The sequence below is a fragment of the Phaenicophaeus curvirostris genome, chromosome 27, assembly GCF_032191515.1.
Source record: "Phaenicophaeus curvirostris isolate KB17595 chromosome 27, BPBGC_Pcur_1.0, whole genome shotgun sequence".
Taxonomy (NCBI): domain Eukaryota; kingdom Metazoa; phylum Chordata; class Aves; order Cuculiformes; family Cuculidae; genus Phaenicophaeus; species Phaenicophaeus curvirostris.
In genome coordinates this window covers 3834804-3906892 of record NC_091418.1, presented here as the reverse complement: position 1 = coordinate 3906892, position 72089 = coordinate 3834804, and positions in this window count along the sequence as shown.

Below are 72089 nucleotides of genomic sequence, written 5' to 3'. Positions count from 1 at the left end.
TGTCGCTCCAGGCCATTATAAAATGTCCCTCCCCAGCTTTCCTGGAGTCCCTTTCTGCACTGGAAGCTGCTCTAAGGTCTCATTGCAGCCTTCTCTTCACCAGGCTGAACAACCTTAACCTCTCAACCTGTCCTCATACAGGAGGTTCTCCAGCCCTCAGATCATCTTCGTGGCCTCCTCTGGGCTCGTTCCAACAGTTCCGTATCCTTCTGGGGATTCCAGAACTGGATACAGGTCTCCAGGCGGGGTGTGTATTGCTAAAATGATTAGATTTGGATTCATACAATCTATCCACCTTAAAAAGATGATCACAACAGTCCCGCTGAGTTAAACTTGACCTGCAGCTTCATCCTGAAAACAATTGCTGCTGAATTATAACCAATCACTAAAATTGCCCATTCCAGACAAGCTCTTAAGATTCAATTCATCTCATCTGATCTCAGGCTTTAATGCAGTCGGCCTCGCTAATGCACTCCTCCAGCGGAGCTGAATTGCACAGGAATTGCCTCTCTCATCATCTGCTCTTGACTGCATTTATCACACGCCGCTTCCTAATCTTTCGATTCAGTTTTCTGTTCCTAAAATTATCCATGTATTTAGGATCCTGGCAGAAAAGAGCTGGCAAGTCAGGCATCACAGGAAATTGCAGTCTCAATGTAAATAAGATTGGTTTATATTTCTTCCCTCCCTTATATCCAGTGTGATTTAAGCAATTATTTCCTATTACACGGTGTTTTTAGCTTCGCAATCAACTAAGCATAATACATTGACCATAGTACTTTAAGGGGAAAAAACCTCACACAAACTCTATAAAGGGAAACCTTTGAATTCGATTCCATTAGAAATAACTCTATAAAGATGGTACAAAAATAAATGCTACTATTCCATTTAATAGCATGGTATTAAACAGGTTCTCTTTACTGCAGTATGTATTTTGTATATTCTTTATTTAATGGACTCTTCCACCCCCTTTTTATTTGTTTGGGATTATGTTTGCAGGTGCTAGTTGTTTATGATTAGCCTATAATTAGAAATCTAAACTTCCCTGCAGTCGCTGCTGGGGGATGAGGCAGATTCTCTATTGCTGGGAATTGCCCCGGGTCCAGTAGGGTCTGATGTTTGGTCTGTGGTTACTTGGGTCTTGGGAAGATCTGGGGGTTGTCTGTGGTTTTACTCTTAAGAAGTTAGTGGAGTGTCATTTGATCTACATTCCTAGGCAGATCTCATATTTCTAATAGCGTGCAGATACCGATGGAAGTTCTTTAAGAACACATTTTAAGAAAATGTTGAGTGATGACTTTGAGTTGAAGTCACAGAATCACAGAATCGTAGAATCATAAAATAGTTTGGGTTGGAAGGGACCTCAAAGCCCATCCAGTCCCAGCCCCTGCCATGGGCAGGGACACCTCCCGCTGGATCAGGGGCTCCAAGCCCCATCCAACCTGGCCTTGAACCCCTCCAGGGATGGGGCAGCCACCCCTGCTCTGGGCAACCTGTTCCAGGGCCTCCCCACTCTCATTGTGAAGAAATTCCTCCTTATGTCTAGTCTTCAATCAGATCAGGTTGCTCAGAGCCCCATCCAACCTGACCTTGAATGTTTCCAGGGGCCTCCCCCACCTCCCTGGGCAGTTGGGCCAGTGCCTCCCCACCCTCAGTATAAAAAATTCTTCCTTTTATCCAATCTAAATCTACCCTTCCTTAATTTAAACCCCTATAGTTGAATACTGAGTTGAGTTTAATTTCACTGTGTTGCAGTAGAATTGCAAATCGGAGTTGGAGTCGTCTCTCCGTGCAGTCCGTAACACAAAAAGAAACCCAAATCCCATCTTCTGAACCCCATTGTCCCACAGGGATATCACTATTTCCCATTGGCCTTGGTCTTTTTAGTGGATTGAAGCACACTTTGGATCCATACTTTCTGCTCTAAACATCCGTTGTCACCTGGGTTTTGTGGACCAGCTGGATCTCGGCGCAGCTAAGCTCTGGATAAGCCGCTTAGCCTTTAGCAGTAATTGAATCAAAGCCAAATTCCCAGACCCAGAAGGTTCATCCCTATTTAAACAAAGAGAGACAGCAACACGTGGGTATCTCCTACCGAGGAGGAGGAAATCACTCCTTTGAAATTGAAATTGGTTGGACTCAGTGATCCGGAGGGTCTCTTCCAACCTGGTTATTCTATGATTCTATGATTCTGTGAAACCAACGGGGAGATGGTACGTCTTTACAAGTTGTGGCTTTTCCAATAAGTTTGTTTTGGTCGTGTTAGTTGGCTCATAAAAGTGCTTTGACACCAGTCAAGCCGAACGACTAGAGGAGAAGAAATCCTTCATCAACTCAGCAGGGTGAGCTTTTGCCTTTAGTGGCCACATTTACTCATACTAATTTTCCAGCAGGGTTTAATTTATGGGTTAAGAAGATAACGATCTAGATTCAGCCCTGCACTTGTCCCCGTGGAAAATTTTGACCTCGATGCCTTAACGTAGAGGTGAAAGCTCTGTGCAAGCACAGGCAGAGAAACAGGAAGAACTCAACTATTCCATCAAACTTAGACCCTCTGTCCCCAATTCCTTTGTTGCGTCAAATCCCAGGGGAGCTGTTAATAGCTGAAATTACAAAGCTTTGCAGGTTTTTATTGATTTTACGAACAATTCCTTTAAAAATAAAAACGACTACTAACATATCCAACTATGAAAACACCTTCTTTGAAACTTTAACCTATGAAATACTTTTTATTTATTTGTAATCACTACTTGCTTTAGGTGCGTTTGTTTTCTAAACTGATAATGAGAAATGGAGCTTGTTTTCCTGGATTCCGGCGTTGAACTCGGTTGGTTTGGCACCTCCCGGCGCAGAGCTGGGTAAGGAAGCTTGGAGCGGGGCTGGACACGCACCCGCAGACCGGATGGTCACGGAGAGGCAATGAGTTCCCAAGAGGATCATGGAATTGTTTGGTTGGAAAACTCCTTGGAGATCATCCAGACCAACTGTACCTTTCCACTGCTGTGAGAGTCATGATGAGAGTGGGAGGTTCTGGAACAGGTTGTCCAGGAAGGTGTGGCTGCCCCATCCCTGGAGGGGTTCAAGGCCAGGTTGGATGGGGCTTGGAGCCCCTGATCCAGTGGGAGGTGTCCCTGCCCATGGCAGAGGTGGAACTGGATGATCTTTAAGGTCCCTTCCAACCCAAACTATTCTATGATTCTACTAAACCAGATAAAGCCCAACCACACCTGTCCACTACTAAACCCGAGCACCTCATCTACCCGTCTTTTAAACCCCTCCAGGGACAGGGACTCCACCACCTCCCTGGCAGCCGTTCTCGTGCTTGAGAACCCTTTCTGTGAAGGAATTTCTCCTAATATCCAATCTAAACCCGTCCTGGTCCACCTTGAGGCTGTTTCCTCTCATTCCATCCCTTGTTACTTGGGAGAACAGACCAACGCTGGCTTATATTCACCATCCTGTCATCTGGTTGCTGCAAGATCTGCCAGATCACCTCTCAAATCACTTCATATTGCTTTTTGATGTCTGTTGTTCCATTCTAGATTAAATTTTATAGAGCTGGCTCACGGTCGAGCTCTCCACCGCTCATGTGCAGAGCAGACCCAGCAGTCAGCTTCACCTACCTGTTTCTCCAAACTATCTGCTTTTAATAATCTGTAATTATTAAAATATTATGCTTTTTGATTGTATATCTGCTCGGGAAAGCCGAGATGAAAGTCAAATACGGTAACATTTTTCTTTCCCTTTATTCATAAGGCCTCAGGAAACTAATGAGATTTATTCTGTGAATTAGTTTATAATTGTGCTTTAACTGCACTGTGACATTTAATAATGTCAGAAGGATTTTGCTTTAGGCAGAGTGATTTCAGCCTCTGTAGAAAATTAATTACCACTTTCTGAATAAACTACTTTTTGTGTGTGTGTGCGAGCTAAGCGGTATTTTCAAGGTTAAGCTGCTTTCTGATATTTTGAGAAGAAAAAATGCATTGAAGATGTAAATCTGGCTTCCTGGTTCACAGACAAGAAGCTGACTGTGTTAAATAATGACAACCTATTGTTATTCTGAGATTTTTTGAATGAAGCCTCAGTTTTGATGTTCTCCAGAGCACAGACCTTGTGTGGTGGAGAAAGCTGGAGTGCCCTGCAGAGCTGCGGAGGGCACAGCAGTGGGACCTTCTCCTGTCACCCTACATGCTAAGTATCGATAAGGCTTTCTTGAACATGATTAGATTGGGGGGGAAAAAAGGCAAAACCAAATTCTGAAGAACGTAAGGCTTGATATATAGGATAATTTATAAGTGTGCTTATATATGTGTATTAGGTTATGATTTTACTTGTAGCCCCGAAAGCCAACTGTGTCCTGGGCTGCATCCAGAGCAGAGGGACCAGCAGGGAGGGAGGGAGGGAGGGAGGGGATTCTGCCCCTCTGCTCCGCACTGTGAGACCCACCTGAAGCCCTGGGTCCAGTTCTGGAGTCCTCAGGAAGGACGTGGAGCTGTTGGAGTGAATCCAGAGGAGCCAAGATGATCCAAGGGCTGGAGAACCTCCCGTACGTGGACAGGCTGAGAGAGTTGGGGTTGTTCTGCCTGGAGAAGAGAAGGCTCCAGGGAGAGCTTAGAGCAGCTTCCAGTGCTGAAAGGGGCTCCAGGAGATCTGGGAAGGTTTTCTTGATCAGGGAGAGGACAAAGGGGAATGGTTGGCTTGATTAAATAATATATTGCAGCAGCATTAGAAAGGGACAAGAATGGACTGAGCCCTTAGCCTCAAGTGTTCACAACCAGAAGTGATCTCTAAATATCTCATAACCTTGGTGATGTTTAAGGTAGGAGGAAAGAATTGAAGTCGACTCATGAGTGCTAGATCTTAAGAACGATTCCTTATCAAATATACGTGTTACTTGTTGGAGAAGGAGTCAACCACAACCACTCTGCTTCCATGCTTGAACTCAGCAAACCAGTGGTGTTGCCCCAAATTCCTCAAATTTTTCTTAAGAAACCCCACACTTCAACAGATAATTTCTCCCAAATATTTAATCATTAGAAGTTTCATTATAATAACAACTTCAGGGTGCTTCCAGTTACTTTGGGATACAATAACTGTATCTTGGGCTAATAAATGTTCAGCTGCAGGCCGTGAATTTATTAGCCCAGGAAAATGGTTATTGCCTCATAAACAGGAAGCACCTTCAGGTGATTTAATGACTCATGTTTCTCTCACTCTTCTTACACTTAATGCAATAAACAGCTGAGATGAGAAAGATATTAAAAGTAAAAAAGCCGAATAGAAGAACAGACTTTCCACTGGCAATTACTTCCTGATGAAATTGTGTTAATATGTGTTTGAAAAGTGAGTCCACAACATCGCAGAACGATCTGAAGTTGTCATAGAATCACAGAATCACCAGGTTGGAAGAGACCCACTGGATCATCGAGTCCAACCATTCCCATCAATCACTAACCCATGTCCCTCAGCACCTCAGCCACCCCTCCCTTAAACCCCTCAGGGAAGGGGACTCAACCCCCTCCCTGGGCAGCCTCTGCCAGGGACCAATCACCCTTTCCATGAAAAATTTCTTCCTGCTGTCCAGCCTGACCCTCCCCTGGTGGAGCTTGAGGCCATTCCCTCTCGTCCTGTCCCCTGTCCCTTGGGAGAAGAGCCCAGCTCCCTCCTCTCCACAACCTCCTCTCAGGGAGTTGGAGAGAGCAATGATCATGCTGTTTATTATGGGAAGACTTGAATAAATAATTGTTATGGTAATGCACTGCTTCTGCCATTAACATGTGTCCTACATCGGTGTTCAAGGACTGCTCCTGAAGACATGCAAATGAGCTGCAGGTTTTTAATGAGGATAGGAAGCTGCTGGTTCCATCAGGCAGGATTGATGGGAGGTTGTGGTGTGGGTTGTGCTGCTGACCTGTTTCACCTTTAAAATGCTGGGTGGTAGGATACTGAAAAAAAAAAAGACTTTTTGTAGGTTGTTGTATGTATCCTAACAAACTGTGTCAGTAGGAGAAGGATGTGGAGCGAGTCCAGAGGAAGCTATGAGGAAGATCCGAGGGCTGGAGCACCTCTCAGAGGAGACCAGGCTGAGAGAGTTGGGGTTCTTCAGCCTGGAGAAGAGAAGGCTCCAAGGAGACCTTGGAGCAGCTTCCAGTTCTTAAAGGGGCTCCAGGAGAACTGGGGAGGGGCTCTGCATCTGGGAGGGCGAGGACAGGACAAGGGGGAAGTGTTCTCACCTGGAAGAGGGGAGATTGAGATGAGATCTTGGGAAGAAAAGTTTTCCTTTGAGGGTGCGGAGGCCCTGGCCCAGGTTGCCCAGAGCAGGGGTGGCTGCCCCATCCTAGGAGGGGTTCAAGGCCAGGTTGGATGGGGCTTGGAGCTCCAGATCTGGGTAAAGATGTCACTGTTCCTGTGGGATGGTTAACCTGATGACCTGTAAAGCTTCTTTTCAGCCCAAACCATTCTATGATTCTATAAACTTTATTCTCTTCATCAATGCCTGAGGAGCAGCAGTTGGGATGGAGGAGCTGGAGGTGGCAGTGAAGGCAGGTTGCTTACTGTAGTTTGGTAGCACATTATGCATCTTGGTTTTATGCTTATTTTAGTGTGGTCCTGCTCTGGCACAGCTGCAGCCTCTTTTCATGTTCCTTCAGTTCTTATTGTCCATTGTCTTTTGACAAATTAGAATTTGGTGAAACCGTGAGCCGAGGATTTCCAGCACCACAGCATTAAAATGAAATTGCTGCTCCCTTTTGTTATGGTCTAACCTCTCCCTGCAAGAACATTTCAGACTGTGAACCCAACAGGCATCTCTGTGAATTGCTTTACACTGTGTTTTTAAGGTGTTTTAACTCTAACACACTCCAATTTCAGCACGGAGATTCTTTTTCACAGTATAATTTGAGTGTCCGGCTTTCCCTTCTGGACTTCAAGATCTCCTATATTGTTTCTTGTCACAAACACATAGGACTTCTGGTACCGGAGGCCACTTTTGGAAGGTTATTTGGGCATCCACAGTGTGTATCAGTGTTTTTCAACACATTTCTATGATTTTCTACAAATCTGTAGTTCTAAAATGGAATTTTAGCTTCTAAATCTCTTGGGCATCGTTGTGAATTTTTCCCTCATCACTTCTGTGCCTCTGCAAGCCGTTACTTACAAGCCTTATTTCCAATTAATATCTCTTCTCTCCATGAAGAATGAATGATACATTTCAGAAAGTTTCATTAATATTGATGAGCTTTACGTATGGCTAGTTAGTATTCCAAGTACTTCAATTTGTTAAACAGAAAGAGTTTCAACCATTAATTATGTTCCAGTCATTCAATTTTCATCAAATTGAATAAAGTAACGCATAAGAACAGAATGATGTGTTTGGAGCAAAAATATCTTCACTGTTTCTACCCAGAAGCAGAACAGAAATGTCTTTCTCAGCACTTATTTTCTACGTTTGCATGGCTGGAGCATCTCCCATACGAGGCTGAGAGTTGGGGTTGTTCAGTCTGGAGAAGGGAAGGCTCCAGGGAGACCTTAGAGCAGCTTCCAGTGCTGAGAGGGGTTCCAGGAAAGCTGGGGAGGGGCTCTTGATCAGGGAAGGCAGGGATAGGATGAGGCGGAATGGTTTTGAGCTGAAAAGGGGCAGATTGAGATGAGATCTTAGGAAGAAATGCTCTTCTGAGAGGGTGGGGAGGCCCTGGCCCAGGTTGCCCAGAGCAGGGGTGGCTGCCCCATCCCTGGAGGGGTTCAAGGCCAGGTTGGATGGGGCTTGGAGCCCCTGATCCAGTGGGAGGTGTCCCTGCCCATGGCAGGGGTGGAACTTGATGGCCTTTGAGGTCCCTTCCAACCCATTCTATTATTCTATGATTCTTTTTATCATGCAAATATTGAAAAGATATTTTTATCTTTTTTTTTTTTTTTCTTGGGAGGCCAAGTAGTTAACTCATTCTTCTGATGAGAATTAAAATAGGAAATAACTTTAAGCAAGAATTACAGAGGTGTGTAGTAGTTGCCAGGCTTTTCCATACGCTCTGAAAGCAGCTCGAAGCTTTAAACCAAGCATATTGTCCAATTCATCATCTTCCATGCAACATTTTTACTTCTAGCAAGGGACGTACATCATAAGGCTCAGCAAGTTTTTGAAATGGATTCTCAGCACGGACAGATGGTGTTTAAGATGCCTGATGAGAGGGGCTGACTTTCTCCGAGCGTGGCAATGTCAGAAGAGAAGACAGCTTCTTGGGTTGATGTCCCATTTCCCACAAGTGACCCGTGCTTGAATTACGGCACATTCAGCAAAACTTCTTCGTTAGACTTGAGGCAGCGTCGCTGTGAAGCAAAGAGCTGGCATCAGGGAAGGAGTTTCAGAACTCCTGAGTTTGAGATGATGGCCTTGTGGAGCTGGAGGGCTCCTGACCACCGTAAGCGATAGGTTTGTGAAGCATCTTCCCACCCTGCTGCGATGGAAAGGGCTGCGTTGCGTGTTGCAAACGAGAGATGAATGAACGGTGTGATTCGCACCCTGAGCCGTGTCAGGTAGCTTGCAAGGTGTTTGTGCATTGAAAGGTCCTTCTGATCTCAACTTTTGTTTTCATTGTAGAATCACAGAATGGAATTCTTTCCGGGGGGAAAATGTCACATTATTAACAGGAAAAACATAAGAATTCTTCTTTCTGTGTTGTGCTTCCGGAAATCATCAAATGGTTTGGGTTTGAAATGGACCTCAAAGTCCATCCAGACCCAGCCCTGGCCGTGGGCAAGGACACCTCCCACTGGCTCAGGGGCTCCAAGCCCCATCCAACCTGGCCTTGAACCCCTCCAGGGATGGGGCAGCCACCACTGCTCTGGGAAACCTGGGCTGGCACCTCCCCACCTTCACAGCAGAACATTTCTTCCCAAGATCTCATCTCAATCTGCCCCTTTTCAGCTCAAAACCGTTCCCCCTCGTCCTCTCCCTGCACTCCCTGATCCAGAGCCCCTTCTTTCAGCTCTGGAAGCTGCTCTAAGGTCTTTGTGGAGCCTTCTCTTCTCCAGGCTGAACAACCCCAACTCTCTCAGCCTGTCCTCGTACAGGAGGTTCTGCAGCCCGTGGATCATCTCCGTGGCCTCCTCTGGACTCGCTCCACCAGCTCCATCTCCTTTCTGTGCTGAGGCCTCCAGAACTGGACCCAGGGCTCCAAGTGGGTCTCAGAGAGCGGAGCAGAGGGGCAGAATCCCCTCCCTCACCCTGCTGGTCCCTCTGCTCTGGATGCAGCCCAAGACAGAGTTTGTTTTCTTCTTTTTAATGTGTTAAAATAATCAGAAAGAAGTAATTTCTGCCTACATCTACCTTACTTTTATCAAGTTGGTTTTTTTTTTTTCTTTCCTGCTTCTTCACAGAAACACTTAAATGGCTCTCAGATGGTTAATTCACCCTTAAATGGTTAAGTAAGTCAGGGTTAACATCCTCCCATGTCCCTGCAGCCTGGAGAGAGTTACTCATTTTCTTCTCCTGAAAGGAAGATAAACCATTACTGTAAATTTATCAAGGTCTTTCATACAAGCACAAGCAATTAACATTAATTGTTCGAGATCATTCTTGTTGGAGAGATCACTCTGGTATTATTTTTCACTAATGAAAGTGGAGAGTCAATTAGTTCTTTCTTACAAAACGTTTTAGTCAAATACTCTTCATTTGGGATGTGAGTGAGCACTTGGGCTGTGGGACAATGCTGAGCCTGGAGAATCCGGTGGGGATTGACACCTTCCAAGGTTTCCAGGAGGTGGTAATTATGGACTTGGGTTTTATTGTCTAGGAAGCTTTTATTTTAAATGTCTGTAAAACCTTCTTTCACCTTAAATTATTTTGTTAATGATAATTTCAAGGTACTCAAACTATTCTCTGAACCTGTGAAATCAGGAACGTGGAAGCCCTGTCTTGTGTGAGTCCCTCTAATCTGTTATAGTAAGATTTATCTTTTTTAGATGCTCCTTTGTTCCTTGTGTGTGTGCTGGCATGGAATTAGGTATTCATCACCAGCAAAGAAAACTAAGTGGAATTCAGTGGAGTTTTGAAGGAGCTGCCTCTTCAAGGTGTTGAGTCTTCAGGCTGAGGTACGAAGAGGAAATTTTTATAATGCGGATCACAATATAGCTCTTAATTTTCCATCTGAGATGCTTAGATGCTTCCTGCTGTCTTTGCCATTAAGAAAATAAATTAACTTCAACTATAAATAAATTTAGAAGTTTAAATCTTAATGAGGTCGTAGAGATGGAAACAAAGGAACTTTATGTATTGGTGAAACGGGGGACATTGTGCAGCCATGGCAACCAAAATGGTAAGAATGATCTTTTGCCTCTGGTAGTTAAAGTAAAGGACTGGAACTGTCTACTCAAATCTACCAAGACTGGGGTAGCTCTTAGTTATCTCGTTGAAATTTCAGAGGCTTTCAAAATATGGAGAAAAAAATGGGTCTGAGTGTCCATCATCCTTCTTCTTGAGATGACTGTAGAAGAAGGATGTTTTGGAAGCCATCATCTCGCTGTAGAAGTGAATCTATCCTGTTGAAGTACATGTTCCTTCTAAAAATAACAGACCTAGAGTATCTTTGAACTTACCTTCCTCCGGAGAGACAGAGCAGCCCATGGAAAACAGCTTCTGTGGGGTCACTTCTCTGTTGTGGGTTTGTCCCTCAGCTGCAGGAGACTCACGCTATCACTTTATTGCACGTATTCCTGAGGGTAGGACAGTTTCATTTTTCAAGTTGATAACAACCCCAGTTAATACAAAGCCTCTTCTCATTAAATTGCCTTTCAGGCAACATTAGCCTGATGGTAGAGGCTGGCAAAGCCTTGTCTTTTCTCTTTCTCTGTGGACTTGTAAAAGATTCAACCTCTTCACCTCCTCAGCGTTGTTAGGTTGTGATGGGACAGTGTCTTCTTCCCACCAGCCGCCAGTGAGCCCACTCGCGTGGCTCAGGCAGTCGTGAAACACCGAGAAGGGTCAAAAATGGTATGAATCCCATTAAAAACCGAATGTGTGAATGAAAACTTCCTGCTCTCTGTCCCAAGGACATATTGCAATCTCAGCGGGTTGGCGTTGGACACGGTTCATCTGCTGGGGGCGTTTCATAGAATCACCAGGTTGGAAGAGACCCACCAGATCATGGAGTCCAACCATTCCCATCAATCACTAACCCATGTCCCTCAGCACCTCGTCCACTCGTCCCTTAAACCCCTCCAGGGAAGGGGACTCAACCCCCTCCCTGGGCAGCCTTCCAGGGACCAATCACCCTTTCTGTGTGGAGGGAAGAGCTGGGGAGGTGAAGGGCAATTGGATTGGCTCTTGTAGCCCCTTCAGGTCCTGGAAATCAAGCAGTGGCCACTCACAGCACCCGAGGCTCTCTGCTGTTTAATTTGCTGCGAGAATATCGATGTGGAAGTCACACCAAGAGGCTCTTCTGGGAGCTGAGCAGCAAGTTGATGTATTTGTTAATAGAGCCACGCTGACAATATCTCCTATGATATAATTGATTGGGAAAGTAGCAATGTTCCCAGTGTGCTCTGGCAGGTAAACATGCAATAAATTAAAAAACAAAATGAGGGAAATAGATGCCCAAGGGCTAATAAACCAAGGTGATGTACAAAGCACTGAAACCCAAGGGCTTGTGCAGCTGTAACCATTCAAGAAGCACTTACCAAATTACAGAGGCGAAACAGGATTTGGCTGAATTAGCAGGGAGGTAGGAGACCTCTGGGGAAAACCCAGGTGCTGCAGATGCTTCCTTGCAGCAGGTGCTGCTCATTCTCTTAATGGGTATTTAATCAGTGCCCCAGGTGGGACTGGAGAGGGAGTGAAGTTGAGGGTTGTTTGTGCCCTGGGGCTTCCTGAGAGGAGGTGGAGTGTTTCTGCCACTCATCGGTTTGAAGGTAATATTTATTTGGATTTCTTGAATGTCCTAATACTTCAGTTGGAGGACAAGTTCTTCATGGTGTACCCTTGGAGAAGCTGGTGTCTGAAGGGCTTTGGTGAGCCGATCCGATCCTTTTTCTTGGGAGCAGGCTGGGAAGGGCTTGTTGGAGTTCTGGAAATGTGTTTGTGATGAAAAGAGATCCTTGTTATTTGTGCTAGAAAAGCCTGTGCTGTGTTCCAAACCAAGTGTGCTGACAGGTTTTTCTGGTGTGTGTGTGGTGGGTCCCTGTTGCTTATTTAGGAATTAAAAGTGGCTTATTGGTGGAATGACAAACGAATTGCTGATGTGTGGCTGCCTTGAAACAAGAGAAGCGATGTGGTTCTGCTGCTGGGAACAAGGTAATTGGATCCCAACCATTACCTGCAGGGACTTTGGCTCAAAAGGCTGAAATTATTGCCTTGACCAGAGCCTTGGAACTGGTGAAAGGGAAGAAGATAAATATTTGGATGGATTCTAAATATGCCTTTGGAGTTGTTCATGCTCAGGGAGCGATCTGGAAGGAACAAGGGTTATTGATGGCGCAAAGAAAACAGATTAAAGATGCAGAAGAAATACTTTGCCTGTTGGAGGCAGTCCAATTCCAAACTAGAGTTGCCATCGTGCACTGTCGAGGGCTCCTAAGAGGTAACACGGACCAGGAAACAGGTAATGGATTGACTGATTATGAGGCTAAATAGCCAGCAGAAAGAATGCAGGAAGAGTGAATTTTAGCTCTAATCCAAGGTACTGGAGAGAACCTGGAAAATCAGGAAGGTATTAGATACTCCAAATCCAACTGTGAATTAATACAAGAACCTGGGGGACAACTAAAAGACGGAAGAACTGTTGTACCTGCCAGCTTGGTCTGGGAACTTGTCAAGAGGGAATGTAATAAACCCACTGGGGACCAGACCCCTTATATCAATTCTCGAGTCAGAAATGAATAGGGAGGAATCTACCTACCACAGTTCAGCAAGTGACTCAGTGTAAAATATAGAATCATAGAATCACCAGGTTGGAAGAGACCCACCGGGTCATCGAGTCCAACCATTCCCATCAATCACTAACCCATGTATCTCAGCACCTTCTCCACCCGTCCCTTAAACCCCTCCAGGGAAGGGGACTCAACCCCCTCCCTGGGCAGCCTCTGACAGGGACCAATGACCCTTTCCATGAAAAATTTCTTCCTAATGTCCAGCCTGACCCTCCCCTGGCGGAGCTTGAGGCCATAATGTTTAGAGAATAATCCCAATACAGGAAATGGGATACAATTGGGAATAATTAGGAAAGAAAACGTATCCGGAGCATGTTGGCAAATTGATTTTTCTAAACTCCCAAGAAAAATGGGTATGGATACTCTTTAGTATTCACACATACCTTTTCTGGGTGGGTAGAGCCCTTTCCTTGCAGGATGAATAAAGCAAAGGACGTGACAAAGATTTTGTTGAATGAAATAATGCCCCACTTTGTAGTACCCATGATTATTTCATCAGATAAAGATGCTCAAATAGTAGAAGTTAGTAAAATATTATGGATTGATTAGTAATTGCACACTGCATATAAACCCCAGGCCAAGTGGGTAAGTAGAGAAAACGAATCGGTTAATAAAACAGCGCTATATGCAGTCTTTGTGAACTGTGTTGGGTGTTGAATGCTCCTTAGATGGAGCCGTGCCCCGCGTGCAGGACATCTCATTAAAGAACACCTTACTTAATAATCAAATTGGCATTGATTATCGAGCCTGGCTTTTCAGAGCCTTGCCTTTTTTTAATGCATTAATTCCTATAGAGATCAGTAGGCACAGAGTAGCCTGAAATCTAATTCTGAAATCCCTCTCTGCTGTGAAGGTGCTTGCGGAGGAGAAGAGCAGCAATAGTATCTCGTGTGAATTGATTGCAGTAGACGTCGGGAATACGAATGTTGCGGAAAGCAGAGTTGTGCAGGGCGCTGGCAGCACAATCGAGAGGGAATACGAGCTCCTAGGTTTCTATTTGTGATGGGAGATGTTTAGTGTAATCACAGGGAAGTAGTCACCTCTTTAAAATTCACCCTTCTTTTTTCTGCACTCCATCTTCTTTGTGTTCTGAACCTTTCAGTGACATTGCAGAACCAAGAAAAGGCTCTTTCAGAGGTCCCCTTTGGGTCATCCAGTTTTATGTAGATGGGATGCTGAGGAGCACTGAGCTGCTCATTCCTTTGGAGCAGAAATGATGCTGCAGTGAGCTCGATAGTAGCCGTGTGCCTCCGTATCCAGTGCTCACTGCATAAATTACAGCCTCTTAACGATAATGCATTGCTAAATTTCAACTCAGGCATAGTTGTGCCTCTGTTATTTCGATTCTCTAATATGTGAGTATGTAAATATATATGTCAGGTAATGAAACCTGTATCCGAGGTTGGGAATGAGACTGGGGAGGGAGTGTAGTTGGAATATAAACAAATGAAAATTGCAATCAAATCCATAGAAATCAGGGTTTGAACCACGCCGGATCTCGAACAGCTTGGCATTTGTAACGTGGCAGGAGGTTTTATAACAGTGCATTCCCCCAAGGTGAATTAAAATAAGGATTAAAAAGCCCCTATAAATCAGAATTTATAGCTGCCTAAACCACCTGCAAACTGTTGGTGCTTGTTTTCAAAATCCACCATCATTCCGCTGTCAAATTGATTTTGGTTTCATTAGCAGCGCTGGCATCGCTCGTGCTGGCACGATCCTCTGGCTGCATAAATTACTAGGAGTGTAATTGTGAGCAATGTCTTAATTTTGTCAACAGCATTCCAGAGTGCCAACGATACCCTTTATGCACTATTTTTCATTGTCTTGGCTGCATGTTTTTTCAGCAAATTGTACCTCAATGGGAAATAACGGGAGGAATCACGTGAGTCGGGAGTAGTTAGTGGAGGTAGGAAGATGATGGGCATGAAACCCAAGCAAGAACACTTAGCAGTGGGCTCTGCAGTGTATGTAAACAGGTTTTGCTTCAAAAGATGACTTGTTAAGTTCTGAGGTTAAGTGAAGGAGCATGTTTAGGCGGCCCCGTGTAATATAGATGCACTTAGAAAGCATTGGGAATGAAAGCTGGTAGTGCGAGCTTCACTCCAGGTTGGGGAGTCAAGCTTTGCTTTGCAGTTAAACTTCTGCAAGTGCTCCAGGTGGTGGGAACTCTCTGAATCATAGAATCATGGAATCACTAGGTTGGAAAGGATCTACTTCATCCTTTTTTTTTTTTTTTGAGCCTTGTTGAGGCTCTGGAGCGAGTCCAGAGAAGAGCAACGAAGCTGGGGAAGGGGCTGGAGAACAAGGATTGTGAGGAGCGTCTGAGAGAGCTGGGGGTGTTTAGGCTGGAGAAGAGGAGGCTGAGGGGAGACCTCATTGCTCTCTACAACTCCCTGAGAGGAGGTTGTGGAGAGGAGGGAGCTGGGCTCTTCTCCCAAGGGACAGGGGACAGGACGAGAGGGAATGGCCTCAAGCTCCACCAGGGGAGGTTTAGGCTGGACATTAGGAAAAAAATTTTCGTGGAAAGGGTGATTGGTCCCTGTCCGAGGCTGCCCAGGGAGGGAGTTGAGTCCCCTTCCCTGGAGGGGTTTAAGGGACGGGTGGACGAGGTGCTGAGGGACATGGGTTAGTGATTGATGGGAATGGTTGGACTCGATGATCCGGTGGGTCTTTTCCAACCTGGTGATTCTATGATTCTACTGGATCATAGAGTCCAACCGTTCCCATCAATCGCTAAACCATGAAAGTGTGGAGAAAGAGCTTGGTTCTCTATGTATGTGAGGCTGGTGTTCTGCAGTGTGGCACAAAATCTATAAATGAGCCTCCAGCACTTTATTTGTGACCTAAATAACCCTCAAGGGGTGTTATGCTTCATCTCTCCTTAGGGTGTCACCAATGTTAGCTGCATTAAATGGATGGAAGAGGATAAAGGGCTGCGTGGTCTCTCTTCAGTTTGAATTGTCTTAAAATCATTCTGTATGAACGAGGTGTCTATAAATAGGTAATTAATGAACACGAGAGAAGCTAACAGCCAGCAATCAAGTCTATTTACTATAAATCCAGGGTAATGTGTGCTCTGTAAGTTACTCTGTACCACAATTGATTTTTACAGTTAAAGTGTTCGAGGAGAATATATCTTTCTCTGTTTGGTTTGAGTAAATGTAGGAAGAGTCAGATTATGATGGAAGGGAATGCATTTGCCCTGTAAATGTGGAGAGTTAATGCTGCGATGCGTCTCTGCTGGAAGCCTTAGTAAGGTAGTTGATGGGTTGTTTCCCTCCCTCATTCATTATTAGCAATACCCTGTATATTAAATGGAGTAGTAATGGATTTATTAAATGGATAAGTGAGCCCTTCTGTTTCAACATAAAACCCATAGCAGGTCTTGCTAATGCACACGTTACACAAAACCATTTCTCTGAAAAAAAAAGAAAGAACCAGAGAGTCTTTAAAAGCTCTCCAAGGTTGTCAGCTGTGCTTGATTCCAGCTTCTTTCCCTCCTCTCTTCCTTTAAATCAGAGAGGACCATTGCAGGAAGAGCTTTTCGCATCAATCAGGACTGGATTCTGGTTGCCAATACGCAGAGAGCCAATTTAGCTGCCTACTCGAGGATGTGATCGGAGTCACGCTGAGGTTAAAGCCTTATCTAAATCCTATTAAAGCCAATGCTAAGACCCCGTGAACTTACTTAGGTTTACTGTAGATCTACCTTGTGGATTTCTCTTCTTATCTTGCCCTATTTGTGTTTTTTGATCAGCGAGTACCTTCTGATAAGCCGTAGTTAAATTGATCTGAGAGAGTATCATGCATCCTTACCTTCATTCTTTTAAACTAGAGTGGTGTATGTAACGTGATCTGGAAAGACGCCTAATATATCTATATTGAAGAAAAGCTACCCCCAAGAAGTGAGCTCGACCTCGTTTGCTGTTATTAAAATTGATAGACGTCGTTGTTAAGCTTGTACTTCTATATTTGATACTTTGGGTAAATTGGTCCTGCTGCTGTTTACAGGCTTTGGAATTTAATGTATGCAAGTCTAAACCAATGAAAATTAATATGTATTTGGAGCTTGTTAGATGAGCTAACAAGCTCATCCAAAAAGCTGAAATTTGGCAGAAATAATCTGAAATAGCATCTACAGAGAAGTTAATATCTACGATGTTAACTTCATTTGTAGGGTAGAAATTTCCTATTGTTCAGCACCGTAAGGTTAAAGCTGGTTTGTGATGTTCCCCTGTTTCCACTGGCTTCAGAGAATTTGGTCTCCCTCGCAAAACGTAGTTGTGATGGAGGTTTTATTTGCACTTAATTTGTATCTGTATTCACTTAAGTCGGTTTATTGAGATCATGGTAGAAACAGCAGTTGTGCTTTCGGTGCCTGCACTCCAAACGACGTGAAGTATGAAATGCTCGGTTTGGGCAGTGGGGCCAGGCTGCAGACACCCTCCTGTTGGCAATTACTCAATTTTGATATGAATAATTTTATCAAGTTTGATAAGTAATCCTGCAAGTAAGTGCTCACCAATGTGATAACGGATGGATAGAGCGGAGAAGAAATCAGTTGCAATAGTGTTAGCATCCTTGATGGGTTAGCAGAGCTATCGAACGCTGTGAGTCATTGTTGGCTTTCCTGTGGTCTAGGCTTGGGGTGCTAGTTCTGTGGGGCTTTCTGGCATCTTCATAGAATTGTTTCATCTTCTTGTGTCCATGGGAAGCAAGTATTGGTTATACCTTTCTTGTACGAGATGTTGAACTCAGTTGGACTTCTCGGAGATCAGCCTGGAACTCTTGCGAAGAGATCATAAAATGGTTTGGGTTGGAAGGGACCTCAAAGCCCATCCAGTTCTGCCCCCTGCTATGAGCTGGGACACCTCCCACTGGATCAGGGGCTCCAAACCCCATCCGACCTGGCCTTGAACCCCTCCAGGGATGGGGCAGCCACCCCTGCTCAGGGCAACCTGGGCCAGTTCCACCCTCACAGCAAAACATTTCTCCCTAAGTTCTCACCTCAGTCTCCCATCTTTCAACTGAAAACAATTCCCCTTCATCCAATCCCTGCCTTCCCAGCTTTCCTTGGAGTCCCTTTCAGTCCTGGAGGGCTGCAAATAAGTGACAGCAATTATTAAACATTTGCTGCGTTTAGTTTATTGCTATTAAATTCTTCTGTGGCTTAATAGGTAAGGAGAAAGTTTGCAGGGTGATAGTGCAAGACTCCATCTGTTCACATAGATTAAAGGAGCCAGAGGACTTTTTTTAGGGGATGAATACTAAAGGTATTGTTATTGCTTTTGCTGAGTTTAATTATAGAGAATAGGGACCGATAAATATGTCTACAGGACTTATTGATTGCTTTACAAATGTACCCATCCCGTTAAAGGCAAAGATGGTGCAACTGGAGAGGACCTAGGAAGGAAGCATAAAGGTGAATATTAGGCAAAGTCAACGTGTAGTTTTGTTTTACACGCTCCTCTAAGGGATTTTAAAAGGTCACTCAGTGCATCAGGAGGGTAACGGTAGGTGATCCAACCACAGAAAAGCTGAGGTAGGAAAGAGGCCTCTGGCTGTAGTCTAGTCCCCACCTCCTGCTGAAGGTCACTTCAAGTAGAAGAGGTTGCTGAGGACCATGTCCATATGGTTTTTGAAGATCTCCAGTGAAGGAGGCTGCACCCTCTGAGGGCAACTTGTGTTTGAGCACATTCATAGTAAGGGAGCTTTTTCTTCAGCTTAAAAGGGATTTCCTCTATTTCGGCTCGTGCCTCTTGTTCCATGTCCTGTCTTTGGGCAGTAGAGAAGGATCTGGCTCTGCCTCCTTCCCTGCCCCTGTCAGATACTTGGACAAATTGATGAGATCACCCTGAGCCTTCTCAAGGCTGGATGGTCCTGGCACCTTTACCCTCTCCGTGTCTGACAGATGCTTCAATCCCATAATCATCTTTATGGCCTTTTTTCATGCTTGCTTTACTGTCTAATGAAGGAAGGTCTGGAATATTTTAGGTTGCATTCAGACAAGTGATTTTATTCCCCATTTTGTGATTTATATGTCTATTTAAAGAAAAAAATCCAAACATCTTCCTTTTTTTTTTTTTTAGAAGAGGAATATTTGGCTAAAAAAGAATTGATAGAAATCAGAAATTACCTTAATTATGTTGTCAGTAGACAGCATAAAGGATTGATGTAAGATTGCAAATGTGGGGTTTCTTTTGTTTTTCCCCAAAGGTTATCTTGGTTTTTCTCTCCCCTGTAGGAACCAAATGCCCTAAAGACACCCAGGATTGCTTATCCAATTATGGCTCCTTTCCTAACTAATAGTTTTTAGATATTCATTTTATAATGATTTTTATGCCTCTTGAAAATGCCAGCGCTAGTGGTCGTAAATCATTGTCCTTTCCTTTAGCTCTCCTGGATTAATATAAATTCACTTTAATTAAAATTCTAGTTGGAGCAACTGCATTTAGTCCCTGCATTTTTGAGGTAGGTATTTGCTTCAGGTTAGCTCGTTAACTAGCAGCGGTTAATGTCATGGTTAGATGTAGAATGAGATATTGAGGGAAGGGGAATTTATGTGTTGCTAGAGATATTGCAGCTTGCTTTAAGAAGCATTGTTCTTTAGGGATGCTCAGTTATCATAGAATCACCAGGTTGGAAGAGACCCACCAGATCATCGAGTCCAACCATTCCCATCAATCACTAACCCATGTCCCTCAGCACCTCGTCCACCCGTCCCTTAAACCCCTCCAGGGAAGGGGACTCAACCCCCTCCCTGGGCAGCCTCTGACAGGGACCAATCACCCTTTCCATGAAAAATATTTTCCTGCTGTCCAGCCTGACCCTCCCCTGGTGGAGCTTGAGGCCATTCCCTCTCGTCCTGTCCCTTGGGAGAAGAGCCCAGTTCCCTCCTCTCCACAACTGTATGTTTTTCTTTTGATATTATCTGCTTAGCCCTTTATTGTTGTTTGGTGGCTTTGCTACGTGGTTCTTAGAGATATTTGCTATTAGCGGTGATAGTGACTAACATAGGTACCTCTGCTCTTGGGGTGTCCATAGGCAGAGGTAGATGGTGAACGCGTTATACCTTAGATAGGTTGTTATTTTCATTTAGAGGTCAGCAGTTCTTGTTGGAAAGAAGGACAAGAGGAAATGGCCTCCAGTTGGACCAGGGGAGGCTTGGATTGGATATCAGGAAAGATTTCTTCACTGGAAGAGTGGTGAAGCATTGGACTAGGCTGCCCGTGGCCGTGGTGGAATCCCCTTCTTTGGAGGCATTCTAAGCACGTGTAGCCGTGGTGCGCTGGGACATGGTTGAGCAGGCACTGATGGTTGGACTGGATGATCTCGGAGATCTTTCCCAATCTTAACGATTCCACGATTTGAAGATTCGTGAGTGTTTGCAGATGAAGGTTGAATCAGCAGCGTTTGGTGCTCCGAGGTGAACACCATTTGGCCAGCGATGTTGTATGGAGGAACCTCGTCCCTTGCTTGAAGGGACCTCCTCTGCTGCCTTGGGTATCTGCTGGAGCGTAACCACTATCCTTTCGTACCCGTGCGGTAGAGCGAGCACAGGGCAACATCAGCTGCAATTCAGCTGTATTGAATGTGATAAACCTGCTTTTGATTTATATTCATGGGGAGTGGAATCCAAAATGAGTCCAAAGGTGAAAATAGAGGTGTAAAACCTTATGTAGCCAACTGCCTCTTTAAGAAAACATCTATTTCTTTTGCTAAATATCAATCCAGGGAGAAAGACCTCTGTGTGTTTCATTTTTCTTTGCTGACGTTTTGATGTGATTAAATTCATGGTGCTGCAAAGAAATATTGCCAAGTGAGCCTTGCGGCCAAAGAAATAGTGCGGCGTTCTTCCAAAGCCGGCAAATGCACAGCAGCTTTCTCTTTAGCATAATTAGTAAAAGCATCATTCGACTCTGACCTGTAACTCACTTTTTCTTTGCGTGGGGCACTTAAATGCTGACTATCTTCTTCGTATCGACTGGCACAGATAAATACGAAATTATTAACACCTTAACGTTCAGTGCGACACTTGGAGCCTGATACAGGTGTGTCGTCAACAGAGAAACTCTGCTTACATGGAGTAATTCTGTTTCTCCAGCCGTTCATTTCTAGGCTACTGATGAACTCATCATTTAGGAGGCTGCTGTGATATTTATAGTGATTGTGGCTTATTGGGTTTGGGGGTTTTTAAAAGAAAATTATTGCTCTGACTTATGTTTCCTTGCATGTCGCTGTTCCCTGAGGAGGTTTTGCTGCTGGCATTGAACTGGGCACCAAAACCCTGTTGTCTTTATTCTTTCATGGTGGAAAAACATTTCTGTGGAAAACCAGTCCTACTGGCTCTTCATTGGGGACTGCAGGAATAGGATGAGGGGGAAGAGTTTTCAGCTGAAAAAGGTGAGATAGAGATGAGATCTTGGGGAGAAATGTTTTCCTGTGAGGGTGAGGAGGTCCTGGCCCAGGTTGCCCAGAGCAGTGGTGGCTGCTCCATCCCTGGAGGGGTTCAAGGCCAGGTTGGATGGGGCTTGGAGCCCCTGATCCAGTGGGAGGTGTCCCTGCCCACGACAGGGGGATGGGACTGGTTGATCTTCAAGGTCCCTTCCAACCCAAACCATCCTACGGTTATTTTCAGGGTCACAGTGAGAAAAATAATGAGCTGGAAATAGGAGCACAGAGGCACATCATGCTCATAAATATCCTGCCTTCCAGTGTCACCTTTCCAGGCGTCCTTTGCACAGGTGCTCACTTGAGCAGAGCACAAATGTGCATGAAGATCAAGCAGGACTTACAATGTTTGAAAGTCAAGAAGGAAACATGGGTTTCTTGGTGGAAGAGCACTAGATTCCATTACCCAGTACTGAGCAGACCCCTTCTGATGCCTGCATCTTCGCTTCTGGAGAGCTGTGTTTTAGGGAAAACGCGTAGTTTATGACTTATAGAAGGTTCTGTTTTGTGTCTTGTTTCCTGACAATGGAAGAAGTCACCAAGCCATTTACTTTTTCACTACATCACATAAAATGCAAAGTATATTTGATGAGGAGCCACTTACAAAGTTCTTTACAACGTGTAGACAGAGTTATGAGGTTGGGCAGCAGCTTTGTTGATGAAAGAATAAAGTAGTAGGTTATTTCTTTTCTTTCACCCTTTGAAATGAGCGGAATAAAAATTTTAATTACTTGTTTGTCTGTAAATAATTTGGAGAAGCTATAGGTTGTGGGTATACGCATGCACGGAGAAATGAGATACGTATCCAGAGTCAGAAAATTGCTTGAGTCTCTCATAGGTTATAAATTCTCCATGGATTTATGGCCAATCGTAGATGTGCCCACGCATGCTGACAGAGAAATCGTATGTCAAGGTGATCAGCAAAGGGCAGCTGGAAAATCTTTTTCTCTTCTGCGCAGGCAGTTTTTCCTACAAAGAGTTGACTTACCTTATGGATGGCAAAAGAATTTCTTGCCTTGACAGCCTAAAGAGCCGATCGTCTCAGATTCTGCTGTCATCCATGGTCTTGCAGCTATTCATCATCATCATCATGTGTCCTTAATCCGTTAACCCTTCTTTCCTGATATTTTATCATGTTTTTAAGAATGTCTTGTGCTCAGCATTTATGTTTATAGACTTGTCAGTGCTGTCTGTCTCTGGTAGCCAGTGTGACAGAAGGTCTTGACACGTGGTTGTGGTTTGATGCTGAGCTTTGCATTATCGTAGAGCGGTTTGGGTGGGAAGGGACTTTAAAGATCATCCAATTCCACCCCCTGCCATGGGCAGGGACACCTCCCACTGGATCAGGGGCTCCAAGCCCCATCCAACCTGGCCTTGAACCCCTCCAGGGATGGGGCAGCCACCGCTGCTCTGGGCAACCTGGGCCAAGGCCTCCCTACCCCTCACAGGAAAATATTTCTTCCTAAGATCTGATCTCAATCTCTCCTCTTTCAACTGAAAACTGTTCCCCCCCCCATCCCCTTCCTGCCCTCCCTGATCAACAGCCCCTCCCCAGCTTTCCTGGAGCCCCTTTCCATACTGGAAGCTGCTCTGAGGTCTCTGTGGAGCCTTGTCTTCTCCAAGCTCATGAACCCCAACTCTCTCAGCCTGGCCTCATCCAGGAGGTTCTCCAGCCCTCAGATCATCTCCGTGGCCTCCTCTGGACTCGCTCCACCAGCTCCACGTCCTTCCTGTGCTGAGAGCTCCAGAACTGGTCACAGGGCACCAGGTGAGGCTTGGGAGAACAGAGCAGAGGGGCAGGTCCCAGCTCTTTGGATGCAGCCCAGGTCACAGTTGGCAAAGGACGTTAAGTACCGAGGTGTGGCCCCTTCCTCATGCATCTAGGTTTCTGCCTAATCCTTCCTCTACTCCCAAATATTCTTGAGTAACGATTTGCAACATGAAATGTGATGGAATTTGTAGGTGAAATCAGTTGGTTCTTGAATACAAGGAGATTGATAATAGAACACTGAAGGGAGGAGAAGTTGTGAATAAGGGCAGGTAATTGTCTTTAGAAATCTGTGAGCAGGAGCTCGCTGTCCATCAATACAGAACGTGTGTTGCTTTATTTCATTGGGAAGAAATGAGATTGAGTCATATATCAATTAACCTTAAGCCAGATAAGTGACTGAGGATTAATTTACTTGATAATACTGGAATCTGGATGAGTGTGGAGGATTTGTTGGAAACTATTTAAAGTATAATTAATGTTCCCTTTAAATATATATAGAGATAACAGAATTAGTTGAAAAAAAATCTTTTTATTGGGAAATGGAACATTTTCAAAGGAAAAGGAATGTTTTGGCATCGGTTCTCAGCTGCTGGGAGGCGATGTGGTTTTGTGCAAGACAAAGGAGCTTTCTGGAGTGACACAGTAGAGGATCATGTCCTAGGATTGAAACAACAGAGTTTAAACGGTGAGTTGCTGCCCTAGGATGCTGCTGATGCTAATTGATGCTCTTTTGCCTTGTGTGGAGTCTCTACACTTGCATTTGGAGCAGGGTTTGCCTCGTGCCTGTCGCTGTGATGCACTGAAATAACTTCAGAGGTTCTGAGCTGCTTCAGTTTCTGCTGGTTCCTCTTCCACGAGCAATCGATGGGCAGAAACCGTCAGCACGTCTCTGTTTACCCTTTGGGGTGAAGTTGCATCTTCAAAAAGCATAAATATTTCCATTGCTAATTTATACCCTTGGCATTCAGGGTGACTTTTTTGAGTGACTGACGTGCTGTGTGATTAGTTGCTCGTAGCCTCATAATTAGCTGAAATGTCGTTGATGTTGTGTTGCCTTGTTGCATGTTTTGCTCTGTGCACAATCACTGGAAAGGAAAGCGCTCGCGCCGATGCGTCGCAGCAGCAGAGCTGCTCAGATTAGCAAGCTGTTAAAAAATAAAAGATAACAGCAATTATGGGCCACCTTTACTTCAGCTATAACACCATAAAAACTGAATCCATCTAATTCATCCGCCCTTCGAGAGTCTGAGAGGGTGTGACCTAGAAGAATTAGTGCCTGTGGAGTCTTTGAAGATGAGCCAGCAGTGCCCTGGTGGCCAAGAGGGACCACGGTGTCCTGGGGGAAATCCAGCACGGCATCGCCAGCCGGGCCAGGGTGGGGATTGTCCTGCTCTGCTCCACCTTGAGCACTGGGGGCAGCTCTGGGACCACAGGGTAAAAAGGATCTAAAGCTACTGGGGAGCGTCCAGAGGAGGGCACGGAGTTGGTGAAGGGTTTAGAGGGAAAGAGTGTGAGGAACAGCTGAAGTCACTTGGTCTGTTCAGCCTGGAGAAGAGGAGATTGAGGGGAGACCTCATTGTGGTCTGCAGCTTCTTCACAGTAGGAGGACGAGGAGGAGCGGGCGCTGAGCTCCTCTTTCTGGACTCAAGGGAATGGCAGGAAGATGGGCCAGGGGAGGGTTAGGTTGAACATCAGGAAAAGGTTGTGCCCCCAGAGGGTGGTGGAGCCCTGGAACAGCTCCCAGGGAAGCAGCCACGGCCCCAAGCCTGACAATATTCCAGAAGCCTTTGGCCAACACCCTCAGCCCCACGGTGTGAATGTTGGGGTGTCCTGGGCAGGGACAGGAGCAGGACTCTATGATCCTTGTGGGTTCCTTCCAACTCAGGACATCCTATGGTTCTTTCCTTTGTGCCTGTGTTTATTGGTTTGGGTTTTGTCTTTTTTTGGGGTTTTTTTTCATTTGAAGTTTTCCAAACTTCAACATTATCTGCCAGGTTGTTTACCTGGAACTCCAAAAGGATGAGAGATTTTTGTTTTTCCTGTTTCTGCTGTGGTTAAGATGTTTCTGAAAGCCACTATTTTATGCTGCAGACCTAAAATAGTGTTAATCTGCACCTCTCCACTGAATTTTTGATTCCATGTCTTGGTGTCTGGCACGTTTCGCACCTAGGCTGTGCAGTGTCCAGCTGATATAGTTCAAGTTCAGATATGTTTCTGGGGAAGGGTCAGGTTTCTAAAAGCTTAAAAGTGCTTAAGCTCCTTTCAAATCCAACCTGTGTGTTAAATGGAGGCAACGTGTTGGGATCTATTGTCCACTCGGTTGTCCGTGGGATGCTTTGACTCGATCAACGTTCCCATGGTTCAGCTTCTATTGTGATGTTCCTGGGTTTAGTGCATTTCTGGGCACGATGTGTTGGTAGAGAAATAAAGCCTTAGGCGGCCGTTACTGATGGCTCTACAGGAGAATCCTTCAAACCCCCTTTGCCATCTGTTTAGCATCATGGGGAAGTGAAAGAGGGGAGATTGAGGTGAGATCTTGGGAAGAAATGTTCTGCTGTGAGGATCGGGAGGCCCTGGAACTGGTTTCCCAGAGCAGGGGTGGCTGCCCCATCCCTGGAGGGGCTCAAGGCCAGGTTGGATGGGGCTTGGAGCCCCTGATCCAGTGGGAGGTGTCCTCTTTTTATTTCATAAAGTGCAGGACAGTGTTTTTACCTGTGCAAAAGCACCTCTTGTATCTGATTTCTACATAAACGGATTTTGTGTTGCTCGCTACAATGCACTTTAGTGATTGGAAATGTCAAAGTGATTAGGGGAAGCTGGCATTTGGGAAGTGCTGGGGTGTGTCAGTGGCTGCACAGTCTGGCAAGATGCTTCAAGTCATCTTTAATCATAGGATCCTGGAATGGTTTGGGTTGGAAGGGACTTTAAAGTCCATCCACTTCCACCCACCTGCCGTGGGTAGGGTTACCTGCTACTGGATCAGGTTGCTCACAGTGTCATACCTGGCCTTGAACACCTCCAGGGATGAGCCAAGATTATTATTAATTATTGTGATTTAGACTAAAGCAGTTCCCTGACTTCTTAGCTGAGCCTCTTTCAAAACTTCATCTGCTGAAGCTCACCAACATACTTGTTCCAATGGAAGTGAAGGGCATCCCGGAGGTGGTGGGAAGGGCTCATGCTGGGAGCAGGGAACAGGACAGACCCAAAAGGGGTATTCCATGCCATACATCTGATGCTTGGTATAAAAGGCTTGAGGATCGTGAGGGTCATGAGCTCTTCAGGGAAGGACTTTGTCTTGTCTGCCTCCCCCTGAACCCTCCCACTTGCTTCTGCATCCAGCTCTCCATCCTGGGACCCTCCCCACGCCCGCCCTGCAGCATCACTACGAAGCTTTGCTCATCAGGAAGCTGGAACTGGGTGTGTATACTTGTCTATGTTTTATTATTCCCTTAATATTATCCTTCTTTTATTATTGTTGTTGCATTCAAGCTGGTTTGGTGTTAGTTTCCAGCCTGCGAGTGTCTCTTTTTGCCCTTTTCCCTTTCCTGGGAGGGACTGGGATAAAAGCTTCCCAGTTTGGCTGCTGGCCTGGCTGGGGATGCTGAACTGGGACACTTAAGCTGCTAAACCCCAGGCTTTCTAACCCGCAAATGTGACTTTAATTTCTCTCGCGGTGCAGATTATGGAGAAAAATGACCCCACTTGGCTTCCTTTGGTTGCATTATGCGTCCACAGCAGTTTGAGAAAAGCCAGTCCGTGTGATTTATCTTGGGTATGAAAAACCCCGTGTCTTAAACCAGCTGTAGTTTGGTATTTGCTTGTGTTTAGCCAATATACTGAGGTCATACTATGGCTGATGATTTCATTTAGCCAGGAAAGGTGATGTTTTCTGATGCCTCCTGCAGCTCTCACCCTCCAAACATCTGTTACTCAGAGCTTTGCAAGGATTTTTTTCCTCCAGGCCAAGCAAAACACCTGAGTGTCCGCTGCAGTGCGCCTGGATGCCATGTGCCTGGCCCTTTCAGGGGTTTTAGAAATTGTGGGTTCGGCATCAGGCTCCTCTTAGAGTGAATAGAAAGAAGCTTGACCCTAGTGTCAACAAAAGTTGATTTATGCTTCTCTACCAGTGTATTTAAACTATAGAAAACAAAATCTTTTTTAAACCTCAGACAAGAATAGTTAGCCAAGCAGCTTTACAGAAAATTAAGATATTAAAAGTGTTTGTTTTTTTTCTCCCACCCAGCTGGTGATTTTATGATGTCTCTTGGTGTGCATCTGCACCGGTTCAAAATAATTCTGAGATAGCGAGGCTCTTGGCCCTGCTGGCATCTTAATTTTTCCTTTTCAAATAGGGTTTTATTAAGAAGGTTTATTCTTGGTGTGATTGATGACGGCTTGTTCTTTATCCAAGCACTTATTTCAGGTTGAAGTAGCTGAACGAGTTGCTAAGGGACATGGTTTAGTGTTTGATGGGAATGGTTGGACTCGATGATCCGGTGGGTCTCTTCCAACCTGGTTATTCTATGATTCTATGTCTATTGTAGTGGCCCAACTGATGGAGGAGTTTGGCCACGAAGCAGTTATCAATATTAAAAATATCCTTTCATGACAATGATCTCTTCCTTTAAGAAAAACTGACATTATTTGCTAAAAACGGTGAGTTTTTTAACTCCAGCTCGAGCTTTTTGAGTTTATCCAGGGCAGTGGTGGAGTCCCCATCCCTGGAGGGGTTTAAGATGAGGAGCTCAGGTTTAGTAGTGGACAGGTTCATCTCAAAGGACTTGATCATCTCAAAGGTTTTTTCCAGCCGACGGATTCCAGAATTATCTCGCTCCAGCAATGAGTGAAACCTGCCTGAGGGGCAGAGTCAGGGCAGCGCGGGATCTGGGAACGCATCGTTACTGCTTAAGCAAGCATAAAACAGCCATGTGTTTCCCCCAGTTCTGCTAGGGGGAAAATAAAACCTGTCTGATTCTCCCTATTTACTGTAGCGGGTTAGCGGTAATCACCGTTTATGAAGTCACTCATAAGAAAGTAATAGCCTGAGTAGCGCTTTGGGATTAAAGCGCATCCTTAAATGATACTGTAAGGAATCATTTCTGTAACGCAGCACTGAGCTGTAGCCCGGAGATGGGTTTACATCCCACGATTGACCAAACGTTGCTGGTTTTACAGCCCACGATGATATGTAGTATTCTATTTTCCTTTGTGGCAGGGGATAGTTAGCAGTGGTGAGCTGCCCAGGGCAGGTTGCGACCAGAGCTTTCCCCTGGCCTCACCCAAGCGATGGAAAGTGATGTTTGCACCGTTTCCAGATCAATAATGGGTTTGGTTTGTGTCAAGTGACTGCGTTTGCCAAAGAGGGACGGGAGCTGCCGTGTGATGAAGGTTAAGAGCTGTGTAGGTGATTAACTGGACAATAGCCAACTGCTGTTTTTCTTTTTCATGAACACACAGGACCAAATTCTGTGGTGATACTATGCCAAGTGCTTGCATTAGAAATCATGATGAGAGTTGGATGGCTCCAAGCCCCATCCAAGCTGGCCTTGAACCCCTCCAGGGATGGATTGGGCAGCCACCACTGCTCTCGGAAATCCTTCCAGGGCCTCCCGCCCCCATAGTGAAGAAATTCCTCCTTATGTCTAGTCTAAATCTGCCTCTCTCCAGTTTATTCCCATTGCCCCTTGTCCCATCACCACAAGCCTTGGTGAACAGCCCCTCCCCAGCTTTCTTGTAGCCCCTTCAGGTACTGGAAGCTGCTCTAAGGTCTCCTCGGAGCCTTCTCTCTCCAGGCTGAACAACCCCAACTCTCAGCCTGTTCTCCTACGGGAGGTGCTCCAGCCCTTGGATCATCTTTATAGCCTCCTCTGGACCCGTCCCAACAGTTCCATCTCCTCCTTATGTTGAGGATTATCCTCCTAAACATGAATTAAAGGTAATAAAAAGGTTCCTTAGACTGTTTATGTGATAGCATTTGTGAAAATATCAGCATACGGGTATCTTTTTTTCTAGAAGAATCTTCCCCAAATATGTGATGTCAGGGTGTTCTATGTTGGAGCTCATGGTGGTGATGGTGCAAGTGTTGGTTCTTCCAGAGGAGGAGGGTTTGGACCAAGTTGTGCAGTATTTCAGAGGGATGTTTTAACACACACTAATGCTCCTCCTTTCTCCTCAAACACTGATCATACGATGTTGTCAAGAGATGCAATCGTGCTTCGCTTTTGTATATAAAGCAACATCTTCAGCAGTCAGGACGGGAGAACTACAGTTCTTGTGCTGCCAAGGAGCTCCCTAAATGCTCGACATCTCCTCCTGGTGCCTCATGGAAGCCACAGCCTCTAGGAGCATGCAAGTAAGGACCCATTATAGAATCATAGAATAACCAGGTTGGAAGAGACCCACCGGATCATCAAGTCCAACCATTCCCATCAATCACTAACCCATGTCCCTCAGCACCTTGTCCACCCATCCCTTAAACCCCTCCAGGGAAGGGGACTCAACCCCCTCCCTGGGCAGCCTCTGCCACTGCCCAATGACCCTTTCTGTGAAATATTTTTTCCTGCTGTCCAGCCTGACCCTCCCCTGGTGGAGCTTGAGGCCATTCCCTCTCGTCCTGTCCCCTGTCCCTTGGGAGAAGAGCCCAGCTCCCTCCTCTCCACAACCTCCTCTCAGGGAGTTGTAGAGAGCAATGAGGTCTCCTCTCAGCCTCCTCTTCTCCAGGCTGTCATCACTAACTTGTGGCTTCCAGGCAGCTCATGCTTGCATTTCACCCAGAGTTTGGTGGGTTCTTTTGGATTTTTTTCCCCTTAAATCTTATTCACCCTGGCAGATCTGAAACAGCTTTCCTTGTAGCCTTCTGGATACCTGTTAAAGGCCATTAATTTGAGGCATGGATGACAATTAAGTTCCGAAGAGAGCTAAAGAGACTGTTTTGATGCTTTGATATACTGGATGACTGAGCTAATTCATTATTTGTGCAGGCAGCTATTTTTTTACTGCCGCTTGTCATTCACTCAGGACACTAAATCTAATTATTTTGAATATGTGAGATTTAAAAGAGGGCGTTTCTGTTTTAGTTTAAATATCAGAAATAACCAGCTAGCAAAAACTTTACTGCTTTGTAACTAAGTTTTTGGCAGTTCCACAGCTGAAGCTCCAGGCAGTGTTTTAAGTCCAAGAAGTGAATATGGTGATTAAAAATGAGTTCCTTACTACTTGGACAGTATCAATAGCTTAGCTTGTGTTTGTTAGGAGAGGGCATCTGTCTCCCTGCCTTATTAGATGAGGAGAAGGCAAATATAAACACAAGAAAGAGCCAATCTAGCCCCCTACGTCGCTTCCACGTTGCCAAAAGCCACTGTACTGCCTGTTGTAGGGGGATGATGCAGCTGGGAGGACATCTGCTGCCACTGTGCCTCTCGCCACGGGGTTTGTCCCTGGAGGTTCTCTCTAAAAATCACAATCTCTCAATACAAATATTGACGAGGGCCATCTCACCGCTGTGTTATTTTATCCAGATGAGGTTCCCCCAAAAGGAACAGCACACGCTCTGCGCTTGGTGTGGGTAATAACTTGTAGAGACAGGCTGATGCGGTGGAAAAAGGAACGTCCTCTCAGCCTCGTGCTTGTCTGCGGATAAACGGAGGTGGTCGATTCTTGTTATGTAGTTAGCAGCAGATTTACGCTGTCTAAAAACAACAATAAAAAAATCCCAAACCAAAAAATTCCTTGACTTCCGATAACTTTATGGACCGTTCTTCTGAGCTATGCTGGAAGGCACAAGAAATTCCAAAAGGGCTCCCGTACAGAGGAACGACAAAGCTGGTGAGGGGGCTGGAGAACAAGGAATTCCAAGGAGCAGCTGAGAGAGCTGGGGGTGTTTAGTCTGGAGAAGAGGAGGCTGAGGGGAGACCTCATTGCTCTCTGCAACTCCCTGAAAGGAGGTTGTGGAGAGGAGGGAGCTGGGCTCTTCTCTCAAGGGGCAGGGGACAGGACGAGAGGGAATGGCCTCAAGCTCCACCAGGGGAGGGTCAGGCTGGACATTAGAAAAATATTTTTCACAGAAAGTGTCATTGGTCCCTGGCAGAGGCTGCCCAGGGAGGGGGTTGAGTCCCCTTCCCTGGAGGGGTTTAAGGGACGGGTGGACGAGGTGCTGAGGGACATGGGTTAGTGATTGATGGGAATGGTTGGACTCGATGATCTGATGGGTGTTTTCCAACCTGATGATTCTATGAATGTCCCCAATGCCAGCACTCGGACAACGCTGCCAAGACGCAGCAGCGGGGTGGAGGGAGAAGCCAGTGAACACATGGAAAGGACACACATTACGGAGGGTGCCCCTGAGATTGAAGATGTGGATGGATTTGAGAAAAATCTGTGTTTGGTTCTTTGTGTTGCTGTGAGCTGCCTGTACATTTTATTCTTTGAATGAATTATATTTTTGGTACCTGGTATCAGAGCAGCTGTGTCCTAGGGCAGTAAAAAAGGACATCAGCGAGCAAAGTGCATGCCACAAGTGCTTCTCTGCTATAAGCATCCTAAAATACACTGGTAGCAACCAAAAAAACTGTTACTGTGAGTGCTAAAACTGCATTAGCAGCTCTCCAGTAGAGGTTGATTATTGGGCAGAATTGACCATGGGTGGTGGCTTTGCTGGGACTGTCCACGCTGAGGTCACACACGGGGTAGTGGCATTGGTGAAAACAGTATTTGAATCACTTTGCGTAAAAGTTGAGTTCCTAAAATGTGTTTCAATGTATGTAATGGCCCTGTCAGCATTTTGTATTAAACCTGAGTGAAATTTGGAGCGACTCCTTTAAAAGGAGAAATGTGTGAGCTTTGGATGACAGTGATAACAAATAGTTGGGTTTCTGATGGGGCTGCTGGAGATGCCCCAAGACTGGACTGGTCAAAGCCTGTGGTTCGCTTTCTGATTTCATTTTTGATGGAAATGGGATCCTTATGCTGGTAAGTGGCTTGAGTGGTTCTGATGAGGTTCTAATGATCTTAACTGGGAAATAGGGGTGGGAGAGGAACAGGGAGAATTGGCAGGGTTGGAATTAATCCAGATGATCTGTCTGTTGCCATGTCTACTGCTGTTCATGCCGGGCAGCTTGCAAGTGGCTACCGGGGTTTTTTACAGTTCTGGTTAACAGAGCCTAACGTTGCTTGTTTGTAGAATCCCAGAATGTCCTGAGGTGGAAGGGACTCACAAGGATCATCGAGTCCAGCTCCTGTCCCTGCCCAGGACACCCCAACATTCACACCGTGGGGCTGAGGGCAATAGCTAAATATTTCTGGTTGGAATCGATGATCCAGTGGGTCTCTTCCAACCTGGTGATTCTATGAATATTGTCGGGCTTGGGGCTGTGGCTGCTTCCCTGGGAGCTGTTCCAGGGCTCCACCACCCTCTGGGGAAGAACCTTGTCCTCATGTCCAACCTAGCCCTCCCCTGGCCCATCTTCCTGCCATTCCCTCGGGTCCTGGCACTGGTCACTAGAGAAAAAGAGATCAGTGCCTGGTCCTCTCTCTGTTGTAAGGAAGCTGTAGGCTGCAATGAGGTCTCCTCTCGGTTTTGCATCCCATTCTTAGAATCATAGAATCACCAGGTTGGAAGAGACCGATCGGATCATCGAGTCCAACCGTTCCCATCAATCACTAACCCATGTCCCTCAGCACCTCGTCCACCCGGCCCTTAAACCCCTCCAGGGAAGGGGACTCAACCCCCTCCCTGGGCAGCAGCAAACTACTGAGAAGGTCAGATTATTTTTTTCCAGCATTTTGTTGCTAAAAATCTCCAATAGGGACGTTTTGGAGATGCCTGTTAGGTGAAAATTAATATTAAGAGCATTTTCAAAGAGAACAAGTGTGGGACAGTTATAGTTTCTCCTGCTTAGCTTCTATTAAAGCCTCTTCATATTTATTTCTAGGAGAATCACAAGACATTTTCTAAATATAAGTGGGATGACTCAAAGAGAATGCTGAGGTCCAGATTTTGAGAAATGAATCAGTGAGATGCTCTAAGCGCTATTAAATACCACTTCAGATTTTCGAAGTTGCCAACAAATGTAAACAACAAAAATGAAGATAACATGTTGTTTTGGTCTGTATTTTTAGGATGACATATGCTGCTGAGCCTTGGAGAGCACCTCGCAGATGTGCGAGTGCCTTAATGCTGGGTTCCATAATGATTCATTGAATCGTAGAGTGGTTTGGGTTGGAAGGGACCTTAAAACCCATTCAGCTCCAGCCCCAATCTATGAGAATGTAGAATATTAGTATGAAGCTTATCCTCTGCGGGGAGGATTCAAGATATCATTGTGCTGTGGGCCTGAGTTTTGTTTGTAGCCTATTTATATATAAAGAGTGATTCTGATTTTACTAAGACGTTTCCCCATAGCCCGGACAGGCACGAGATGTTCTTCTGCTCAGAAAGTGGATTTCTTTGATTCTTGATGTGTTGGGTTCCTGCTTTTCCAACATTAGGAAAAGACAATTAATACAAAATTTCAGATGGGAACAGAGGGAACCCGACCGCTCGACATCACGTATGAAAATTTGTATCGACTCTGGCTTTGGGGCTGGAAATCCTAATCAGCTAGAGTGCATTCTCAAGTCTGATAAATCTTAACAGACCTTTTAATCAATATAGCTTAGAGTTTGTGCCAGAGCCCATCGCCAGCTGCAATATATACGACTTTCGGTAAAGTTACAGAATTCCTGCACATACTTGTTTAAGCTAAGTATGTCTCTAAGATGTGGTATTGTTGCTTTATGGAAGGGATTTAAGCTGACTCTGAGCTTAAATTATTGGGATTTCCTTTGCGATTTAGAACTTTTTCAGCTGCCACGCTCTAGAAGAAATATTATAAATGAGAAGCAGCCCTTCTGAGTGGCTGTGCTAATATTATAGATGTGCGGATGCACTTTTGTTCCATCCCTCACTTTTTCAAGTGCCACTTGTACTCGTTTGCTGGACTGAGCATCGCTGCGTGGGCAGGAGCTAAATAATTCCTATTTTGATAGGAATGCTTGGGCTCGATGATCCTGGTGATTCTATGATTCTAAAGGCCAGCGATGTCGCTTTGTAACTCGGTTCAGTAAGCTTTGTGCTGAGCTTAACAGAGTTTTTCTGCATCTACAGCTTGGATGTCTTTGGCAATTGGCTTGTTCCTGCTGCTGCTTACATGCTAGAACAGATTTACCACCTCCAGGTACCTTGGAACTGACTCCAGCGTAGCTGGCTGAGCTGCTCTATACTTAGGGGGTTTTGTGCTGTACGCAAGAGCCTGAATTGGCACCCACCACCCTTGCCTTCCCATGCAAGACGTGTAGCAGGAGCAGAGTAGCTCAGGCTGCTTTCCATCTCCCGCTGGGTGTGCTCAGCCCCTCTTCCAGGAGGTCTTACTGCCATTTGGTTTTCTCACTGGCTTCATATGGGAAAGGCTCTTGTGGAAACAAAGGTTAGTCCAGCTGAAGTGGTTTCTGCTGTGGAGAGACGCTCCTGCCTGCGTTGAGCATCTTGATGTGCCCCAGAGGTGATGAGCAGAGCCCTTACTCCCCCTCTTTGTCTTCAGGAGCTGCAATAAGAATCATCCTCTGTGTTTGAACGCAGGATGGAGGGGGAAAAATCCATTTTCCCTTCTCGCAACTGTATATCGCTAGAATTTTAAACTTGAAAAGCTCTCCCCTTGCCAGGCTTTCTCTAAAGAAAAAAAAAGCTAACCTTGGCGGGCTGCTGGAATTGTCACTCGCTGCTTCCCTTGGCACCGTCAGGACAAGTGTTGCTTGTACCCTGAAGGCAGACAGCGGCGCTAAATTCTATCCGGCTGTGACTGTTGCTTTATTACCAGGAGGACGCAGGACTGAGCAGACACTGCAGAGGAAGATATTTCAAACTCCTCTTATGCCTTCAGTTTGGAAAATTACATTTTGCCATGTAGTTTTTAATCTGTCAGCCTAGACCATACAGAATGACTAGCGACTATGATTTAATTTTATGATAGCGCCGCATTAGATGACCACTTTATGTTGCTGTAAAAGAGGGATTTGGAGGCGTGATGCGCTTTGCTCTTCCTCCTGCACTTGAGATTTTTGTTTCTTGAATTCTGAACGATAAAATCGGAACGTTAAGGGCATCTTTCCTGTTGTCTCCCAGGGCTTGGTTGCTCATGTGGAGTCATTTGGTATCACAGAGGCACTGAGTGTTGTGCATCGTTTTAAGAGGACTTGTCAGTGGTTTATAATAGTGAGATATATAATCACCGTGTTATATATATGTATATATATTTCACAGATGGGGAAAACACTGTTCCAGGAAGCGGAAGCAATAAGCAGATGACCAGGATCCAAATCCCAGTTTGGTTTTCTGTCCATGCTTGCATGTAGGAGCTTGTGTTACTCTGTGGAGCGTGAAGAGCTGCTGGATTTAACGCATCCATGTGTCCCTGGCCACGGAAGGGCGATTGGAGCTGTGGATGAGCTTTAAGGTCCCTTCCAACCTAAACTGTTCCATGTGGATGAGAGGGAATGGTCTCAAGCTCCGCCAGGGGAGGTTCCAGCTGAACATTAGGATGAAATTTTTCACAGAAAGGGTGATTGGTCCCTGTCTGAGGCTGCCCAGGGAGGGGGTTGAGTCCCCTTCCCTGGAGGGGTTTAAGGGCCGGGTGGACGAGGTGCTGAGGGACATGGGTTAGTGATTGATGGGAATGGTTGGACTCGATCTGATGGGTCTTTTCCAACCTGGTGATTCTATGTGTGGTTGAGCCAAGCGCTGCCCACTAGGGCTCGACAGACTCATGAAGGCTCAGGAGCGGTGGTTGAATCCCAACCCCACGTGAACCCAAGGCGCGTGGCTCCTGGTCTTGGAGCTAACAGCGTGAGCACCTGCACCTCCGCTCAGAGCACGGTTGTGATGGATTGATGTGATCTCACTCCTGAGAGCAGAAATCGCAGCCGGTAACTGCTGTATCGGGCTGGTTGTTCTTTTCAATCTGCAGCAGGGACCTCGCACAAGGGTGAGGGGGTGGCCAGTCGTGGTTTTTACACCCCTTGCGCCTGCCGTGAGCAGTTGGGCCCCAGTTGTCTGTGGTCTCTTATGTTTTATTTATAGTGCTACAAATTCAATGCGAGCAGGCACTGGTGGTTTCTTAGATCAGCACTGCAGCTGTGCAAGGGATAATAGAATTGGAATTGTATTGGGCACATATGTATGAAGAAAAGAAACCCAAAATACCTATTTTATGTTTGTCACACTGGAGTAGAAAGGGGAGGAATATATATTCCTGTATAAATCAAAAGTAAAGCAGTTGGTGTCACTGAATTTTTATCTTGATAAAATTAAGATAGGGTGGAACTATTACTCCTGTACATGATTCTGGTAAAACCTTGTCCAGAAAAGTGTTTACAGTTCCAGGGACTCTTATTCAGAGAAGATAAACTGAAACAGATGCAGAGCAGAGGTTTGAGGATGATGGAGGAAATGATTAACAAGAGGAGATTAGAAATACTCATGCTTCATTAGCTTATCAGAGAAACCTGTGATAGAGCATCCTGTGGGTACAGCCAGGGAACAGGAGGAATTTGCAGAAATTAAGGCTGATGTTGAAGTGAGCAAAGTGGCCAAATTTGGACCTGAAAAGTTTGTCTTGTTTGTCATAGAATCATAGAAAAGTTTGGGTTGGAAGAGACCTCAAAGGTCATCCAGTTCCAACCCCCTGCCAGGGGCAGGGACACCTCCCACTGGATCAGGGGCTCCAAGCCCCATCCAACCTGGCCTTGAACCCCTCCAGGGATGGAGCAGCCACCACTGCTCTGGGCAACCTGGGCCAGGGCCTCACCGCTCTCACAGTGAAGAAATTCCACCTTATGTCCAGTCTAAATCTGCTCCTCTCCAGTTTAGACCCGTTACTCCTTGTCCTGTCACCACAAGCCTTTGTGACCAGCCCCTCCCCAGCTTTCTTGGAGCCCCTTCAGGTACCTGAAGGTCGCTAGAAGGTCTCCTCACAGCCTTCTCGTCTCCAGGCTGAACAACCCCAACTCTCTCAGCCTGTCCTCATACGGGAGGCTCTCCAGCCCTCTGACCATCCTTGTAGCCTCCTCTGGCCCCGTTCCAACAGCTCCATCTCCTTCTTCTGTTGAGGATTCCAGAACTGGACACAACCCTCCAGCTGAGGTCTCCCAGGAGAGGAACAGAGGGGACAATCCCCTCCCTCCCTGCTGGCCACGCGGCTTTGGATGCACCCAGGACACGGTTGGTTTCTGGGCTGCGAGCGCACGTTGCTGACTCAGTATCTGTTGTAGCAGCTTTGTAGCTGGAAGGCTGCAGGTAAAAATTCACTTGTTTTGAGGACAGTGATCTATTAAAATGAATTAAAAATTAAAAAGAAACCCCAACACTCCAGCAACAAAAGCAATAACATTAGGATTCTTATCTTATCACGATGTTCTCCATTTTAATTAATGGGCAAATTGCTTTAGTCTTTTCTAAGGCTCTGACAGTAGAACAGTTTATACCATCTGAGAATCTGATCCTGAATTTTCAAAGGTAAACTAATCAGTTTTATCTGCCGCATCATCGTGGGAAGAGAGATGCTCATGTGCAAGTGGAAAAGAGGAGAGAAGGAGAGTTATCGGCGCTGCTCCCTAGCATCCCAGCTGATGGAAAATCCTGCGGTTGTAGGACACAGACTCCAGGATTCTGTTTTGGGCACTCGCTGAGGGACTTTAAAGCAGTGACAAATACCCAGCAGTTCTGTGTAATCATCGTGCTATCTGTTCCATTGAACCATGGAAAGGAAAAAAAAACCAAGGTGAGCATCCACTTAAAAGTTCCTAAAGGGTTTCTTGAGACCGTGCCAGGTTCAATACATCTTCAGGTGCCTTAAAGTTCATGCAGAGAAAACTCACTCTGCTGCCAGAATTTATTAGAATGGGCTGTTATTGGAGCTCTGAGGACAATTGCTTAGAAGGCATTTGTTTCAGTGTCCTGTATCTTAATTATGGAAGTGCTGGAAGTCAACAAGGCTAATCTGATTTGTGGGAGTAATTGAGGTCAGCGTGCAGGGAAGAGGGAGAGAAAGGGAAGGAGGTTGCTGTTTTGTACAAGTGAAATGATAACTCGCACGTAGATAAGCCGAGAGCAACCTAGAAACCAGTTAGATCTTAGGGAGAAATGTTTTGCTGTGAGGATGGGGAGCTCCTGCCCCATCCCTGGAGGGGTTCAAGGCCAGGTTGGATGGGGCTTGGAGCCCCTGATCCAGTGGGAGGTGTCCCTGCCCATGGAACTGGGTGGGCTTTGAGGGCCCTTCTGACTCAAATCATTCTATGATTCTGTGCAAGCAAGTTTTTAGAGGAAATTTTACTTCTTTAAAATTTTTAAATCTCTAAGGGGCGCGAGGGGGCAAACCCGACGGATTTTATCACACTCTGTAATGCTTCATAGAAGATGAGGCAGAGGAAAAAAAATCACTGCTGCATAAACCAATCAATTCTACTTTAATTATTTTACGTAGATTCATAGAATTGCCAGGTTGGAAAAGATTTTTGAGATCACAGAGTCCAACCGTACCTGTCTACTACTAAATCATATCCCTTAGCGCTTCATCTACTTGTATTTTAAATACCTCCAGGGATGGTTCCTCACCCATGTGCCGTGATTAAAGGAATTTTAAGAAATTAATGCTCTTGTCGGGAGCACAAAAGAATAAAATAAAAGTCCCAGATCCACTAGGAGTTGCAGTGCTGGGAGTCCTGGTGAGATTCAGCTGCGAGGCTGTTCTGCATCTCCTCTGATCTCAGTACCCTGCCTCCTCCGGCTGCTCTTCACTGATTTTTAACTAACCTGTAAAATAAAATAGGCATAGATAACACACCTGAATTTCTTATTTTTCTTAGGTTTCCAGTTTTGGGCTGTACGTTGGTCTTAAGGCTGCACATACTTTGTGCTGAATGCTAACTGCTTCCCTTCTCTTTACATTATTTTTCTCTCTAGGATGAAGCAGATGTGTGCTATTTAAAGATGAGTCTGTTCCCACCCACTCCATCCCACTCACATAAACCACCTTTAATTCTTCTGCAACGTTGCATCTTAATTATTGAATCCAGCTCTTTTTAGTTAGCGCTGTGCTCTCGTTTAACCAGCAGATGAAGCTGATGAGTTGAAAAAATAGGGAGCAAGAGGGTGGAGTTATTCCTGTGGTTCTTGGTGTTACAGAATAGACATCTCCAGCTTAGCTGATGTTTTCACCCTTTCCAATATCAGAATGGTTTATGAGGAAGAAGTATTATTTAACATATATATTATTACTTATAAAGAAGCATTTGTTTTACACTGGAGAAGAGGAGGCTGAGGGGAGACCTCATTGCTCTCTCCAACTCCCTGGAAGGAGGTTGTGGAGAGGAGGGAGCTGGGCTCTTCTCCCAAGGGACAGGGGAGAGGATGAGAGGGAATGGCCTCAAGCTCCACCAGGGGAGGGTCAGGCTGGACAGCAGGAAAAAAATTTTCACAGAAAGGGTCATTGGTCCCTGTCAGAGGCTGCCCAGGGAGGGGGTTGAGTCCCCTTCCCTGGAGGGTTTAAGGGACGGGTGGACGAGGTGCTGAGGGACATGGGTTAGTGATTGATGGGAATGGTTGGACTCTATGATGCGGTGGGTCTCTTCCAACCCTGTTATTCTATGAAACAGTGGCCCAGGTTGCCCAGGGAAGCAGTGGTGGCCCCATCACTGGAAGCTCTCCAGCTCAGGTCAGATGGGACTCTGAGCAGCCTGCTCTGCTTGAAGATGTCCCTGCTCCTGCTGGGAGGTGGGACTGGATGACCTGTGAAGGTCCCTTCCAACCTAAAGCATTCTAGGACTTTGGATTATTTAATTGTGAATTGAGAGCTATTTCCAGCATCACAGGAGTTGCTCTAATACAAAGAAATTAAGGGAATGGATGGTAAACCAATAATAAATGTAATAAATGACAGCTTGGGACCCCCAAATATGACATTCCCATTAAATAATATCTGTTCACTGATGCATAGCAGATCTGTGTGTGTAGGATGAGCAAAACATTCTTCCGAATAGTTCATATTTACCTGCACAGAAAGAAAAAATCATCCTTGAGGCTTATTAGTATGGGTTCCCATAGTAAATAGTGTTGTGAGGGTATAATTGGGCTAATACCTCAACATCTAAGTGCAGTTACAGCTTTCACAATTGCCTCTGGCAGGACGATTACAATTTTCGGTACTACTGACCCAGGGAAGACGATCTACATGGTGTTGAGTCCAAGCAGGCTATTTTTTTCCTCAGGTAAGCAGGACTTGGGGGTTAAGTAGCCCTGAGCTTTTTATCTTGTGGAAAGATATCCATCACGAAGTTATTTCTGCTGCTGAGCGTGAAGGGGAAACATCGTTTTTCCCCTTTTTCTAACTTTCTTTGCTTTAACCCCCTGAGATACACTTTAAAAGCTGCTTACTTATAAACTAAAAGGAGTTGCTTTCAAACAAAGCAAAACAAAAGCTGCTTGTAATGCTGATGGTTCCCTTTATCCACAGTTTGGGAATAGCAGCCTCCAAATACTTTTCTCCTTATTTGAAAGAAACTCCTTGTATTGTAACCTGCCCTGGAAGAACAAAGTCTGGGTAAAAGGTTTTCCAGGCTTAGGGAGAGGGAGGGATTGGTTGCGGGGAAGTGGCACAGCAGGAGTGGGAACCATCCTCCTTCTTGGGAAGGAGCCCTGTGATGGCTTGTTAGGCTTTTGAAGTATCCTCCATCTCTCCCATCCCAATGTTTTATTCAGTTCTGCTGTGATAGACCCACAGAAAGGGAATTTATTCTTTTTTTATTTGGTTTGTTGCTTGCCCTTCATGGAGCCGATGACGGAATCAGTGTCAGTCGGAAGGTAACACGTGATGCTCTGTGGTTGAGTCTGCGTGGAGCGCTGTCATGTTCTTCAGCAGTTTAGAACACAAAGAAGAACACAAAGCCAAGCTTTAAATATCTCCAGACACTGGGGAGATTTTAGATCCTGCTTAGTTTTCAGATTGGAAGTTGTGTTCTTTTTGCGGTGAGTTGATCTGAGTCGCTGTGTGTCCAAGGAGGAATCGAAGCCTTCCTAGATGACAGAGAGCGGTGGCATTAAAGACATCCAGACTGGACAAGTAAGGTGGAAAGATGGTATCAGGCTTTCATAGAATCGCAGGATGTCCTCAGTTGGAAGGGACCCATGAGGGTCATCAAGTCCACCTCCTGCGCAGGACAACCCCAACATTGACACCGTGGGGCTGAGGGTGGATGTTTTTCCAGAAAGCTGCTCTGTTTCTACCTCTCTCTACTTCATTGAGGTCTAGAAACGAAACTAAAGAGCTTCATGTTGAGATTCTTAGTGCTTTGGATCAGTTTTACTGTCAGCTTTCTAAATGGACCTCTTAGTAAACCTAAGTGCGTTGTCCTGCTCCTCAGAAAGGATCCTCCTCCTCCTCCTCCCTTCAGTGCCAGGTTTGACAGTAAAAATGCTGGTGTGTTTGAGCTTCTGCTTGACTGTGAATGTCAACGTGAACTTGTTTGGCTAACAAGGACATTTGTGTTCATATAGAATTCATGAATGCATGTTAAAAACCGCTAGAAAAGGGCATTTCTTGTCTCCAGCTACATTGACAGCCGCTCATGCAATATGTACCTGATGAATGAAGACGTAAGATTGTCTCTCTTTCAGCTAAGAAAAAAAGATTTCTTTTTAATGTTTGTGTGAGTGAAAATCTATGCTATTTGTTATGATGTTTCCCTTCAAGAGGCACTGCTTTGTTTTTTTATGTAACTATTGCTTTTCCCTTTGCTTGTCTGCCTTTAAAACACAAATTCCAGTGGGTATAGGCGTCTGTGATTAAACTCCCTTCGTGTGGCACTCAGAGCCTTCTTACTTAGAGGCTTGTTTAGAGTTTTAAAAACACGATGCTGAGAAGTTGCCTGAAGATGAAATCTGATGGTAATACGTTGCAACAAGTGGGATTTTTTTTCCCTTTTCTGCTTTTCATCAGTAGATTTTTTTCCCCCTCTTTTTAGTAACGGCGTATTCCGTGTAGTGCTACTCAATGTCTAAAAAGATGCATATTGAAATTATTTTTATGAAATTATTATGATTATTGAAATAATCATCTGTTTTCTGCTATAGCAGACTATGCGAATGGATGTCCTGCCCTTAGATCCTTATCCCTTCCCACCTCCAGACCCTTGTCCCAGAGCTCTGCCCCTTGCAGGGATTCCGTTAAATGGTTTTAATCGGCTTTGAATGAAGCCAGCAGCTTTGCTTGCAGGTTCTCGGCTATTAAACTAACTTGACTGCCTTTGCTTAAGGCAGATTAAGAAACATAAGCTGCCCTACCTGTAGATCTTCGAAGAAGGTAAATTCCTGCCTAGGATTTACTCTGCAAGGCAACCAACGTGTTTACCCAACCTGGCCACTTAAGAACAGATGCCTTAACAACAGAAGCATTTAGAGCAGTGGAAAGGCTGATTTAGGAAGAAATTATTATTCATGATGTTTTTCAATGCTGGTATGAACAAAAACAGACCTTCAACCTTTGCCATGGTATCATAAGAATCATAGAATCACCAGGTTGGAAGAGATCCGCTGGATCATCGAGTCCAACCATTCCCATCAATCACTAATCCATGTCCCTCAGCACCTTGTCCACCCGGCCCTTAAACCCCTCCAGGGAAGGGGACTCAACCCCCTCCCTGGGCAGCCTCTGCCAGGGACCAATCACCCTTTCTGTGAATTTTTTTTTCCTAATGTCCAGCCTGAACCTCCCCTGGTGGAGCTTGAGGCCATTCCCTCTCATCCTGTCCCCTGTCCCTTGGGAGAAGAGCCCAGCTCCCTCCTCTCCACAACCTCCTTTCAGGGAGTTGGAGAGAGCAATGAGGTCTCCCCTCAGCCTCCTCTTCTCCAGCCTAAACACCCCCAGCTCTCTCAGCTGCTCCTCTTGTTCTCCAGCCCCTTCCCCAGCTTCGTTGCTCTTCTCTGGACTCGCTCCAGAGCCTCAACATCCTTCTTGTGGTGAGGGGCCAGAACTGACCCCAGGATTCAACAATCAGGCTGGAGATCTGCTGAAAGAACATCTGTCTGCTTGAACCTCGTGGCGTTGTACTAGTTCAGACAAAATCTGTTCTCCTCCAGTGCGCTCAATGAAGCTGCAACAGAATGCTCTGAGCAAAGAGAACTTGGCAAGGCTCATCTCTGCTTGGTCATGTGTGCGAGGAAGGAGATTCGAAAGGAAGTCGTTAAAGGCACTCGGGGTGTCAGAGAGTAACTGAAAAATGTTTGTGTCCCTAGATTTAAAAATATGTGTTGTAATACCTACATACCACAGGATGGAGTTACAGCCTCAACTTTAGATTTTGTTGCCTTCTAGCCAAACTATTAAAGTTTGGTTTAATATGGATTTTTTTTTTTTTTTTTTAGTAGTCTGTATTTGAAACAGATGCGTAAGACTATTGGAAAAGATTCTTCCCAACAGCAAAGGGCAGAAGAAGGTTATACTTGGCATAAATGCTGCTTATGTTGTATATAATAGAATCATAGAATGGTTTAGGTTGGAAGGGACCTCCAAGCCCATCCAGTTCCACCCCTGCCATGGGCAGGGACACCCCCCACTGGATCAGGGGCTCCAAGCCCCATCCAGGTGCTGAGGGACATGGGTTAGTGATTGATGGGAATGGTTCAACTCGATGATCCGGTGGGTCTCTTCGAACCTGGTGATTCTGTGATTCCATGAAAGGAAAGCATAAAGGCATCTTCTATTTGGTTTTTAGGGTCGTTTTGTTTCTTGTTTTCCTGCTGAAGGAGGAGGCTCTGCTCCAAAAGTAGGTGTTGTTGGAATTCTCTCTTTATAAGGAGATGGAATGATTCTGAAATGCGGTGGGTCCTGCGGCTGCTGGGATTCACAAAGGCATTCCCAGAGGTTTCATTTCCAGGCAGCCGATGTAACCTTTAGCGAAATTAGTATTCTTCATCTTCTCCATCTGTAGAAAGGTGATAGGATTTAATTACATACTAAAAAGAATTATGAAACTGAATCTACTTGTGTTTGCAAAACACTTGGAAACCTTCCGATGGTGGAATTGGCAGGATTAATAATTACGATCCGCATCATCCTTGCCGTTATCAATCAAGATACAGGAGCACTTTCTCTGGGAAACTTCAGGATGTCCTTTGCCACTAGCTGAGATGCTTCAAGGGAGGAGGTTGCCCATTTCTATCCTTCTCGTTTCTCAATTACTTCAGAAACTTAATTGAAACGCTGTGTTTGGTCATCTTTGATTTTAAGTACTTCAAATCTAACATTCGTCTTCAGGTTTTAGTAATTGCACTTAATTAAAAGCTAGTAAAAATCTTTTTTTGGCCCGTTACAGTTTTTGAAAGGCTTTTTTTATCAGCAAATGATTCATTTGAATATATGCCTGTGTGTACTTGAGGCAGGTTAATTCCGAAGGCAAAAGGTGGTTGTGGCATTCAAGCTCCACTTTCTCCTCTAGATGCCTTTCTTTTTTCTTTCCCTTACACTATATTAAAATATTAAGCTGGATGATGTGCCCCGTGCTAGAGAGTTAACCTGGAAACCTTGATTTTTTTGTAAGCCTCTGGAGTTCTGTAGCCTCAAAATAATTAAATACAGGGAATCTTTATTACTTGTAACTGTTTTTCCTTGGTCTCTTGCCTTGTCAGTTCTCATAAAGTAACAAAGCGAGATTGGGTCAATACCTGGATGAGAAATCTGTAAGGAAAGGAATTGGCATTAGTGAGTCACCAGTGAGTGGTTTTCTCTGACTCGGTGCCTTCCAGCGGGGAGGTAACCGCGTTATCAGCCTTGTGATGACACCCAAGACGAAGGACTTGGAGGAGTGATCAAATCTGCGAGGATCTTGCTAGAGCTCTGCCTTTTCTCTTTCCTTTACAACTTAAATACTAGGTGTTCAACTGGTTTTGCCTAATGTATAATTTTGTAAGTGTCCTTCTCCAACGATTCTCTCTTTCTATCAGTTCTCACCGGGAGAAATCTCAATTCAATAGCAATTATGTAATGTCTGAAGCAATTTCCTTCCACCGATTTTATTTCTCACATCGTAGTGTATTAAGCAAACCATCACTAATACTTATTCTGTGGCTGGACTTGAGATCATTTTCGACTATTGGCTCCTATATATTGGGATAAGAGCTTAAAAAACCCTTTAATATTTTATTGTATAGGTGTGGCCTTAATAATGTGGTCAATCATATCCTGAATTAGGGAAATGGCTATAGGTTTATTTTCAAGAGGATATTCATTACAATTGAGGTATTGCACAATCCTATAGAAGTCCAGGTGTGTTCCCTGCCCTAAGTGGAAATAAGGACTGTCCGATGTGCCTTGGTGTAACTAAAGTGTCTCCTTCCCCCTGCAATTAGCAAAATATCTATAAAATAACCTCGTCTTTCCATAGGTACGTCTAGATCATCATGTGCTAATAATGGGCTCTATCTTCTTCCTGCAGTCGACGACTATAAACCTGTCAACGATCGTTTGGGTTTATAGCATTAGCAATTACACGAGATTCTTTGGATTAAATTTTGAATGTTACATGCGTAGTAGAGGTGAATAAATTACCCTGAGAGTCAGAATTATGCTGGCTATATATATTTCATTCGTATTTAGGATGATGAAGCATTTATAACAATTGTGTCTGCTCTAGGTATGCAGACATACATATTCCTTGTGGGTCCCTTCCAACTCAGGGCATCCTACAATTCTACACGTTTAAGGATCATAAGATCCAGCTCCTATCCCTGCCCAGGACACCCCAACATCGACACCGTGGGGCCGAGGGCGTTGGCCAACGCTTCTTGAGTTACGAATACTGAATAAGGAATACGTGTTTCTACCTAAAAGCTGTATCTTAAAGGGCTTTTCTGAGTATAGGATTGAAAATCTCTTTGAAGCGGAGATACTAATGGAGAAAAAAAAACATCTGGTGAAATAAATGGAGTAGCATTTCCAGGAGTCCTTCTGTAACGTGTGTCTGCTCTAGGAAATGAATATAAAAAGGGAATATATAGTTGTGCCATAACACAATGATGCGGCCGTACATCAGTTGGGCTGGAGGAGAAGAAAATAGAGTAATGAGATACAAAGAAATAGGAGGATTTGGTGTTAAAAGCAGGGTTTTTCTTTATTGGAGCTGTACTGTGACGCTTAGTGAGTATCAACACTTGTCTGAATAACTAAAAGTGATAAAATTCCAATCGTTGGATTTATTTTAAATTAGACCGGGCAAAAAGCTTTTCAATTCAATCTCCTGAGCAATATTTTTATGATAGGACATGGCAAATAGACCTGAATATGTGACTAAATTCTGTCAAAATGATTGAAGTGAGAGGAAATTTCCATGTGGTTGTTGATGGGAAAAAAAAAAAATCCTCTTCAGGAGATGTTCTCACCTAAAGCTTTGCTGGAGATGTTTAGGTAGCGCTGCTCAGAATACAGGGTGATGAGCATCTATTTCTTAATATTTGACTCCTCCACTGCCCTGGGCAGCCTGGTCCACGGCTTCACCACACTTTTGGTAAAGAAATTTTTCCTGCTGTCCAATCTAAACCTCCCCTGGTGCAACTTGAGGCCGTTTCCTCTCATCCTGCACTAATTTGAATTAAGGATCTGACTCGCCATCAGGGGATGGAGAGTCAGAAATGCATTGGCTTCTATCGCGTGTCTGACAGTCCATCTTAATGCTGAAAAAGTCAGGGAAAGTGGATAGAGAGGGTACAAAACCCATGACTTTATTAACAGCTAGGAGTTTCTTTGTATCATGGCGTGACCAGCAGGTCCATGGAGGTTCTTCTCCCTCTGGACTCGGCCCTGGTGAAGTCACTCCTTGAATCCTGGGGTCAGTTCTGGCCCCTCCCCACAAGAAGGATGTTGAGGCTCTGGAGCGAGTCCAGAGAAGAGCAACGAAGCTGGGGAGGGGGCTGGAGAACAAGGATTGCGAGGAGCGTCTGAGAGAGCTGGGGGTGTTTAGCCTGGAGAAGAGGAGGCTGAGGGGAGACCTCATTGCTCTCTGCAACTCCCTGAGAGGAGGTTGTGGAGAGGAGGGAGCTGGGCTCTTCTCCCAAGGGACAGGGGACAGGACGAGAGGGAATGGCCTCAAGCTCCACCAGGGGAGGGTCAGGCTGGACATTAGGAGGAAATTTTTCCTGGAAAGGGTGATTGGTCCCTGTCCGAGGCTGCCCAGGGAGGGGGTTGAGTCCCCTTCCCTGGAGGGGTTTAAGGGACGGGTGGACGAGGTGCTGAGGGACATGGGTTAGTGATTGATGGGGATGGTTGGACTCGATGATCCACTGGGTCTCTTCCAACCTGGTGATTCTATGATTTCAGTTTTGCTCCCCCGTAATGAGTTCAATAGACTTTTGTAACATTACTATAAAGCTGCTCTATGGGATGACAACAATATATGGTCTGATGTTACAGACCTTTCATAACATTCTGGAGTAATTAGGGCATAAAATTGAACTGAAACTTTAAAATATGTTTCGACTCGGTTCTGTATGTATTACTCTTCAGCGGGCAAAGACAATAATTTAATATTGACTTCTGGCTGCAAGATTACCATATAATCTAAATGCTAATAACAATTAAAGCACAGTATGGTGATTAAATATTGGAATATTGAAAATACAAGTAGGAAATGGTGTAAGGATGCAAAGCAAAGCCAGAATATAAGAATCTGTTCTGATGGTCTGTGCTGGGAGATACAGGCTGGGCTGAAGAAAAGTTTTCTGTCTGCTTCTTTGATGCTGAGCCCTCAAACAGAGTTTTGTTTGGTATCTTTTTATTCCAGGCTCTGTCATATGGAACGAGACCTTTGAAGCCCAACTCCCTACTTGATTTCTTCCTTCTCACGTGTCTCTAACCAATAGTTTGTCTCAGGAGAGGTTAAAGCGGTGGCTTCTCTCACAAATTGAGAGGAATAGTTCCTTTTGCAATTTAGTTCTTATTAATGAAAAACACACTTCAGATTTGTCTAGGAGGCAGAAGAGCTCTGAAAGGCAGCTGAAACAAGAAAGAAGTTAAATTCATAAACCCTTTAAAAATATACAGCCGTATGTGAAAATGTGCGAGATTTATTGAACGAGATACACGCTGTGATAAATGTGCAGCTCCAAAGGTCTCTTGCCTCAGCTGTTAGTTCTTCCAAAACTGTGTGTGTTTAGCTTTGCTTGTGGCTTAAAGCAGCAGGACTTGTTCCTCTGCCTAACACGCTGAATGTCGTGGCTTTTTAGAGGTTTTAGTCACATAATAGATCTGGAATGTAAATGTTGAAGCACTCAGGATCTATCTAGTTGGACTCGATGATCTGGTGGGTCTTTTCCAACCTGGTGATTCTGTGATTCTGGATTGGTACCTGCCTTGCCCTGAGGAGAAGCAGCAGTGGAGAAGGTTTTGGAGGTCAGTCCTGAGGTCATAGACTCATAGAATGCCCTGAATTGGAAGGGACCCAACTCTGCAGAACGTTACTTGATTAGATTTGTATGTTAAGAGCATAGAGTAACCCACTGGTCTGCTAAGAAGCCATCTCTGAAGAGATTTGGGTTGTTCCCTAGCTCAATGATTACTCAAAAATAGTGAAAGGAGAGGAGAAAATGCCTTGCTGTCACAGCTCTCCATCTCCCCCACCCTCTCGAAGCCTCACGATGGGCTCTGTGCATGCCAAGATGTAGAACAAGAAGCAGAAAGGCAGGCGAAGAAAGCAGAATTAACTAAGAGAGTCATTTTGATTGTTTAGCCTTGCTGTAGCTGATTGAACAGGGACAAAGATCCCTGGGTGGTTGTGACTTGGGAAGCAAAGGCTTTGAGTTGAAAGGGGGAAAAATAACCCCTCAGCATTCTGGTAACCACTCGAACAAAATGCAAATAAAATGGAAAAGCCTTTTTTTTTTGTCTTTTTGTCTCTTGGAGTGTTTGTGAGCTGGGATTTCCAGTGCACGTACATTATTCTTGATGAAAACATTATGACTGCTTTTTGTCCAAGCCCTTCTGTGCTCTAAGTGCTTCTCTTCATCATAATGGGTTTTCCTGATGGATATCCCTGCCTGAACCATCTTAACCAAACGGATTCCAAGCTTTGTTCCTTTTGAATTTAAGAATGTGTTTTTTATGATAATGATTTCTACTGTGGATGTCGAGCAGTGCCCAGAGGGCTGAAGCATTTATTATTGTTAATAATACATGTTTAATAGATCTGCTTTCTTCTGCAGATTGCAAAGAACTTGATTAATTCTGCAAATGGGGATTATTTCACCTGATAATGAAATGTCCTCATCTCACGGGCAAGAAGAGGAATGGGATGGGACTTAGTAGTTCAGTAGAAGAAATACAGAATATTTTATGCAACTATGTTTATGTACAAGAAGAAAATCGGGTTGAGGGAATGGAGCCCCAGCCTCCTTCCCCTGTGGTCTCAGACACTGGATCTTGGTTCAGACTGGCATGAGAGCTCTTGATTGTCCTCTTCTTTGTGGCTGAAAGGAAGCAGTCGAGTTGGGAGTAAGGAAGGGGAGTGAGCTCAAGTAAACCACAGTCTCCTGGACAACTTGCTCTGGTGTTGAGGCTTAGGAAAAAATTTTTTCACAGAAAGGGTGATTGGTCCCTGTCCGAGGCTGCCCAGGGAGGGGGTTGAGTCCCCTTCCCTGGAGGGGTTTAAGGGGTGGGTGGACGAGGTGCTGAGGGACATGGGTTAGTGATTGATGGGAATGGTTGGACTTGATGATCCGGTGGGGCTTTTCCAAGTTGGTTATTCTGTGATTCTATGATTTGTTGAATAACTTTTGCGTGAAAATTTCAAATGTAAAGAACAATTTTTGTGTTGCTGAAACCTGGATAGCCAATAGTTTTGATTCAGGGCGAGGTTGGGTGAGGCTCTGAGCAACTTGATCCAGTGGGAGGTGTCCCTGCCCATGGCAGGAGGGGTGGAACTGGATGGGCTTTGAGGTCCCTTCCAACCCAACCCATTCCATGGTTCTGTAATCTTTTGCTTGCATCTCGCCGTTTCAAGTAGGCACCAGATAAAAAATGTAAGTGTGGTGCAGATGGAGGTTGAAGTCATGGGGAGCTGAGGAAGGGTATTTGCATGAATCAACTGAATGTGTGCAAGTAGGAGGAGGAACTCTATTTTTTTTATGTTGTCTTATCAAAAATAGATTGGGCAGAGCATCTGCTTGGACCCACGGGAGCGAGGTAGTGAATAAGCGCAGAGGATTTGTTGTGAAGGGGTTATTAATCTGGGCTGTGTGTGGTTTCTCACTCTGCTCTTTGAAAGGTGCTGCCCGAGGGTAGGACACCGAGGTCACGTTCAGCCTCCGAATGCTGATGTTTGATAGAGCGCTGACTTTGTGCTTATCTGTGAATTCGCCCCGTATAAGATAGTGATAAGGAATTACAATATTTGAGTCTTCTGGCAAGGGTTTTTTTTGTAAGAACGAGTTCTGTGGAGTACAGATGGTTTGGTAAAAGCAACAGGCACTAAAATTTCCCAAAAATCCTTTGCTGCAATAGCGAAGAACTGACTGAACCTGTACTATGCCAGCTTCTAGGTGTGTGTTCTGCAACAGTTAGCAAAGACGCGGAGAAGAGAAGGCTCCGGGGAGACCTTAGAGCAGCTTCCAGCGCTGAAAGGGGCTCCAGGAAAGCTGGGGAGGGGCTCTGGATCAGGGAGTGCAGGGGTAGGATGAGGGGGAATGGTTTTGAACTGAAAGAGGGGAGATTGAGATGAGATCTTAGGAAGAAATGTTTTGGTGTGAGGGTAGGGAGACCCTGGCCCAGGTTGCCCAGAGCAGGGGTGGCTGCCCCATCCCTGGAGGGGTTCAAGGCCAGGTTGGATGGGGCTTGGAGCCCCTGATCCAGTGGGAGGTGTCCCTGCCCGTGGCAGGGGTGGGACTGGGTGGGCTTTGAGGTCCCTTCCAACCCAAACCCTTCTGTGATTTGTTAGGGTAAATGTCAGAGTGGAATCTTTGTCAGGCTCCGGGTTTCTAAGCTGCATATTGCTTGCGAGGAGGTATTCATGTCTGCATGGAAAGAACGGCAAGCAGGCTGCGGGCTCGGTAATGAACAGAATAATACCTCAGATCTAAGGTGAAGTGATAGTGATTGTGGTTCTCCAGCTTTGGTGGGAGGTGTCTGTGATCCCAACAGGCTGTGACCTGCCGTACGGTCCCTCCGAGAAGGGCTTTGAATGGTGCAAACCACACTGGCCCTTATCCTTGCGAACATCGAGACTTTGAACCCTTAATTTTCCTTTCAAAGGCATTTCCAGTCCAGTAGGTTTCAAGCTTTTCTGTTGCAGTTCTTCTCCTTGTGGGGTTTGTGTCACTCTCACCTTTTGTATTGTGAGTTCTTCCAGAAAGCGCTTATAAATTTGACTGAGGACACTTTGCTTTGGCTCTTGTTAGAGATGCTACGGTGAACCCTGTGGGCTCATCACCTGTGTCGATTCCTACCTGATTAGGAGGGTTTATGTCTGAATAAAGACATTCTAAGGATAAAAAACGCTTACCTAGTTTGTCAAGTGCTATTGCTGCTTATTACTGTAATTTTTTTTCTGCTAGATGTTGCAGGAGGTAACTGAAAAATAAATTTTGCTTAATGTAAGGTTAAGAGATCTGAATTTCTTGAAGTTCTATTCAACTAGGAAGTAATCTGGTCTGACTAAATTGTACCTAACAATCGCATCCCTTTTTCTTATTATGACTGGAGCACAAAACGTTCTGAGCATCTGAGGGACCTGGGGCGGCTGAAGGGAAACCTCCTCACTCCCTGCAGCTCCTGAAAGGAGGTTGTAGCGAGGTGGGTGCTGGGCTCTGCTCCCAGGTGACAAGGATGAGGGGAAACGGCCTCAAGTTCCACCAGGGCAGGTTCAGATTGGATATTAGAAAAAAATTCTACGCCGAAAGGGTTCTCAGGCACTGGAACAGCTGCCCAGGAGGTGGTGGAGCCCCCATCCCTGGTGGGTTTCAAAGATGGGTAGATGACGTGCTCAGGGATCTGGTTTAGCAGTGGACAGGTACAGTCAGACGTGATTATCTCGAAGGTCTTTTCCAACCAAATGATTCTATGATTCTGTGACTATTAATTTGCTTTGCATTGGATTTTCCTTCATAGGCTTGACATGAACTCCTTTCTTTAAAAACTGTTTAGTAATTTATTTTCTAATTAGCACTTCATTTGTCATCTAGCTTAACCCTGTGGCGTGATGATATTCTGAAGAGGAGTAGCAGGATAGGTTTTTCAGCTACTTAAGTTTTGAGAAGTCCAAGGTTTAAGGTATCAGAAGGTGTAGCTGTTCGTTAGTTATTAGTTTTAATTGAGTTTAAGAGCTTCCTCTCCACCATGAAGGACTCTGATCTTGGAAACTTGTGCATCTGAATGGATTTCTTTATGCGCGGTCGCGCATCTGGCCATGAAATACTGCAGGTGAGTGGCAGCACCACGAGAGGCGGCGCTGACTCCCAGCTGAGCGCGTTTTTATTACAGGCTCCAACAATTCAATATTCAGAACAAAGCAATATTTTAAAACATTTTGAAAAGCAGTAGAGACTTTGTACTAAAAATAACAAAGGCTTTCCCATTTAGCCGCTCCAGCTGAAGACTATTGTTTGTTCTCGGAGATAATTAGCAGCTGTCCTCAGAGCTTTCTGAATGGCTTTGTACATGGAACTGACAGTTGAAAAACACAGAAGAAATACAGCAGGGCTACTTAGAACATAACACAAAATACCAGATTAATGACTCATCTCCCAGGCTGGTGGAAGAGTAAGGGAAGCATTGAATAAAGAGAAAAGCCACTCATTCAATAATATACATCATCGCTCTTTGGAGGCTGTTTACCATCATTTTCCCCTGTAACCTTCCTCCTCATTATGATGCAAATGCTGAATCCTTCTGGTTGGAGCCAAACGCTTCCAAGTTGAGTTCTATTTTTTTTTTTCTGAGGAGCAAGAGAGAAATGTGCCCCTTCAGAAGAAATAATCATGGAATCATAGAATGGTTTGAGTTGGAAGAGGCCTTAAAGATCACCCAGTTCCAAGCCCTTTGCCATGGGCAGGGACACCTCCCACTGGATCAGGGGCTCCAAGCCCCATCCAACCTGGCCTGGAACACCTCCAGGGATGGGACAGCCACCTCTGCTCTGGGCAACCTGTTCTAGGACCTCACCACTCTCGTGGTGAAGAAATTCCTCCTTATGTCCAGTCTAAATCTTCCTCTCTCCAATTTATACCCATTATAGCCATAATGTGTGAGTTCTGAACCACATACCCATAGTGAAACATTAGATAGCATGACTAAAACATAGAAGAAATACATGGAATCGTAGAATCAATAAGGTTGGAAAAGACCTTTAAGATCAAGTTCAGCCATCAAAACAATACCAACATGCCTACTGAGCCATGTCTTTAAGTGCCACGTCTACATATTTTTGAACAGCTTCAGGGACGAAGACTCCACCACTGCCCTGGGCATCCTGGTCCAATGCTTCACCAATCTCTCAGTGAAGAAATTTTTCTTACTATCGAGTCCAAACATCCCCTGGCACAACTTGAGGCCGTTTCCGCTTGTCCTGACATTGTTACTTGGGAGAAGAAGCAAGCACCCACCTCATTACCACCTTTTTTTAGGGAGCTGTAGAGAGCAAGAAGGTCGCCCCTCAGCCTCCTCTTCTCCAGGCTAAACAACCCCTGGTCCCTCAGCCGCTCCTCTTAAGATTTGTATAGAACTTAGTCTTTTGGGTTTTGTTGGTTGTTTTTTTTTTTTATTGCAGAACTCTTAACTTCTGTACTTTATTAAAAATAACAATTTGCCATCTGTAAACAAACTTTAGACAGTTAATTTGAGTATGATCCGTATATGCGATACCAGATCTGCAAATATTCACACCTCTAGGTGGTCAAGGCCTTCAGCTCCATGACAACCCAGCTATGTTCATTTGGTGCTTCGCTGTTCCCATACTGATTGTTTCTGACTTCTTAATCTGCCAAGTGAATTTATCTTGTCTAACAACTTTTTTCCTTTAAATCATTTAGCAAGTTTGGAATATTGTTTCATTATTGCTTCATTGCTCTTAGTCCATGAGTGCACCTCTCTGGTCCTTTTGACCTATCTAATGGTAGAGCAATCAATGGCTGTTAAGCAAAAAGGAAAATTCCCTTGCAGGACAAGAGGAGATGACCTCGAGTTGCACCAGGGAAGGCTTAGATTGGATGTCTTTACTGAAAGAGTGGTGAAGCACTGGACCAGGCTGCCCAGGGCAGTGGATTCTCCATCCCTGGAGGGGTTCAAAACACCCCATGTAGATGTGGCACATGGGGACATGGTTTAGCAGGCACGGTGGGGTTGGGCTGATGGTCGGAGTTGATGTTCTTGGAGATCTTTTCCAACCTTAATGATTCTACGGTTCTATTCTAAGAGCTTCTTGGCTCTTAAGTTCCTTAACTTGCCAGGCACAGGATTTGGGTGTCCTGTATCTATCACGGGTTGATGCTGTTGGGATTTATGTTTCGTTTCATCCACAGCTGTTTAAATACTCGCCATGACTTTTCTCTCTTGGACAGCTGAGGTTGAGCGCTGTAGGCTGTCCAATAGAGTCCTTTGTTTCAGCAGCTTTTTATTTGTGCTGATTTCTGGCTGAGCTGCGGTGTTGTCTGGAGCAGAGAGTTGGGAAACACACGTGTTGAATGGAATCCCTGTAGCCTTGCTCGTGCATGCCCTGAGCGATCTTTTATGGCCCTCATGTCAGAGAATAGTGGACATTGAAGGGGTTTAAGGGACGGGTGGACGAGATGCTGAGGGACATGGTTTAGTGATTGATGGGAATGGTTGGACTCGATGATCCAGTGGGTCTTTTCCAACCTGGTGATTCTACGATTCTATGATTTTCTGTCCTGTTTCCACGGTGAGATCGGTGTGCAAGGACTGGGCTGGAGACAAGAATGTGAATTCAAACTTACTATGAACCATGTGAAAGATTTTGATATTCAAAGGAATGTGCAAATTAAATACCCAGGGCTTTGATTTCTCTTAGACATTCACGACTTTCTTTAAAACAAACAACAGCAACAAAAACCCACCAAAAAAAAGCTGTCAAAGGCCGTCGTTTTGGAGGTACCTGCATGCTCATCTTTCAGTGTGGAAGGTGCACGATAAATTGGATTGTTTCCTCTTACAGATTTTGTCTCTGACACTGCTTGTAAAGGTTTTCTAGATCTGCTGGATGTGCTTTTATGACAATCTCTCAATATTTAATATGATTTCAGTCTCTGTTATTGGCATCTGCATATGAAACGCAGACAAATGTCTCTGCAGCAAAGGATAATACGACCTCAGGATGTGCTGTATGATTAAAAATGATATGAAATTTGTCTTCTGAATAAACTTTTATGACCGTATGTAAGGACAATTTAAAAGCAGTAGTGTTGTACATGGGGTTATTTAGAGTTATAGAATTTAGTCCCTAGAAAATTCCTGTTAGGAAACCCCCATGTGTCCCACAGGTAGATATTAGATATTGTTTTCTGTTTAATTTGTAACAGCCAAAATAATTATTTCTAGTGTAATAGGTGATAGTAATTTTAATCTTACTCTGATATTGCAAAATTAGTTCTTAATGGTAAGTAACCAAATGGTTAATCTGTGTAAAAACGAGTCGTGATGCTCCTTAACATGTCTTTGAAATTGCCTCAATTATTGTCATTTTTAGGCTGAGCGTGAAAGAAAATAACCTTTTTGTGCTGTTTGCTTCCTCCCCTATTGCAAAGAGCAAGATCTTTGCAGGGTTTTGTGCTTTAATGCAGCTCCACCTGGGATTACTCTGTGTTCTCATGGTGTTTTGACTCCTGCATAAGGTTAAAGACTCTCACTAATAATTAGATGTTTATGCGAATGAATTTCAAGTCATCTCGGAGAAAATGAATCTTTCAACATCTCTGCTTTGTGACAGATTTTTGAGATTCATTTAAGGACAGGAAACATCTATTTCTTATGTTTTTCACAAATTAATCTTTAAAGTTCTGTGTCTAATCTGTTTTGCAGTCTTGCGTTGGTTCAGCATCACTCACACCCAATAGAATTGGTGCAAACCTCATCCAGTTTGCTCAGCTGTAGTGCTGCTCTGTTATTTAGATTTCTCCTTTTTGGGTCTCCTCACAATATTATCAAAACTGGAACTTCTATCCCAGGAAAAGTCCTTGTGTTTAGAAGCAAAAAGTTCAGTTTTATTCCAGCTTTTATGATCTTAGGTCCTCCAAAGCACTTTTACTGCGAAATGTTAAGGGTTGTGTTTTGATAAAAGGGACTGAAAATGAAACGTGGTGGGTTTTTCTTTTTTCCCCTAGTAGAAACAACCCCAGACAATTTTCCAAAACTGATCAATGCGGAGCTTTTTAATCTTCCCATTTTCAGGCATAGATCACTTCCATTTGCACTGTTTTATCATTCTTTAGATATTGCAATAATGCCATGGAAATAACTCAGCAATCCTGTCCTTAAAGCCCAGCTCTAATTGCAAAAGAATGCAGTCTGGCTGAGAAACTGGTGATGAATGTGCAACTCTATAGTTGTTCCATATTCTTGGTGACATTTATAGATGTCACATTCCTTCACGTTGACCATTTTTAGTTGCTTTCTGCTGTTCCTCTTGCAAAAGCTGAAATGTGCTGAGACTGAAACGCCACCTTGGGGAGGACAGGGCTGTGTTTGTTGGCGTCTCCTTTGTGATCAGCAGGTGCGGGAGTGTTAACATCGCTGGGGATTTAAGCGGAATTCTGCAAAAGTTACAAGTTCCAGTTCCAAGTGGTGTCCCCAGGGCTCAGTGCTGGGTCCAGCCCTGTTCAATGTCTTCATCAATGACCTGGATGAAGGCATCGAGGGCACCCTTAGTGAGTTTGGAGATGACACTGAGCTGGGTGGAAGTGTGGATCTGCTGGAGGGTCGGGAGGCTCCAAAGGGATCTGAACAGGCTGGATCCATGGGCTGAGACCAACGGGATGAGGGTTAACAAGGCCAAATGGCGGGTCCTGCCCTTGGGGCACAACAACCCTGAGCAGCTCCAGACTAGGAGAAGGCTGGCTGGAAACTGCCTGGAGGAGAAGGACCTGGGGGTGTTGGTTGAACAGGAGCCAGCAGGGGCCCAGGTGGCCAAGAAGGCCAAGGGCATCTTGGCTTGGATCAGACCCGGCGTGGCCAGCAGGGCCAGGGAGGTTCTTCTCCCTCTGGACTCGGCCCTGGGGAGACCGCTCCTCGAATCCTGGGGTCAGTTCTGGCCCCTCCCCACAAGAAGGATGTTGAGGCTCTGGAGCGAGTCCAGAGAAGAGCAACGAAGGTGGGGAGGGGGCTGGAGAACAAGGATTGTGAGGAGCGTCTGAGAGAGCTGGGGGTGTTTAGCCTGGAGAAGAGGAGGCTGAGGGGAGACCTCATTGCTCTCTGCAACTCCCTGAGAGGAGGTTGTGGAGAGGAGGGAGCTGGGCTCTTCTCCCAGGGGACAGGATGAGAGGGAATGGCCTCAAGCTGCACCAGGGGAGGGTCAGGCTGGACATTAGGAAAAAATATTTCCTGGAAAGGGTGATTGGTCCCTGGCAGAGGCTGCCCAGGGAGGGGGTTGAGTCACCTTCCCTGGAGGGGTTTAAGGGGCGGGTGGACGAGGTGCTGAGGGACATGGTTTAGTGGTTGATGGGAATGGTTGGACTCGATGATCCGGTGGGTCCTTTCTAATGTGGTCATTCTATGATTCTGTGAAAATGAGTGGTTTTGTCGGCAGGTGAACCAGCTTTGCTAAAGCAACCTCCAAGTTGAGCCCGCGGAGCCTAACCTCATGGATCTTTTAGGCTTTGGCAAGCTGTGGAACTTGCATATCGGCTTTTAATTCTTACGGACTTACGGAGAGACTTAATGCTGCAGTGGTTGTTCCCATGTAGCCCTTTCCCTAAACTCTGCTTTACAGTGGAGTTGAGACAGGTGGCCCTATGGCAGAGTGATCCCATCCAGGCTTTTTGCGAGTCTCTTGCAGTTGTTTTTGGAATAATGAGCAAGATTTGCTCATGCTGGACCAGAGTAGTGTCCCCCCTCATCTAGGTTTTACCCCTTTTATTAACCCTCCCAAGGAAGCGGTGGGTTTAGGTGCACAGTCTACAGGCGATGGCCCAATTCAAAGAGCAGTGGCTGAAGAAAAACTGCGCTGAGAGGTTCTTGCTCGTGCTTTGTACTCAAGGACAAGAGGAAACAGGTCCCTCACGCTGGGCTTACCAGCTAAATGACTACAGGAGATGGACTTTTGGAGTGATTCATGAATTCCAAAGTGAATATTCCCCTATTGTTTGTTTATGACTGTAGCATCTGCTGATTTTGACCAAGATCAGAGAGAGATGCTGTACAAACACACACTGAATAACAGCTCCTGTTGTGCTGGGCTTATCTAACCAGAGATAGAAAGCATAGGTGGAGAAAAGCATCCCAAAGAGAGCAGCTTCTGCTCACGCTGCCGGTCAGCAGCAAAACCCAAAGGAACAATGCTCACCGTGCTGTATCACATGCCAGCTGAGATTCCTTTATCTTTTTTCCCCTGCCCTCTCAAAGCACCAAGATCTAGACGTGTAGACATATCAGAGAATTGAGACTGGGGAGGTATTTGCAGGCAAAACACAATAACAGGCAGAAACAAACAAAGCATCTGCTTGGCAGGACGTGGAAAATACTAAGGCTCTTTTCTTTAAAATGTAGACCAAAAAGAATTCAACTTGATCCTTTGATATAAAATAGTTCCTTCTGCTAGGACTTGCCAAATCTGGGGACCTGGGAACACGCTGGAGCTCTGCAATCAGGATATCCCTCATAATCACCTTGGGATTTGGGCTCGGGTAAGACTCAAGTCCACCCTGTCTCCTGTTTGTCTTTGACTCCATGGGGAATAAACCTGTGTTTGCAGTAGGGCTGAAGCCACATTCGACTCAGGGTTATATCTGTGGAACTTGCTGTGATGCCCATCACAGGCAGTTTAAACACTGATGCAGTGATTCCTACTGAACCAATGCATGAGTCTGAGTGGCTTAGAGAATCGTAGAATCACAAGGTTGGAAAAGACCCATCAGATCATCGAGTCCAACCATTCCCATCAATCACTAACCCATCTCCCTCAGCATCTCGTCCACCCGTCCCTTAAACCGCTCCAGGGAAGGGGACTCAACCCCCTCCCTGGGCAGCCTCGGACAGGGACCAATGACCCTTTCCATGAAATATTTTTTCCTAATGTCCAGCTTGACCCTCCCCTGGTGGAGCTTGAGGCCATTCCCTCTCGTCCTGTCCCCTGTCCCTTGGGAGAAGAGCCCAGCTCCCTCCTCTCCACAACCTCCTCTCAGGGAGTTGCAGAGAGCAATGAGGTCTCCCCTCAGCCTCCTCTTCTCCAGGCTAAACACCCCCAGCTCTCTCAGACGCTCCTCGCAATCCTTGTTCTCCAGCCCCCTCCCCAGCTTCGTTGCTCTTCTCTGGACTCACTCCAGAGCCTCAACATCCTTCTTGTGGGGAGGGGCCAGAACTGACCCCAGGATTCGAGGAGCGGTCTCCCCAGGGCTGAGTCCAGAGGGAGAAGAACCTCCCTGGCCCTGCTGGCCACGCCGGGTCTGATACAATATCTTGTGTGCTTATAGTATCTGCTCTTATTTTAATTATTTTTTACTCTTTCTGTCCTAAGTTTAGGGCATGGAGTAATATTAGTAGACTTACTCTATAGAACTTTCTATTACGTGCCTGTGGAATAATGCAGGAGTCTAATGAACCGCATGCTTTGTGTGTGTAGAGCTTTATGCTTTCTGTATTGCTCCCTAGCAGTGGCTGTAGTTTATTGGCTGGGGAAGAGCTGCTCGGGCAATATGCAATTCAAATTCGTACAGCTGGTGTCAAACTAGATTAAATTTCAGTGTGATTTCACTACACTAAAACTTGCTGCTGCCCTTTGTCTTGTTACTTAATTAAACCAGATAATCTTTCCTTGTGCAGGTTTGGAAACAGAGAGAGAAGTCATGATATTTGGAATTCAAAACCAAGATCAAACTAGTAGTTCAAATGCAGAAAACTGTCTCTCTTTCCCTAGAGAGATGTAAATGATTGAGGAGGGTAGATTTCATTTAAAAAAGAGGCTAGGGAGAAGGCTCTCTTGCCACAGTCTTGATTTCTGGCAAACATGTCATTCCTCTGCTTATTTATCATCCACCCTTCATAAATGTCAAGTGTAATAACAAAAGGTTTTAATAAACCTGTCAGAATTGTTTCATGTCAGATTGAGTGAAAAGGTTATGTATAATAATAATAAAAACAAGACCTAAAACAATGCGAAATTCAGCATCAGGAGGAGCCCTGGTCTATCGATCTCTCCGGAGAACTTAGTGCTTCACTGCTGCATCGGTTAGAAAAAGAAATTCTTTTGTACTCTGTTAAAACCTCCCTCAGAATTGCATACATGCATGCGGTACCTGAGAGAAAAAGGAGTATTTTAAGCTAGTCATTTCAGTACTGATGACTCAATTTGGGGAGCTGATGACAAGCTCCCTTTCTGAGATCTGTCAGATAACAAGAAATATTCTGGCACCTTCGTGCTCTATGAAATTGGTTTTTTTTTTTTTGAAGCCAACAAGGATGAGAATAGTTTTTTGGCCCCTGTTCAGGAAAGTAAAGTACTTGCCTCGCTGCTTGACTTGAACTGGATACGTGCAATTTGTTGCTATTTATTAAAAGCACAGAGTACATCTTATCACCCAGTGAGCCGCTGTCCTCCCACGCTTCCCCCAATGCATTTAATTCTCTCCTTTCCATCCACCAGCATAATCATTCCATTAGAATTGCTTAGGAAAGTAGTAATTGGTTTCAAATGTTCCTGGTTGACCACTTTATAGTTGAATACTCGGTTGGGGACCCTGCGTTCTCCACGGAGCGCTTGATGTTGCCCGTATTACTGATGGTTCCCTGAGTGCTCATCTTAAAGATTTTCTTCTCACCACGCTGCTGGTTCTGCTTGACCTTGCAGAGGCGTTTTCAGAAGAGGATGTTGTTGTTAAGATATTCTGAACCGAATGACTGTATGCGGACTGCCCAGCTCCGATGGGTCATTAGCTGGTATAATTACTGCTCTTGTCCATTTTAACTGCTATGTAATGATTTGTGTTACGCTCATTCCCAGAAGCACGAAACAAGTGGACCCCAAGGCACTGCGTGCTTGATGTGCATCTCCACGAGGTCTGTGGAGGCAAGATGCTCCTATTTGCTACGTGGACAAAAGAAACAATAGGTCAAAAGGGTGAATATGAGTCGTGATGTGTCTGAGACTCCACACTTGGTCAGTGGTGGAGCTGGGAATAGAATCACAGAATGACCAGGTTGGAAAAGACCCACCGGATCATCGAGTCCAACCATTCCCATCAATCACTAACCCATGTCCCTCAGCACCTCATCCACCCGTCCCTTAAACCCCTCCAGGGAAGGGGACTCAACCCCCTCCCTGGGCAGCCTCTGCCAGTGCCCAGTGACCCTTTCCATGAAATTTTTTTTCCTTAATGTTCAGCCTGAACCTCCCTTGGCGGAGTCAGCTTGTGAGTTGGGATGGTGAGTTCCTTCCAGCAGCAGTAAGATATGTTTCCTCTATCAAATGGTAGCAGACCTTTATCTGGCTTAGGAGCAGTTCTCAGGCACTGGACCAGGCTGCCCAGGGAAGCGGTTGGGTCACCATCCCTGGAGGTTTGTAGATGAGTAGATGATGTGCTCAGGGATCTGGTTTAGTAGAGGACAGGTATGGTTGGCCTCGATGATCTCAAAGGTCTTTTCCAACCAAATGATTCTGTGTGTGTGATGTACACATGCCAGTGCACTACCTAGAAAGGTGAAATTAAGGGGCCTCTGGAATGGAATTTCTCAGCCTCTTTGACTGTTGAGGAATGTGTTGCTGCCTGTGCCATCTTGCCGCTTTGTTTTTCCCTCAGATCTCTGTTCATATTCTCTCGTGTTTGTTGTGGTTTAACCCCAGTAGGCAACTCAGCACCACAGAGCTGCTCGGTCACTCCTCCCACCCCTAATGGAATGGGGGGAGACAGTTGGAAGGCTCAAACTTAGAAAGCTCATGGGTTGAGATAAAGATAGTTTAATAGGTAAAGTAAATAGCTGCCATGCAAACGAGGCAAAACTGGGAATTTATTTACTCCTTCCCATTGCAGGCAGGTGCCCAGGGCTTCATCGTGTGCAGTGGTTACTTAGGAAGACAAACACCATCACCCTAAGCATCCTTCCTTCCCCTTGGGGGAAGGGGAGCATCGCATCCTGTGGTGTGGGATATCTCTGGGGTCAGGACCGCTCCTCTTGTTCTCCAGCCCCCTCCCCAGCTCCGTTCTCTTCTCTGGACTCACTCCAGAGCCTCAACATCCTTCGTGTGGTGAGGGGCCAGAACTGACCCCAGGGTTCGAGGAGCGGTCTCCCCAGGTCCGAGTCCAGAGGGAGAAGAACCTCCCTGGACCTGCTGGTCCAAATCCAAAACATAGTCCCCTGTTATTCACTATGAAGACCACTCTGACATGGTCAACCTGCTCACGGTGACTGCTCTCACATCTATTGTTTTAGTTGTCCATGTAAATAAATGTGCTCAATTCCTGTGCTTATCAGAGAGTGATGTAAGGTGGGGGTTTGATCAATTGAAAAAGGAAAAAATAATTATTAAAATAGTAAATCTACATATTTTTGTTAATAGTTATTGTCTAATTACTACTCCAAATGAGCTTTAGTGAAAATGAAGCCCAGTAGTCTAACTAGCAGAGACCGATGTGCTGTTATCTATTTCCTCCTCCCTTTACAGCTGTTTAACACGGGCTCTTCATGTTTGATCAAAGATCTGTGTACACTTCGGGTTATTCTACTTAGCAATCTAGTGATCAGCAGCTGCCTTCTGGGACAAATGAACACGTCGTGCATACCAGGAGCGTGTCGATAACTTCCTGACGATGGGATTCATGAAACATTTAAAGAACAAAATGTTGTAGGTCGGGTGTACGCCAGCAGTATGCTGTGAATTGGAAGAACGATTATCAAAGGCAATGAGTGTCTTCGTGTAGGCTGTGAACTCTTTTCTTTCCCAAGTCTTCGCATCTCGTTTTGGTGTTTTGGTTCTTGAGTACAACCTGAGCTCCTTGGATTAAACTTTACTGGAGCTGAAGCTCACGGTCACTCACTGCAGAAGTGCACTAGGCTTTTCCTTCCCTCGTATATCTTGGAGATTAAAAGGAGGGATTTGTGGTACAAGCTGTGTGACAGCTTTAATTAGTCCAAACGCTCCTCAGTTGTGAACCCTGATGAGGGAGGTCATAGCGATATGAAACGTCCTGTACGGATCCTCTGCAGCCCGACCTTTAGCTCAGCCCGCAAAATTAAACCAGGGCTGCTTTGCTTAGTCGTCCCTTTGCCCCCTGGTGAGGAGACAAGGAGGCTGTGAACCTGTCTGGGAATGAAAAGCAAAGATGAATTTTGTTATCTGATAGGTTAAACCGCGAGATGTAAAATTTGAGTAGGAGGCTGGAACCTGGCACTGGAACAGATGCAGCACAACAATAAAATAAGAGGCTTTAATAATGACATGAGTTTGAAATGAAAGGATTAGGGTTTTTTTGCGAGGAAAGCTAAGGGAAAGAAAGAGAATGAAGCTAAACAAAATGATTCTGGAGCTGAGGGGAAAAAAAGCCACTAAAGCTGTTTGGAGAAGTGAGGTTCTGAAGTTCAGCAAGGGTTGTAAAGATTAAAGCGGTAGCTTGAACATCATGAAATAGAATTGATTCTGTGCTGTTGACTTATTGCTTTCATTTTCTTCACGTGCTGGCTGAAAGATAGGCATGAAAAAGTGGTAGGAATATAAAATAAAAAATAATAAAGAAAATGGAGGGAAATAGTGAAGAACGTTTCAGAAATTATTTTACTCCTCTTGTTTATTGCTGAATATTTAAAGGTTCCCATGACAGCTCAAGGACTTTATTTCTAACTAAAGCTGTAAATGGTTTACTTCCTTTGACATATCCCTCCCAACCCTTGAAGCTGTTGAAGAGCTCCAGATGAGGTCTTCTAAGAGAGGAATAGAGGAGCAGAATCCCCTCCCTGCTGGCCACGTTGCTCTGGATGCAGCCCAGTTGGTTTCTGGGCTGTGAGCGCACGTTGCCGTCTCATGGTGAGCTTCTCATCCACCAGCACCCCAAGTCCTTCTCTGCAGGGCTCCTCTCAATCACATCATCCCTCATCCTGTATTGAAGCCACCACTGGTACCAGCTCCAGTGCCTGTTTCCAGGGCGGAGCCGCAGCGGAAGGGTCCAACCAGCCATCGTCGTCTCTCCAATTTTGAACTTTTCTTCTTGTGCGAAGAGAAACAGCTGCAGAGTTTCTCAGTGATTTATGTTCAGACGTTTCTCATCTGGGAACCCTGGAGAATTGTTTTAGCGCTATCACACCTCTCAGATTCATTTTTCTCATGGAAGTCTTCTCCAGAAGGCCAAATTGCTGGGCAGAGACGTATTAAGAGGAGGGAGGTGTTGGTGAGGAAAGCAACAGTAGCGTTTGTTTCCTGATGTAGATAATGTTTTAGCTGTAATTCTCAGCGCTAGACCAATTTCAGATTCTGGTATCTCCTAATTCTCCAGGGAACAAGGGCTCCAGTGCTGTAAAACATTACAAGTATGCGGTATCTTTATTGCGTGTTAATTAAGTTTTCTCTCGTGCCGTAGGACTTCAGCGAGCTGTAGGTTTAAATTTTCCAGTCGGATTTACATCTGTTATGTCCTAGATTAGAACACGACAGACAAGCTGTATCTGCACCAAAAAACTACTCGGTGGTTTAGACACTAGACAGGAATTTTATTGCTGAAATTTGTTTTCTGGGCTGGATGTCCAGAAAAGAATTTGCTAGAGGGGAAGATGCCACAGCTATTCCATTTGTAGTTGGACTGAAAATTATGAAATATGCAGAGCCCTATTGTGTATTGAACTCATCCTGATGGAGAAAGCACTAAAAGAAGAAATAGACTTTATGTAATGTAATTACTTCTGTTTGACCCCAGAGTTATGAAGCTCACTGGTTTCGTCCTATAATTTAGTTGTGACAAAGAAGAGATGGTGGAGACACGGTTCCTGTTTAAGGTAACAAACAGGAGATATTCTTGCTGTGCTTGAAATTCTAGTCCATGCCCTTATAATTATCGGCTTGGAGAGCTGCTCTGATGTTAGTTACTGAATTGTTGTGCCTTGGATGTTTTATCTTGGAGCCAGTTTTTTTGAAAATGTAGGTGCTCAATCAGGTCCTTGAATAGAAGAAAAAACTGAATATCCAGAAAAAAATCTGGTTTTATTATTAACAGGAACAGTATAATTAAACCATGTTTTTAAAATCCTGATAAATCTTTAGTCTCTTACCTCCTTTTAACCTCCTAGGAAAACTGGAGCAGGGGTTCTACAGCAATATTGTGGCAGCTGATAATTTAAGGGAATGCCCTTATTTTCTGTGGAGCCTGCTCCTGATGAGATTCGGAATGGATGGCCCTGTGCTTCAGATCAATAGATATTTTCTTTTAGTGCTGATTTAGCTTTGACTGGAAAGGAAAGCAATTAAGCCAGACGTGGAGGATTTGTAAGTGCACAGAGATGTATTCGTAGAGACAGCAGTTAGATGACCCACTTTTCATGGTCGTATTGAAATAGTAACATGTTTCAAGTAAATATCAAATGCCATCCAAACAGTTACCATAGCGATGATAAAAGAAATTTAATTTCAGTTAATCAAATTGAATATTCAGTTGATCCAGTTAATTTCCACAGAGGTATTGTAGACTCATTTCACACCAGTATTTGAAGATATTCAAGAACAGATTTTCTTCAGTTGGCCAACAATTCTCTTTTTCTTCTTTTTCAAGCTTTTTTTTTGGGGGTAAAAATAACCTTTGTTGAACATTGGCCAACTGCACTTGTTACTTTAAGGCAGTGTTCAATATTTATTAGTTTTCTTTGTCTTTATGAGGATAGATATCTAAGTCAGTGGGAAGAAAAGTCTGTAAGAATCCTGCTTGGGGAAGAGTTATAGCCTGACCTTATTTCTCTGGAGGAAAGCAACAGCACAGGACTCTGTTTGCAGCTGAGCATCTCTTGTTTTCTAATGTTGGAGAATAATGTCACATACAGACAAACAGACAAATTTGAATTGATTTGTTCAAGACTGTGGAAATTTCTTTTATTGGTTAGGTGGTAATGGTGGCTGCCGCATCCCTGGAGGGGTTCAAGGCCAGGTTGGATGGGGCTTGGAGCCCCTGATCCAGTGGGAGGTGTCCCTGCCCATGGCAGCGGGTGGGACTGGGTGGGCTTTGAGGTCCCTTCCAACCCAAACCCTTCCATGATAAAGAGTTGAGAAGGATGGGCTCGCTCAAGTGTCACTGCATGTTACTATCTTCCTTTAAAAATCGTGGATTTTGTTTCTGGTTGTTCTAATGATAACTATTTATTTCCACTTTAAAAAGAAATTCTATTGCTGCTGTCTTCAGAATGTCCTTGAGTACATTTTTAGTGTGACTTTAATCAAATGTCATTTTAACTCTAGTCCTATTCTGCAAATCTCTGGTGAAATTCTATTAATTTTCAATTAAACTTCAAGTAAACCAATTAGCATTTTCATTTCTATAGAGCAACAAAGGCAGAATCAGTAATGAGTCTATCCAGTTGTTCACAGAGGAATAAATGGTCTGGATGGATTTCTCCAGTGTATCTTTCTGTGAAACTTTGTCAAGTATATTACCTTTATCATTTTCTCCTCTGTTTTAAGCTCCAAATTGGATTTCTTATGCCATACCAAGCTGTATTCAGCCACTTCTTTTCCTGAGCTGTTTTCCAGTGTTCTGTCTTCATTACAAATCATAGAATCATGGAATCACCAGGTTGGAAGAGACCCACCGGATCATCGAGTCCAACCATTCCCATCAATCACTAACCCATGTCCCTCAGCACCTCGTCCACCCGTCCCTTAAACCCCTCCAGGGAAGGGGACTCAACCCCCTCCCTGGGCAGCCTCGGACAGGGCCCAATGACCCTTTCTGTGTAAAATTTCTTCCTAATGTCCAGCCTGACCCTCCCCTGATGGAGCTTGAGGCCATTCCCTCTCATCCTGTCCCTTGTGTCACTGTGTTTTTACCAAAGCTAACGTGGTGTCCAGCTGAGGCCGGCGCTCTAAAACCTTTCTTGTCCTGAACAACTTCAGGACGTCAGTTTGTGAGAGGGCAGAAGGAGTTTTACCTTTTCAGTCTAAATACGTGAATTGAAGTGTGTGAATTATCACAGCTGGAAACAGACTCGGATCTGGATCGTTTCTGTCTCCATCCAGTATTTCATCCTCTCTTCCCCTTTCTCTTATTGCTCCCTCCTCCTCGCAGACAGTCGTGATCCCTGCCCTGAAGAGCTTCATTATAAAGAATCTACAGTCCCCGTGAGGTAATCCTGGAGTTCTTCCAGGGCGAGTACGGTATCATAAACTTTCATCATTCCTTCAAGCTTGTAGCTGTCTGCAGCGACCTGCCTTTCCTTTAACGATGCGCTGCTCTAATTGCTGGGTGCTGCGCTCCCTGCCCTTGCTGATGCCGGCTCGGGGGCTTCGCTGACCCCGTGCGGAGCTGTTGGGAGGTCAGTTGGCTCAGCAAAAAGCTCGTAACTTCTTTTAGGTTGGGTTAGCTTTGTGTTGGGTTAGGGGGATGAAGTGGATCCGCTTCAGCTGTCATTGCAGCTCAGATCAGAGCTCTAGCCAAACCAGCGTTCCGCTCGTCTCTTCCGCTCTCCTTTAAACTTGAAAGACTTACCCTGCCTAAGCTTCACACTGAACTTCTACACTTGAGTTGGGAAGCTGGCTCGCTGAGGTTCTCTCAGTAGTTAACAGAGGACTGTGCTCTCTGAGGGACGCTTTAAGCACCTCAGGTAGTACCTACTGTGAAATCCTAATGCCAGAGCTAGTTTCACTAAGAGGATAGCCAGGGAGCTGAGCCACTTATTTCAAATAATAAAGTTGGGTTTGCTTACAGCAAGGATGTTTAGCTCAACCAAATATAAACCGGACAGCCCTGGGCTTGCAGAAGCGTGAGCAGCTCTGCCCACTAGCCATGATCACAAAAAAGGAGCCCACCTCTCATGCAGGTGGCACTCATAGCCTGGAGAAGAGGAGGCTGAGGGGAGACCTCATTGCTCTCTGCAACTCCCTGAGAGGAGGTTGTGGAGAGGAGGGAGCTGGGCTCTTCTCCCAAGGGACAGGGGACAGGACGAGAGGGAATGGCCTCAAGCTCCACCAGGGGAGGGTCAGGATGGACATTAGGAAAAAACTTTTCCCGGAAAGGGTGATTGGTCCCTGTCCGAGGCTGCCCAAGGAGGGGGTTGAGTCCCCTTCCCTGGAGGGGTTTAAGGGATGGGTGGACGAGGTGCTGAGGGACATGGGTTAGTGATTGATGGGAATGGTTGGACTCGATGATCTGATGGGTCTTTTCCAACCTGGTGATTCTATGATTCTATGCCAAAACTATTAATTTCTGGCCCTGGCTTCAAGGATGCTTTAGTTTTTAAAGGAAAGAGACCAAACGTTTTGCTTTTAACCAAACCCAGCCTCGATCTCTGTTAAATCCCCCAGGTGATGTCTTGTTTTCCTCCTGCATTAGGTACTCTGCCTTCCTTCTGCGGCCACAGCACCGTCCCAGAGGATCCCTCATGCACAGGACCCTGCTTTTTTTCAGAAGCCTGCTCACAGAGATCATTTTTGGTTGGTTTTCCCCTCCTGCTGACTATGCAGGAATCACACTTTCCATGCTGTTGTCTTCCAGAGCCCAGTGCCTGCAGGTCGCGCTCACCTCAAAGAACCAGCTATTGGCTGGTAATCACCTTACTCTTGTTTTTGTAGCATTTTTCCTGGTAATATGAACAAAGTGGGTTTCCCCAGCTGTCAATGTGAGTACACAATATAGGCTTTGGTAATAAAGCTGTTATCTCCAGCAGAAGCTGACATGCAACATGTTTGCTTCCATAATTTGGATGCTTCGAGGCACGGTGCAGTGTTCAGAAACAGCCCTGTCTCCAACCAAATCCCTCATTAAGGAACCCCTGCCTGTTTTCTAAGGTATTCATGAGCTAGGAAGGGGAGAAGAAATAATGTTGGGCATGCTTTGACGTGATTTACAAATACATTCTGAGAACACCTCGGTTTTCTACCTTTTGCTTTCAGTGCTGGACCCCCTGCAGTGAGATTTTTGCATCCGCTGCTACGTGTAGTGCCTGACAGCGTGTGGATCTGGTGTGTGAATAAGTCTGATTCACCTGAAGAATGGATGAAGGCTTGGGGAAGGGGGATGATGTGATTGAGAGCAGCCCTGCAGAGGAGGACTTGGGGAGCTGGTGGATAAGAAGCTTGACGTGAGCCAGCGATGTGCGCTCACAGCCCAGAAACCAATTGTGTCCTGGGCTGCATCCAAAGCAGTGTGGCCAGCAAGGAGAGAGGAGATTCTCCCCTCTGTTCTGCTCTGGGGAGACCTCATCTGGAGGATTGTGTCCAGTTCTGGAATCCTCAACATCCGAATGAGATGGAGCTGTTGGAACAGGCCGAGAGGAGGCTACAAGGATGGTTTGAGGGCTGGAGCACCTCCCATATGAGGACAGGCTGAGAGAATTGGGGTTGTTCAGCCTGGAGAAGGCTCCAAGGAGATCTTAGTGTGACCTTCCAGTATCTGAAGGGGCTGCGGGAAAGCTGGGGAGGGGCTGTTTACAAAGGCTTGGAGTGATAGTACAAGGGGCAATGGGGATAAACCAGAGAAGGGCAGATTTAGACTTGACATAAGGAGGAATTTCTTCGCCATGAGAGTGGGGAGGCCCTGGAACAGGTTTCCCAGAGCAGTGGTGGCTGCCCCATCCCTGGAGGGGTTCAAGGCCAGGTTGGATGGGGCTTGGAGCCCCTGACCCAGTGGGAGGTGTCCCTGCCCATGGCTGCAGGTGGGACTGGATGGGCTTGGAGGTCCCTTCCAACCCAAGCTATTCTTTGGTTCTGTGAAGTTCCAGCCTTGCAGCTGGAGCTGGCTCCTTCCCTGTGTTAGTGGCTGGGGCTGCTCTTGCTTTGCTCACCTGTGCCATTGATATTGGGTTGGTGCTAGAACAATTACCATTTTTAATCTTCAACTCTAAAGAACTCTATCTCAATTAGAATAAAATTTGTTAATTGAAATAAGGCCCATTAGAATCTACACATTTTTGCTAATAAGAAGCAGCTCTATTTCATAGAATCATAGAATAACCAAGTTGGAAGAGACCCACCGGATCATCGAGTCCAATCATTCCTATTTACTTTGGTAGCGTGAATTCTGGAGCACTGGAACTGATGAATTCTTCAGAGATGTTTTGAGCTGCTGCTTGGCTATAGAAAACCTCTTGCAGGAAGTTGTTGAGATGCTTGCAAATTTGGTAATCAGTGGGAAAGATCTGGGAAGGCAGCTGGGTGAGGCAGAGTTTTGTAGCACAGTTTGTGCGGTTCCTGTCTTGGAGCTTAAAAAGCAAAACCAGAGAGTAATAAAAACACTTGGTGGAACGGGCTCTGGTGTCGTGGAGATGTGACTGATTGCTAATGAGCCCAAATCACTGCGCTGGAAGTTGAAAATCCTCCTGCTCAGCACCTCTGCCCTGGGGCAGGCATCCAAATGACACAGGAATGGGCACCGGGACAATTAGTGAGCTGTTCCAGGCAGGTGATACGTGCTGAGCATGATACAATCGAATCCGTGTCTTGGAGGTTATGTGGGTCTTTCTGATGACTCTGTTCCTGAGGTGGTATTTCAGTTTGAAGATATCAATCAAATCACTTAAATCTCTTTGTACTGTCATCAAAACTATTAAGCGACCTGGTGAGAAAAAAGGGAGAACATGTTGAGCTAAAGGTTGAGGTGTTAAAGGATGCAGTTCTTTGACATTTCATCTCATTTTTGCCCTCATAGCAGTCTGAGTTCAGTGTCGCTGAAGCAAAAGCCTCCCAAGTTCCACCACTGCAAATGAGGACAGCATCCTTTTGTAAGAAAGAAGTGCTATGCAAATCCTTTCTCTTCTTTTGACTTTTTTTTTTCCAGGAAAAAAAGCCAGTGCAAAGTTATTAAAGCTACTGGTTATAGGACTGACCCTTCTGGCTGACAATATGCCATTCTCAATTCTATATTACTTTTATTCTTTGTATGGTACAGGTTAAGCTGGAAAGAAGTTAGGGTTGGGCTTTTTTCTTGTTTGTTTGCTTAGGATTCCTAAGCACTTAGAATCATAGAATGACCAGGTTGGAAGAGACCTCCTGGATCATCAAGTCCAACCATTCCCATCAATCACTAACCCATGTCCCTCAGCATCTCGTCCACCCATCCCTTAAACCCCTCCAGGGAAGGTGACTCAACCCCCTCCCTGGGCAGCCTCTGCCAGGGACCAATCACCCTTTCCGTGAAATATTTTTCCCTGCTGTCCAGCCTGACCCTCCCCTGGTGGAGCTTGAGGCCATTCCCTCTCGTCCTGTCCCCTGTCCCTTGGGAGAAGAGCCCAGCTCCCTCCTCTCCACAACCTCCTCTCAGGTAGTTGGAGAGAGCAATGAGGTCTCCCCTCAGCCTCCTCTTCTCCAGGCTAAACACCCCCAGCTTCTCTTCATCCTGACAAGCCTTAATTGTGAGGAACAGAATGCATTTTTCTACGAACCTGAAGAATTATTGGAAATCTTAATATAAGCTTCTGTTATTTTAGTAATAATGCGATATGTGACATTCTGTTGTGTGATATGAAACCATGGAAATCGAGCATTTTGTGGGAAAATTGAGACGGTCCTGAGGTGTTCTCTTATGCTTCTGGGGTTA